Consider the following 72,089-nt stretch of genomic DNA (forward strand, 5'->3'; position numbering starts at 1 on the left):
AACATATTGAGGGTCTGAGCACCGAGAGTTAATGGCCAAATATACTGTATGTATAGCAAACACTAGGAAATGAAAATATTTTTGCTTGTAGCACCCGAGGAACCACCATGGATGGATAAGAATTATGATTTGACTTCATGGTATTGAAAAAAATGTTTCAATATTTGAGTAACATTTAGATAATATAATCTCAATAACCCAGTGAACTCACCAGCAATGTCCCAGAGCTGAAGCCTCACCACAGCGTCCTTCTCCCAGCTCAAGATCTTAAGAGCAAAATCCACCCCAATGGTGGCTCTGTAGCAGTGAGAGTAGATGTTGTGCACGTATCTCTGGATGATTGAAGTTTTGCCAACTCCCAGGTCACCAACTACTAGCACTTTAAAGAGGAACTCTCTCTTGGGGGAGCTCATGGTCTTGTACACAAGGCAGCACACACATGAGGAGTCCTGGACTGCTCCCTCGGAATATAAGCCCAACGCTTATGTACGCAGCACCTTGTGTTAGGATTCCACATACAAGTGACAAAGTGTCTTAACCATTTCATTGAAGATAATGAACTGATTTACTGTTTGGACATCCTACTACGGTAATGAAAAATGCATTTTCTCTTTGCAAAACAGGACAGCCAAATTAAAAGAAGCTTTGCCTGTATCCACTGTGATCATCATTATCATCATCATCACTGTTAAGTGACATTATGTATAGGGACAAGATGCTCATGGAGAAAGGTCATTATCATAAAAACTTTTTGAAATCCATTCAATACTACTAGAAGGGACTTTCCTAACAAATTCCTCCAAGCTTCACATTTTTCAATTTCTTGTGTCCAAACACTGTACATCACATTTTCTATACACTTTTCTGGTATATGTAACATGAATGGGTCCACAGAAAATAAAACAAAGCTGATGGGATCTATGGATCCGTTTGACTTTGAAAGGTGTGAGGTCTCCTTCATACCCACTTCCATAATTATTAGTTATGTATCTATAATACAGCGCCTGTGATTATTCTTTGCTTTTGATTGGCCTGGGTCTTTAGAATTTATTTTGACATTTTTATTTTACTCTAGCGAATGTGTGCAAATGATATAACCAGCTAATTTAAAGGGATTGTCCAGTGAAAACAAATTATCACCTGTGGATAGATACTAACTTTCTGATCAGTGAGTGTCCCACCACTAGGACTGGTTAGATTGGAAGGGCAGTGCTCATGCTCAACATATACAAAACATCCACTCTCTATGGGGCTGCCAAGCACTGCAGTCAGCTTTTTCTCGCAGCCCCATAGAGAGTGAATGGAGCGGCGGTCAGGAATTCGATTTATAACTCCATTTTGTAACAAGGCTATAAGTACCCCATCATAGGATTAAAATCCCCCATTCTGCCGATTGGTGCTGGTCCCAACAGGCAGACACCCAACCATCAGCAAGTTATCATCTATCCACAGTAAAGGGGAAGACTTGTTTCTTTACTGGACAACCGCTTTATAAGTTACGATGTTACATAAGGACTAACGATGAGAGAATGCAAACTGTAAAGTTTTGAGTTCGTACCAAATATGGAGTTTTGAAAAGACCTTCAATTTTCAAACTCGACTTTTGGGTGCTGTCTGTATGGTAACTGTTTGATCAAGCATTGGGGTGCTCTGATATGCTCGGTGCTCGGCCAAAGGGAGCCACTTGCAGTCACTGAATGGCTCTCAATGGGGGTATAAACAATGCTTTTGGATGCTGTGTCTAACAAAAAAAACAAACAAACCTGCCCTCACTCCCCCGGAAGTGATCCATTTATGACTGTATAGGCAGATAAGGTTACACCTCCCCCCATGCAGAAGTAGTTGGCACACCAAGGGTTCTGTGTAATATGATGCCATGTATGGTAGATTTTGTAAATGGCCACCAGATGGCAATGTGGCTTAGGGACAGCAGTCCTGGCACCTGTGTAGACAGGCAAGCAGTTAAGTAAGAAGAGGAGAATAGCATATAAAAAGGACAGTATGAAGGAGGGAGGGGGGATAGTCCCCGGGAGGAGAATCTGAGAACATGGCCAATATCTATAGACTAAATTATCGATCCTAAGGGTCACCCCTGTGATCGCAGACACGCGGGGTCCTACACGTAGAGGACTGGGAAACCACGTCGCCAGAAGCGATGTATAGTCTGGTTGGTCAGGGAAGTGTTCGTTTCTTTCCTGGATATGAAAACCCTAAGTAATCCCCTGTGAGACCAAAGGTCAGTGGGCCCTTGTCTGAGAAGGGTAGGTCCTGGCCTAAGCGCGAACAGAGGAGTGCTGTCGTACGTGGCCTGTCCAAAGTGTAAGCTAATCCCTGTGGGTGGAATGGATCGGCTTAAGGACTATTTGAATCGGTTCATACAGCATGATGTCAGACGGGAGAATGAGGGGCTTAGCGGTATCTAATGAAGGCCAGGTACCAAGAAAGTGGTCGGCCGTTGAATTGAATTGTGTAGTGGAGTCTGAAGGGAACCCCTATGGGAGCAGAAGTGGTGCCCGAGTTGTAGAGATGAAGATAGATGCCATAAATGCTGTGAAGAAAAAAGTAGAGTGATAAAGACAGATGCTATAAATGCTGTGAAGAAAAGAAGGAAAGTTCCAGTATTTGAAAAGAATATTACGTTGTGCAGTTTATTGACTCAGAGGGAAAATGAAGTGTATGGACTGTGGCGGAGTTATCCTTTAAGTGAGGCGGCAATTGGGAGGCAAGGGGTTTTCAAGCAGCTGCGCTGCGGCCGGGCATCCCCTGTATACAAGACTACCACTGCCTGCTCCCTACCCCCCACAGCTGTATGTGGGCTGAGCCCCGAACTGCCCAATTAGTGACTTCCACTTGGGTTCAGGTCAAGACCAGGTCCCGAACTGAACATTACCTAAAGTCCGGGTGATCCCACCAAACCGAACTTCCACGGGTCTGCTCAACTCTAATAAGGGCTACTCACAACATTTTTGCTAAAAGTTGTGCCATTTTGTTTTCTAAAGGCGATCATATTATTTCAATTGTAATTGGATTTGGCCGCAGGTAACTGTATTACTGTCTCCCACATGAGCAACACGTCACTAATATTCAAGATTCTGATTTTTGGGGGTACGAATGTCATTCTGAGGACACTATGATGGCACTAATTGACCACACACTGACATCACTATTAATAGGGACAAGCTGCTGGCACTGTGAAAATTAAGCAGCATTATGGCCGGACATTGTGATTGAACCATTAATGGGCGCACTCAGGCGACACTACACTAATACTCACAAACCATACAGGTTTTTACAGGCATCTTTCATTAGGACAGTGTGGCGCCCCTGAGGCTCTGGTTGCCACAGGGTACTGCATCTCAATTAAGGTGCAGTATCTCTCTCAGGTAAGGGGGGTTAATCACCGGTGTTCCACATTCACAGATTACATACAGTTTAGGAGCTTTCACACAGGGTGGGATGGCTCCGAGTAGGCAGGAGGGTGGCCATCACGATCATGGGACTTTCCTTTTCACTGAAACCAGCCACCTGGGGGGCAGGTTCCACCTGGGGTAGAAATAGGCGCAACACACTCACATCAAAAACAGATCCGTCAGGATCATAATTCTGACAAGACACCTCTGGAAAACTTGGACTTTACTAGGCCCGGGGCTTGGAGCAGGAGCTCAGCCAGGGTACCTAACTGCTGAGGGGGACACCCCAGAAATAGGACTCTCTCTCTCTCCTTCTCTCTTAAAATACCAGTGGTGGCTCCTTACTTGCCTGGGATTGACTGGAGCCCATCACGGCAGTGACAAGTACTACTGGGCTGGCGACCGAAGCTGTGAGTAAACTACACCTTGAACCCGCAGAGACTGTGTTGGCTTGTCCTTAGGCACCAGCCGCCATTACCCTCCCCTCTTCATCCACCCGGGGACTGCTCCACCTGTGGGGAGTGACACCATCCAGGCTGCCTTAACACCTGCCTTGGTGAGGAATCCTGCAGCGGCGGCTACCCCTGGCTGCATACCACAAGTAGCATCATGACCAACTCTTCCAAATACCACGCTTCTTCCACCATTTACTGGACGCCTCGGGGCAACGGATCAGGCAAGGCCACCCATGACATCGCCTGACCCAAGCCAAAACGGCCCTGAAACGAGTAGGTTAACCACCTGGCCCATGGGGCGCTACAATAGTACAATATTTTGCTCTGGTAGATCTTCTGGACATTGATTGTTGTGCTTGGAGGTCACAGAGTCTCCACAGGTTGTGACAGCCTTCTAGCCAAAGTCAGGTATACAGAAGTAACTACTAATATTCTTAAAGTAAAACCAATCAAATCTATAAATAAAATACAATATTATAGCAAAACGTTTATTAAAGAGGATAGAATTTCCCTAATGTGTGCATTAGCTGCACAGTGTAGAGGACGGACATGTAAAATGTAGCATTGAGAGGGGATATTTGACATGGACTAGAGGAAAGTGACATGTACATGAGGTAAAAGGCTATTTTTACTTAGAAATAATATAAATAATAAACAGTGCTCAGATATACGGTGGTGGTCTCAATCACAGGGCTCCTCATCTTCGGACCAGCTGAGGTCATCATCTGAATCCTCATTAATATGCACAGCAGGGGCTCCGGCAGGCTCAGGTTCTGCGTCCTCTGTGATCTGCGGAGGAGCCACTGTAAGCTCCAGTCGGCCCCATGTCACAGGGTCAGATTTCTTCAGTGTGATCTCCACTTTAGTGGGCAGCATGTTCACAAAGCAATTTTCGGTCTTAATAACCTGGAACAAATTTAAGAGAGTGTCATGTGCAAATCAGAAGCCATTCACAACAGAGCGTGCTGGCATACCAGAAACACGGAAATTAATTTTGGATAAATAAGTGACATATGAGATTCATTGGTTTCTCTACAAAAGGTAAAAGACAAACCTCGTTTTCATTTTTATATAATAAATCAATAGTACAGAAGAAAATAACCAACTTTGTAATATTTGTTATCAGACAAATCTGCTTCCTTCTGTTGGAATAATCTTTCATTCTCAAAATTCTCAATTCCTGGGTCTGTCATCAGTGAATACAGATTTCTATATTACTGAGACAGGAAGTGGTAGTTGCTACTGAAAAGATTCTATTGTAGGAGGGGCTAGAGGCAGAGGGAGGGGCTATAGGCAGAGGGAGGGGCTATAGGGAGATCTCCTCCTTTCCTCTCTCCCCTCCTTTTTTACATGGGAATTGAGAATTTTGAGAAAGAAAGATCATTCCAGGAGAAGAAGGAAGCAGATTTGTCTGATAAGATATCTTACAAAGTTGCTTATTTTCATGAGTACTATTGATTTATTAAATAAAAATTAAAATGACGGTCACACTTTAACTGTGCTAAGAAAAGTCATACTTACACCCCACAACTCCAATTGTTTACTGAATTGCTTCTTGCCTTCAAAAGTGATTTGAATGTCCAGCTGTGAGGAGATAGAAGGGAGGTTATTAATTCACACATTACAAATAGTTGTCTTTTGTACTATGAAGAAAATGTTTGCTCTCATTACCTAGCTTTATCAATTAGGCTAAGTTCACACTTCCGTTTTGCATCAGTCACAATCCGTCGCCTTGAGGAATTACGGTATCCTGCAAAATATTTTACAGGAATCCTGTTTTTCCCCATAGACTTCTATTAGTGGCGGATTGCGACTGATGATGCTGCGTTGCATCCGCTGCATCGCGGTCAGTCGTTTTTTAACTGACCGCCGGGCGGGAGCAACGCAGCCTGTAACGTTTTTTGAGCAGCGCGGTCCGTAGGATTTTGCTGCGCATGCTCTCTGGCTCCCTGCACCCGTAACCAGGATAAACATCGGGTAACCAAGCAATGCGCTTTGGTTAGTTACCCGATATTTACAGTGATTATGGGTGCAGGGAGCCCGCGCTAAGTGGTGTATGCTGGTAAGCAAGATAAATATCAGGTAACGAAGGAAAGTGCTTTGCTTTTAGTTACCCGATATTTACCCTGGATACAGTGTGCAAGGAGGCCGACACTTCACCACTCAGCTCCGCCCCCTCCCGCACTCCGCATGTGTACACACACACACACACACACACACACACACACACACACACGTCCCCAGCCCTGCAGTCCCCGCGGCACTGACGTCGTCAGCTCCACAGCCCCACTCTGCTCCGCCCCCTCCCGCACTCCGCATGTACACACACACACACCTGTCCCCAGCCATGCAGACCGCGGCACTGACGTCCTCAGCTCCGCGCCCCCGAACTCCGCCCCCGCAAACAACGGAGTCCGACAATGAAATTCTTTTCTTTGTCATCCGTTGTCATCCGTTCTACAATGCATCAGTCACATGCGTCAAGCAACGCATGTGACTGATGCAAAACAACGGAAATGTGAACTTAGCCTTAGCCTACACAGTTATAAGCAGCCAATGGTCCTCTATGATATTTGTACCTTACCACCTATATGATTCCTACCCCATAGGTGATGACTGGCAGAGCACAAATGTTGGCGGACATCAGCATAAACATGAAGCCAGAATTAGTAAAAAGCACACGTGAAAAAAAATAAACTCTATGAAAAGCATTAGGAAAAACTACAAGTCTTGAGTCCTTCCTTAACATTCCTTTCTGCCTTTATCAGCCCATCTTCTGGTTGTGTCAATTTTGTTTCCTTACCTGTGTACGATTGGCTAGAACCATAGTTACATCTGGTAGAGCTGTTTTGGCATAAACTGTGATGACAACGAGACTGCTAGTTTGGTGCCAGTCATAGCGACATGACACTTTCTGAAAAGAAACATAAGAGTAAGAAACATCCTATACAAGCCCTGGACATTATAACAATCACCACTAAATTTTGATATGCTCAGAAAAAAAAGAGGACTTGATCTTTGGTGCCACCTATTGGATGTAACAGTACTAAAAGTCAATATAAACCCTTTAAAGAGCCTTGCCACATGACATATAATAAGCCAAACCAAAAACTCCATTTGTAGACACATGTTTTGGGGGGTTGCTCCTCCTCAGTGCAAAGCAGGAGATCAGATTTTGTTAGATGAGAAGTTTCTGACTGGGGGTCTAAAGGGAAATATTCTTCCTCGTGAGAAGTGACATGGCACTTAAGGAGACTTAAGCCTGCTTTACACGTTTCCTATTTCGCATACGATATCGTATGCGATTTGCAACGCCCCCATCATATGTGCTGCACGTTCAATTTGTTGAACGTGCCGCACAAACGATTAACCCCCGTCACACGTACTTACCCGTCCATACGACCTCGCTGTGGGCGGCGAACGTCCACTTCCTGGAGTGGGAAGGACGTTCGGCGTCACAGCGACGTCACGCAGCAGCAGGCCAATAGAAGCGGAGGGGCGGAACGTAAACATCCCGCCAACCTCCTTCCTTCCGCATTGTGGGCCGGGAGCCGCAGGTAAGATCTGTTCATCGTTCTCGGGGTGTCACACACTGCAATGTGTGCTACCCCAGGTACGATGAACAATCTGACGTTCAATTCTAGAGAAATGAACGATGTGCGTGCGATGAACGTTTTACCGTTCAATCGCAAGTACCTGTCACACACTGCAATGTACCTTACGATGCCGGATGTGCGTCACTTACGACGTGACCCCGCCGACACATTGCAAGATACATTGCAGCGTGTAAAGCGGGCTTTATAGACCATGCAATGCCCCTCTGTTTCGAGATGGTTGTCCCTCTTCAGTGCAAAGTATAAGATCTGACCTGGCTGTATGAAAGGCTAAGACGGCTAAAAAATTAAAAAAAAATAAACAAAAATTACTGCGAGATATATTTAACCTGAGGAAGGTAGAATAAATTATATTTAATAATAAAAGGTCGGATGCCCTGTAAACTAGACATTTTGGGTTGGTTTTTTTTTATGATACAATACAATTTGTGCTTTAATACATATATATGATCAATGTACCTAACAACAGGTAGGGGATATCTTTATCCTTGATCTAGAAGTCATAAGAGATATACAGTAATTATAATACATAAACAAAAAATGTTACGTTTTAATTGACTTGTTAGTGGAAGTTTTTTTGTGTTTTTTTTTGCTACCGGGGCACTTGCACCTTTAGTATTGGGTACATAATTTTTATACCTTCCCCAGGATGAATATCTTTTACAGTATTTTTTTTCAACATTCTTACTGAAACACAATTGCAAAAATTATTTTTAGCCCCAAATACATATATTTAACCTTTTTCATAGAAGACCGTGAATGAATGGTGTCATTCAAAAGTACAACTAGTCCCACAAAAAAAAACAATCCCTCAAATGGCTGTCAGTGGGAAAATAAAAAAAGTTACAGTTCTTGAAAGGAAGGGAGGGAAAAATAAAAGATCAAAGATGAAAAAATCCTAAAAGGGAATCTGTCATCAGGTTTTTGCTATTTCATTTGAGAGCAGCATAATGTAGGGAAAGAGACCCTGAATCCAATGATATATCACTTAGTTTACTGGGTGCAGCTGTTCTGACACAATCAGAATTTTTGGATTTAGCATGTACAGAGCTGAAAAAGCTAACCTGCTCACATCAGGTTCTCCATGTATAATGTCTATAGAGAAAAGGCTGCTCAACATAGCAGGGTGTGTGTCCAATTACTAGACAGGAGGCAATGTAGTTCAGCAATGACAATCTTATGGTGCTGAATAGACACCAGAAAAAATGCATTGCATAAAGCATAGACCTTGATAAGAGGCATTGCTGAAATCTGTGTTTTACCTCCCACGACATGCTGTCTTCAGATTACATAGCAAAAACCTGATAACAGATTCTCTTTAAGGGATTAAGTAAAAACAACAAAACTTCAATGAACTGCTTATTATTTTTCATATATTTATCACATGTAATATGCTTGGGGTTTTTGAAAGACAAGAATATCACTGCATAAAGTTCTATTCCTGCCATGTAAATTACCTAAATTGGCAGCGGAAACCCTGAAGGGGCTCTAATTCTAAAGCGGGCTTTACACGCTACGATATCGCTAGCAATTGCTAGCGATACCGTACGCAAAAGCACCCGCCCCCGTCGTGCATGCGATTTCGTGTGATCGCATCCGCAGCGAACATTATCGCTACAGCAGTGTCACACACACGTACCTGGTCGGTGTCGTCGCTGTGACTGCCAAACAATCCCTCCCTCAAGGGGGAGGGACGTTCGGCATCACACCGACGTCACCGCGATGTCACTAAGCGGCCGGCCAATCAAAGCGGAGGGGCGGAGATGAGCAGGACATAACATCCCACCCACCTCCTTCCTTCCACATTGCAGCCGGCGGCAGGTAAGGAGACGTTCCTCGCTCCTGCGGTGTCACACACAGCGATGTGTGCTGCCACAGGAGCGACGAACCACATCGATAATCAACTATTACCAATTTTTGGTTTTGGGACGACCTCTCCATGGTGAACGATTTTCACCACTTTGGAGGACGTTTAAGGTCGCTGGTAAGTGTTACACGCTGTGATACCGTTAATGACGCCGGATGTGCATCACTAACAACATGACCCAGACGATAAAACATTAACGATATCGTAACGTGTAAAGCACCCTTTAGTGTAGACAGAGAATTAGCAATTCAGAAGCAAGCTTGTATGCTTCATTGTACATTCATCTCTTACTTGCTTCTCTGGTGGCTGCACCCATAGATGAATCCCTGTGCTGCATCCTTTTTGGTCTAGAAACTCATTGAAGTCACTTGTTTTAATAGCACAGCAGGACCAGTACTTCATCCTGTGGAGAAACCAACAGAAATATGTTTGTGCATTAAAAAGGTACCTGTCACCAGGTTTCCCCCATATAAAGTAGAGCCAGCAGCTGTAAGCCCTCTGTTCTCTGTTACAGCATTGTACAATGCTGTATATGTTCTCAATATGTATGAAAGGCAAAAACACAACAGCTCTTAATATTCTCACAGATGGCAGGGTCCGGTCCGATGGGTGTCGCTGGTCTTGATTCCTCTCCTCCTCCCTTCTTGTGATCGCCATTCTCCTTCCCTGCTTCATGTGGATGATGCACACTATGTCATCCACACAGTGTCCTCTATCACACTCCTGCGCAAGCGCACTTCTCTCTGCTCTGCCAAGGGCAAAACATGATATTGTAGTTGTGGGGAAAGGCCAAAGAGCGCCGGTGCATGCGCAGTACAATACTTTGCTCTGCCCTCAGCAGAGCAAAGAGAAGTGCGCCTGCACAGGAGCGTGATGGAGGACACTGTGTGGATGACGTAGTGTGCATCATCCACACAAAACAGGGAAGGAGGATGACAATTGTAAAATGAGACTGATCAAGACCAGAGACACCCATTAGACTGGATCGCACCAGAGGTAAATGATGTAATATAAGGGAGGGGGGGGTTGCCTTGCAGAGCGGATTAGGGACTTATATACAGCATTATAGAAAGCTGTGTATGAGGGCATATCGGTTCTGGCTGTACTTTATATGGGGAAAACCTGCTGACAGGTTCCCTTTAAGCATTTTTACAAAATATTCAGCGTCTCACAGTAATATACTCTGCCTACAGAAGGAGGCACAAATAACATGCAAATAAACTATTAAAACATAAAAGATTCAGCACTTCTGTAGAAATATTCAAGGAAAAATACGATTCCCAGGACAGAGAACCACAAAATAAACAATGTTTTGGCCTCAAGGGTAAAAGGATGAGGTCTCCGAAAGTGGATTTTATAAATGGAAATAACAAATCTGCAGCTATCTCTGTAACCAAAAGTAAATGAAATATGGAAAAAATGATATTTTTAACATCATCATCATTATACCAATAGAATATCTGGATAGTTTCTGAATCTTACAAAATGTTGATGTTAAAATGCTTCTAAACAGCTTTTTGTTCATAAAAGGTTTCTGGTTCCTCTGGATGATGATATCTTTACTCACTTGGTCTCTTGACTTATGATATGAGAGCTAATGACTCACCCCAGAGCTATGGGGTACTCGGTCCCGGGCGGTGTATTACTGGGATGTGTCACTGGGTGGCCGTTGGCTGGTTCCGTGACCCTGGGGGTCTCTTGAAAGGGGCTATGTACAGGGGAATATTTAATAAAGTTTGTATCGTGACGCCACTTGCGGGATTGCGGTTATGGAGATGGAACCGCCGCTGCACAGTCTTTCACTGCTGGGGCTGATGTTAACGGCAGCCGGGATGTTGGGCCCTCCGCAAGTAGGGCCGGGGCCCCAGTGGTTAGGTGATTGAGTTGGGCACGGAAAGAAGGTAGGCCACACAAGGGATTGCAGTGTAACTGGTTTTCTTTACTCACAGCGGTTTGATGGCTGGTACCCGGAGGAAGGCCGGTCTTCACCACTAGTTTCCTTAGTCCCAGTGTCATGACCCAGGCCGTCTTTTCCCTGCTGCTGGTTACACCCAGCTCTGGCCTGGTCATGTCATGGGTTTACTTCCCTTGCCTCGTTCTGGATCCCAGGATGCTATATATTGCCTCTCTACCTATGGCTCAGTCAGGGCCGCCACTAGGAATTTCAGGGCCCCATACTGGAAAAATTTTCCGGACCCCTTGGGACTCCGCCCAGGATTCCCCCCAGCTCTGCCTCCACCCCTCAAACCTCCTACAGTCTCATTGCCCCTCTTGGAAAAACATGTGTAATTAATATAAATATAAATTAATATTATACATACACATACTATGTATATTATATTATACATATAATATATACATACACATACTCGGGGAACATTCTGGTATATACAGTGCCTTGCAAAAGTATTCAGCCCCCTTGATTTTTTTCAACCTTTTCCCCACATTTGAGGCTTCAAATGTAAAGATAAAAATTTTAATGTTCTGTGAACAAACTACAACAAGTGGGACGCAATTGTGAAGTTGAACAAAATTTCTTGTTTATTTTAAACTTTTTATAAAAAATAAATAACTGAAAAGTGGGACGTGCAATATTATTCATCCCCTGTAAATACATACTTTGTAGCGCCACCTTTTGCTGCGATTACAGCTGCAAGTTGCTTGGGGTATGTGTCTCAGTTTTGCACATCGAGAGACTGAAATTCTTGCCCATTCTTCCTTTGCAAACAGCTGGAGCCGAGTGAGGTTGGATGGAGAGTATTTGTGAACAGCAGTTTTCAGGTCTTTCCACAGATTCTCGATTGGATTCAGGTCTGGACTGTGACTTGGCCATTCTAACACCTGGATACGTTTATTTGTGAACCATTCCATTGTAGACTTTGCTTTATGTTTGGGATCATTGTCTTGTTGGAAGACAAATCTCCGTCCCAGTCTCAGGTCTTTTGCAGACTCCAACAGGTTTTCTTCAAGAATGGTCCTGTATTTGGCTCCATCCATCTTCCCATCAATTTTAACCATCTTCCCTGTCCCTGCTGAAGAAAAGCAGGCCCAAACCATGACACTGCCACCACCATGTTTGACAGTGGGGATGGTGTGTTCAGGGTGATGAGCTGTGTTGCTTTTACACCAAACAGATCGTTTGGTATTGTGCCCAAATAGTTTGATTTTGACTTCATCTGACCAGAGAACCTTCTTCCTTATGTTTGGTGTGTCTCCCAGGTGGCTTTTGTCAAACTTTAAATAACACTTTTTATGGATATCTTTGATACTCCTATTTTAATATTATCGCTTGCACAGTGCTTCTTGGGATGTTTAAAGTTGTGGAAATCTTTTTGTTACTAAATCCAGCTTTAAACTTCTCCACAACAGTATTACGGACCTGCCTGTTGTGTTCCTTGGTCTTCATGATGCTCTCTGAGCTTTAAACAGAACACTGAGACTATCACAGAGCAGGTGCATTTATACGGAGGCTTGATTACACACAGGTGGATTATATTTATCATCAGTCAGTCATTTAGAACAACATTGGATTATTCAGAGATCCTCAATGAACTTCTGGAGTGAGTTTGCTGCACTGAAAGTAAAGGGGATGAATAACATTGCACGCCCCAATTTACAGTTATTTATTTTTTACAAAAAATTAAAGTAAGCAATAAATATCATTCAACTTCACAATTGTGTCCCACTTGTTGTTGATTCTTCACCATAAAATGTAATTTTTTTATCTTTATGTTTGAAGCCTGAAATGTGGGAAAAGGTTGAAAAATTTAAGGGGGCCGAATACTTTCGCAAGTCACTGTATATGCATCACAAGAGAGACTGGGGGCATATACACATCACAGGGGGGGCTGGGGCTTGGACAGTACTGGCGGTGGCACGGACAACACTAGAGGGGCACAAACAGGACTGGAGACATGAACAGGACTGAGGAAGCACAGACAGCACTGGAGGGTGGGTGGCACACAGCACTGGGAGGCAGGAGGCTCACAACAGAGAGGCCAGGAGGCTCACAGCAGAGAGGCCAGGAGGCTCACAGCAGAGAGGCCAGGAGGCTCACAGCAGAGAGGCCAGGAGGCTCACAGCAGAGAGGCCAGGAGGCTCACAGCAGAGAGGCCAGGAGGCTCACAGCAGAGAGGCCAGGAGGCTCACAGCAGAGAGGCCAAGAGGCTCACAGCAGAGAGGCCAAGAGGCTCACAGCAGAGAGGCCAAGAGGCTCACAGCAGAGAGGCCAAGAGGCTCACAGCAGAGAGGCCAAGAGGCTCACAGCAGAGAGGCCAAGAGGCTCACAGCAGAGAGGCCAAGAGGCTCACAGCAGAGAGGCCAAGAGGCTCACAGCAGAGAGGCCAAGAGGCTCACAGCAGAGAGGCCAAGAGGCTCACAGCAGAGAGGCCAAGAGGCTCACAGCAGAGAGGCCAAGAGGCTCACAGCAGAGAGGCCAAGAGGCTCACAGCAGAGAGGCCAAGAGGCTCACAGCAGAGAGGCCAAGAGGCTCACAGCAGAGAGGCCAAGAGGCTCACAGCAGAGAGGCCAAGAGGCTCACAGCAGAGAGGCAAAGAGGCTCACAGCAGAGAGGCCAAGAGGCTCACAGCAGAGAGGCCAAGAGGCTCACAGCAGAGAGGCCAGGAGGCTCACAGCAGAGAGGCCAGGAGGCTCACAGCAGAGAGGCCAGGAGGCTCACAGCAGAGAGGCCAGGAGGCTCACAGCAGAGAGGCCAGGAGGCTCACAGCAGAGAGGCCAGGAGGCTCACAGCAGAGAGGCCAGGAGGCTCACAGCAGAGAGGCCAGGAGGCTCACAGCAGAGAGGCCAGGAGGCTCACAGGCCAGGAGGCTCACAGGCCAGAGGTTCCCCACCCCTGATCTAGCTGAAGCAAGACAAGGGCTGGGGTCGGCTGGCGGCCACGGGTAGAGATCAGCGCCCCCCTTCAGCAGAGATCAGCGACGGGCCTGGGCAGAGATCAGCGTCCCCCCCAGCAGAGATCAGTGTCCTCTCCAGCAGAGATCAGCGTCCCCCCCGGCAGAGTTCACCACAGGCTCCGGGCAGAGATCAGCATCTCCCCCAGGCAGAGATCAGCGCAAGCCTCGAGCAGAGATCAGCGCGGGCCCCGGGCAGAGATCAGCGTCCCCACCCCTGGCAGAGATCAGCACGGGCCCCCGGGCAGAGATCAGTGTCCCCCACAGCAGAGATCAGCGTCCCCCCCCTGGCAGAGATCAGCGCGGGCCCCGGGCAGGGATCAGTGTCCCCCCCGGCAGAGATCAGCAAATCTTTGGCTCACAGTGCTTACCTGTCCTGCTGGCTGCCGCGTCCTTGCCACCTCAGCCGCTGTTGCAGGAGTGTAATGAGGTCTCTGAGTGATGACCTCACCTCCTGCTGGACAGCACAGCGATGGCGCGCCCTGCTCTGTTCCACTGACCCTGCCTCCACTACAGCACATGGCTAATTTGCATGCTCCACCCAATCGCATGCAAATTAGTCATGTCTGGTAGTGAAGCGACACTGCGGGGCCCCTCTGCTGTTGCTGCTGCTGTTGTGACTGGGGCCTGGTGAAGAGAAGGGGCCCGTCCTGCCTGAGGCTAAAGATAAGTATTTACCCCGGGCCTGGGCAGGCCCCCTCTCTTCCTACACCAGGCACAGTAGTAATGCCCTCATGGCGACCCTGGGCTCAGTGCCAGTGATATTTCTGCCTTGCAGTGTGTTTACTGGCTCTGGTTAGAGTTCTCGATCTGTCCTGCCTCCTTGCTACTGTGTCCTGACTTTGACCCTCCCCAGTTTGTCTGCCTGTTCTGGTCCCTGATTTCCCTGTCCTATCTGTTGTTTGTGTTTCCCTTTGCATACCTGATCTCCCGGCTTCTGACTTGGTTCTACTTTCTAACTTTGATATCGATCCTCCCTTCGCAGTGACTCAACTTTCCTGGCTAGACCCTGACTGACTACTCTTTTGCCCCCTGGTGATTCGCCTGTTAACATTGCTGAAGTTACTTTGCTATACTTCAGCTGCCTTTCTGTTAAAGGGTTTCTTTGTCTCTCCTTTACTACTCTGCTGCCACCTAGTGGGGATTACGCTGTACTGCGTCTTACTAGCCTTTGTACAGCGCGGCACCCAGTAATGGTTCCCTTAGTCTCTCAGTCTTTAGTCCGTACGACAGACAGTTTGAACCCTGTAGGGTCGGTGTTCTGTTCCGGTCCCTGGTTCTCCCATCACTGCTAGTGCCCCTGGACTTGACGGTTAGTGAGGTCCTGGATGGTCCCCTCACTGCGCAGATTTTATCAGGTCTGCCTGGAGCGTTTGCGTGACCTAGGGCTCTGTACCCCGTCGGTGCTATGGTTCCAAGAGTACTCCACTGTACCCCTTCGGCAACCACACGCCTACGCCTGACAGGTCACTGTTACACACTCCCGTCAGTACGGTTACGTCTGTTTCCTTCCACTTCCACTTACTGACTGTCTGAAACCCTCCTCCCTAGTTGTCGTCTAGTGGACTGGATTGGCTCCACCCCTAGGTGGCCATCCATTGGGTCCAACTCTAGTCTGTCACCAGTCTTTGGGAAAGGGAAAAACAGGGATTATATATGCGTTTTGGTGCTACCAGCACAGGTCTTCCGGGTTCCTGGGGGTAGGCCCTGCATCTTTGACAGGATGCAGTACCTTGTAGCTCCTGATGGCTTCAGGGGCGCTACACCAACACTGACACATTGGGGAAAAAATATCAAAATGGATGCAAAAAAGTTGTCTACAACAACCAGATGTGAGCTATTTTATTCTGTTGACCCATTAGTTTTCTGAAACAATTGTTCTGAACCCTAAACCACAAACTATACGTTTATATGTGATTAGGTCACCTACAGTATGCAGAATTTTAGACCTCGTTCATACATCCGTAAACCATGTAAATGTTCTATCAGTATATTTCATGGATAGAACAAGTATAAATCATTATCAGAGCTATTTAAATGTCTGCCCCAAAAAAATCAAGGTGACGTCTTCTAAGGGTAATTTTAATCCAGAATTAGGAATTAGGATGAAAAAAGGACAACAGATCCATGAAAAATATCACTAAAAGGACATGTTGCTGCTAGTATGCTATCTGTCTGCTGTCCGTTTTTAACATGACAATGGATAGTAGAAGCTTTGCAGTTTTTCTTTTTGCGTGTGAGAAAATCACAGATAAAATACTAATGGTAAAAACTAACACACAAAATGATATGTACTAATGAAAATCTGACCAAAAACATGTTTTTACATAAGAAAAAAATCACTAATGTCTGAATGAGTCCTAAAGGCTGAAGAGAAGAACCTACCTATGATCGAATATACTTCAAAGAAGTAAAACAACCAAATTCCATGGTATACACTGACGAGCAAAAAGATAACAATGTTTTGACTTTAAGGATTCTTATCTCACCATCCACTACAGCTTCAAACGTGAGGCTACTTTCACTTTCTAGACAATCATCTTGGCTATCTCATATATAAAATTGACTTTCAACTATTTAACATATTATTAGTTATGCAGATTCTTGTCATTGGAGGTGGCTTGTATGCTTCATAATAGTGAGAACACAGACGTCCAGGCAAGCACATTACATTGGTCTGGTATAGTGGCCCCAAAAGATGGTGAAGAAGCCTCAACTTCAATATCAACATAAGAAGCAGTTTCGAAAAAAATAGGAAAAGTGGACAGTAGCAGATTGGAATTGAGTGATTTGGAATGATGAGAAGAAAGTGAATAGACTAGGCTCTGATGGGTGCAAATGGGTCTTGAAGAAAAGGATAAAAGGAGCTAATGGATCGAGAAATTGAAGGAACTGTAAAGTTTGGTGCAGGAAGCTTAATGATATGGGAGTGTTTCACAGCCAAAGCCAATGGATACATCACAAGGATCATTGGTGGTCTCAAAGCTGAGCTATATGTGAGTGTCCTACAAAATGAGTTATATGTGAGTATACTACCAGACGAGTTACTTCGTACACTCGAGTACTATGGGTATGAAAAGGATGACATAGTGTTCCAACAGGACAACAACCTGAAGCATAAGCCATAATTGGGGAAAAAAATGTTTCAATGACAATGAAGTAGAAATGCTGAATTGGCCTCCACAGTCCTTAGACTTCAACCTAATCAAACAGTTGTGAGTAGAGTTAAAGAAACACCTGTATAACAACCCAAGTTAGTCGACCAGTATGCACTGTAGCGGGGTGGGGGTCCCCCAAGACTACAAAGACGCCGTGACTCAAATAGTCCGATCCAAACAGCTTTATTCTCCTTGCTGTACATGTAAATTCATCCGGAACACAGCCGGGTTATGCACCGTCCATACGGGTCCCCGTCACACAGGCACCCCTTGCCGTAGGAGACGGTCTTACAATGCCCCGTTCGGCTGTTCCAGGAGGGTCCACAAACTTATAAGCGCTCCACGCCGGCCTGGAGCTTTTCTAGGCTTCCGGCTCTGCAGCTTACAGAGCAGACTCTATTACAAGTTCATAGTGGAAGTTAACCACTTTCCTTACTCTCTGGCCCCTGCCAGCAGACACCTCTAGCTGAGGTTCCCTCGCGGCCCCAGGGCCCTCTGCAGACCACTGGGTCTGGGTCTCCTCCAGGAGAGGCTCGGCCTTACAGCCCTCGTCTGGCTGCACTCACCTCAGTCTTAATAACGGAGTCCTGTGCTCAGCCTCCACACAGGTTGCTCCCTGCAGAGTTCTCGGCTCTGCTCTCACTCTCTCCCAGCACACACGCTGGCAGTCTAGAGCTAGTCTCTATCCAGACTGCCCTAGACACACTCCACCCAGGTTCTGAGACTGGATTGCTTTAACCCCTCGAGCCACACCCACAGGTGGAGGTCTGTGAATCTCAGCCCTGCAGAGCACCTTGGGATTATTAAAGGGAACCTGACCCTTATGTGTAGCAAGAAGCCTTTGTGGACTACAAGTCCCATAGCAACTTTTTTCATCTAGATATCGCAGATACCTTCTCCACTGTGACATATAGCGACCATTTACCACGTTGGTGGTCGCTACGTCACAGCACCAATATTATGAATGTATACAATACACTTGGGATCAGATTTTGATCCAGACATGCTTGAATCTGATTAAGAGCATGTTAAGAAAGATTCTGGCAGTGCTGAAAACCAAACATAGATATACAAAAAACAAACCAAATAATAGAAATATAAATTTAGATTTTTAGGCAAAATAGTAACAATGCAGTGACATGACAATAATCTGCATAACTAATCATATGCTAAATAATTGAAAGTCAACATTATATATGAGATAGCCAAGATGATTGGTTTTAAAATGATGGTAGTCTCACATTTGAAGCTTTTGTGGATGGTGCGATATGGAGCCTAAAATTCAAAAGTTCAAACCATTGTTACCCTTTTGCTCGTCAGTGTATGTGATTGAATAGCCTTTAGTGTGATTACTTACAAAAACTGTTATAACTGTTGGCAGCAGATCAATGTTTAATGTACTACAAAACATTAATATTTTAATGTGTACATAAAAAATGCAGTCAAGTGACATACAAGCATCTCTTCCCCTGCACCTGTCTCTGGTTGGTAGGTCTCCGTGGCTTGAAGCACCTGGTTCTCTTTCAGTCTTAGTCCGCATAACAGGTAGCTTGAACCCTGTGGGGTCGGTTTCTCTGGTCCTGTTCCCCGGTTCTCTGGTTGCTACTTTGTCCCAAACTTTACGGTCAGTGAGGTCCTGGATGGTCCCCTCACTGTGCAGATTTTATCAGGTCTGCCTGGAGCGTTTGCCTGACCTAGGATTCTGTACCCCGTTGGTGCTATGGTTCCGGGAGTACTCCACCGTACTCCACGGGCACTCAGGTCACCATTACACTCTACTGTCAGTGCAGTTACGTCCGTCTCCTCTCACTTCCACTTACTGACTGTCTGACCCCTCCTGCCTGGTTGTCATCTAGTGGATTGGATCGGCTCCACCCCTAGATGGCCATCCATTGGGTCAAACCCTAGTCTGTCACCAGTCTTTGGGAAGGGGAAAAACAGGGATTAGAATGAATGTTTTGGTGTTACTGGCACTGGTCTTCCGGGTCACTGGGGGTAGGCCCTGCATCTTTGACAGGATGCAGTACCTTGTAGCTCCTGATGGCTTCAGGGGCACAACATATTACATATACACATGAGCTCTGTATAATCCTGCTCTACAACTGATTGGGAGCTTTCTGCATACACAGAGTTAATAGAAACACAGATAACTGTCAATCAGTGGTGTGGGCAGGGTTATACATAGCTCAGCATTCAGAGAACTGGTAGATCTGCAGCAGATAAAACTGTGATTTTATCAAAACTGCAGCAAGCAACCTAGTAAGTGATACATCACTGGAATGAGGGTATCTGCCTCTATATCATGCTGCTCTCAGATGGTGTAGTAAAAACATGATGACATATTCCATTTAAGGCTTCAACTTATCTACCACCTTATGGTTCCTTCAAGTCCTATAAAACGGGGGCCTACGTTACATGCTATAATGCTTTCAATAAAAATCTGGGACTGATTGATACGGGTGCCATAGTATGGCTCGTCAAAAACCTCAGCGTTTGTATAAAGTCATAGACAAGCCATAAGTGTGAAATTTAGTAAAAGAAGATGCCACAGAGCAACAGAATTATCAACAGAAATATTAAGATATTTTACATATCCATAATCCCTTTTTATGTGTACAGTGAATGCGATGTGGAAATTATGAATATGCAAAGATGATCATTTGAATAAAAGATAAAAAGAAGCCTTCAATTTTGATTTAATATGAATACTATAAGTCTTACCCTTCATGGAACACCGGCACCCCGGGGTGATACACACAGCTTGTTACTTCACTCTCTTCCCCTTTATAGACCTATAGAAGAAGACCACAATATATCCATCATCACCCATATAGCAGTTTCACAGTAGTAGAGGATTAGGGCTGCTCACCTCCTTACATCCAGAGTGCTTACATGTTGTCCCCAATAATGTTACTGAAGCGTCAACTGAAATAAAACAAACATTTCAACAATTGTGTAGCTATTACTCATATAAGACATACATCTGATCTATTCTTGACCACCAACCATTGTTTTCTGATTCTTTATTTGATTGCAATGTGAGCTTCTCCAATTCTTGTTCAAGTGATTGAGACACTTTGAGCTCAAGAGGATTCATCTGTTCCTGTGTCCTAAAGTAATAAAAACTGGATAATGAGCTTGTGTTTACACTGCAGAAGAGTATCTCACACTTTCTTCATTTGAGTTTCCCAATTCAGCCTTCTGCAATGCATATTAATTGGTGAGATTAGAGATATACAGTCTACCCATACACTTTCAATAACTGTTAACTTACAGCTACTCTGTACAATTTTTTTTACTGCAACTTGCTTCTAATTGGTCTCCCTCTTACTAAACTGACCGTTCTCCAATATATCCTGAATGGAGCAACCAGGTTCATATGTCTGTCCCACTGCTACACTGCTGCCTCCACCCTGTGCCAGTCATTGCACTGGTTACCACTCTGCTATAGAATACAACATAAACTCATCACACTTACCCACAAAGCTGTTCATAGAGATACGAGAGGAGATGTGTGTAAGGCCATGTGCCCACGGGAGCTTTTTGCTGCAGAGTTTGCCGTGGAAAACCTGCGGATTTATCTGGATTTTCCAGATAAATCCGCAGGTTCTAGCATGTACAGGCACTCCCCATGTTACCCTATGGGACATGGGGAGTGTCTGTGTCCACGCTGCGGAAAGTGCGGCTGCGGAATCTCCTGCGGAGATCCCTCAGCCGCACCTAACTGCATGTCAATTATTCATGCGGATTTACTTGCGAAGATCCCGGCCCTCCGCTATGGAGATAAAGGCCGGGACGTCCGCAGGTAAATTGCATGAAACTCTGCATGTTTCCCGCAGCTATTCCGCTGGAAACTCGCAGCTAAAAATAGCTGCGGATGCCGGCAGGCAGCTGCGGGAAACATGTGGCCGTACCTGCGAATATATCCGCAGGAACGAGCGTCCCGTGGGCACATAGCCTAAATGTATATGTGTGTGATGGGCAGAACTGTTTTACACTCTTCCTATACTGCTGATGATCTTAGATTAAGATCCTACATAATCTATGTTTACCCCCCCCCCCTCACTATTATTGCTGGTTTGAGCTGTATTTGTGTTGCCCAGGAAAGGGGGTACTCGGTCCCGGGCAGTAACAAATGGGAATGTCACTCTGGTGGCCTTTGCCCGGTCCCATGCCCTGGGCCCCTTTTGGTAATGGGAGTATTTACAGGGGAGATAAGAGTTTTCGTCATGTGACGCCACCTGCGGGTTGCGGTTAAAGATTGAGAACCGCCGCTGCTGAATGTGGCTACTCCCAGAGCTGGTGGTGATTCCAGCAATGTTGTTAGGCCCTCCGCAGGTAAGGCTGTGCCTGGGAGATGTAACGGGGATAATAACAGAGACCACACCAGGTTGTCTTTAACAGTTTCTACTCACTGTGGACCCAGGGGTGCTGGTTCAGGTCCTAGGAGGAGAAGTGCCAATGTAGTGACCCAGGTTGCTCTGTCCCCGGCACTCTCAGTTGATTGGATCCCCGTAGCATGGAGCATTTGGGGGCCCCGACTGTCCCTTTTGGGGTACAGTCTCTTCCGTACGCCGGGCAGTGCGGACACTACGGGGAGGTAAGTGTCCGAATCCCAATCCTAGCTTACTGCTGATGCCCCCGGATTATTTAGTTCGGTGAAGTCCGTGAAGGTGTCCTGACCGGGCAGGTATTTGCCAAACAGTAGTATAAAACTTGCGCTTGACCTAGGGCCCTGTGCCCCGTTCGTGCTCCGGTCCCAGCGGTATCTCCAGTACCCATCCTGGTGACTTCCATCCTGTGCCCCTGGGTCACCGTTACACGGACCCAGTTCTGGCACGTCCGCACATCACTCCTGTGTGCTACACTCGCTAGACTCTATAGACTGACTGCTGACCCCTCCCACCAGGCTGGCTAAACCCAGGGACTCATTCTCATGGCGACCATCCCCTTACATGGTTAACCCTCTAGAACAGGGGTGGGCAATTAATTTTCCCATGGTGCTGCATGAGAAATTGGGATTGGTTTAGAGACCCTGACTAATATAATTAACTCAGTTCTACCCAATATACTACATTACTATGTACTACACCTGTAATATACTACATTACACCCCCCCATATACTACACCTGTAATATACATCACTACAACCCCATATACTACAACTGTAATATACTACATCACTACATCCCCATATACTACACCTGTAATAATTTACAACACTACACCCCTATATACATCTGTATTATACTACACCACTATATACTACACCTGTAATATACTACAGCACTACACCCCTATATACTACACCTGTAATTTACTACACCTCCATATAATACACCTGTAATATACTACAACCCATATACTACACCTGTAATATACTACACCCCTATATAATACACCTGTAATATACTACACCCCCATAAAATACACCTGTAATATACTACACCTCCATATAATACACCTGTAATATACTACACCTCCATATAATACACCTGTAATATACTACACCTCCATATAATACACCTGTAATATACTACACCTCCATATAATACACCTGTAATATACTACACCCCCATATAATACACCTGTAATATAATACAACCCATATAATACACCTGTAATATACTACACCCCCATATAATACACCTGTGATATACTACAACCCATATACTACACCTGTAATATACTACACCCCCATATAATACACCTGTAATATACTACACCCCCATAAAATACACCTGTAATATACTACATCTCCATATAATACACCTGTAATATACTACACCTCCATATAATACACCTGTAATATACTACACCTCCATATAATACACCTGTAATATACTACACCCCCATATAATACACCTGTAATATAATACAACCCATATAATACACCTGTAATATACTACACCCCCATATAATACACCTGTAATATACTACACCTCCATATAATACACCTGTAATATACTACACCTCCATATAATACACCTGTAATATACTACACCCCTATATAATACACCTGTAAAATAATACAACCCATATAATACACCTGTAATATACTACACCCCCATATAATACACCTGTGATATACTACAACCCATATACTACACCTGTAATATACTACACCCCCATATACTACACCTGTAATATACTACACCCCTATATAATACACCTGTAATATACTACACCCCCATAAAATACACCTGTAATATACTACACCTCCATATAATACACCTGTAATATACTACACCCCCATATAATACACCTGTAATATAATACAACCCATATAATACACCTGTAATATACTACACCCCCATATAATACACCTGTAATATACTACACCTCCATATAATACACCTGTAATATACTACACCTCCATATAATACACCTGTAATATACTACACCCCCATATAATACACCTGTAATATAATACAACCCATATAATACACCTGTAATATACTACACCCCCATATAATACACCTGTGATATACTACAACCCATATACTACACCTGTAATATACTACACCTCCATATAGTACACCTGAATATACTACATCACTATACCCCCATATACTACACCACTATATACTACACCTGTAATAAAACTACATCACTACACCCCATGTACTACACCACTATATACTACACCCCTATATACACAACACCATATACTACACCTGTAAAACTACACCACTACACCCCCAGTATTAGTCACCAGTCCCCCCCATTGTCCCCTCCTCTGCTTATTAGTCACTACTTACCTCTCCCTTCTTATCGGTTCCGTCCTCAGGCACGTCCGTACAGGCCCCCCACTGATCTGCTCCTTCTCTTCTACGGGCCCTGGCTGTGCCGATGCTCTTCTCCGAGGGGCCCCCACCGCTGCTTCTCTTCAGGCCCCCGCTGTGCTGCTCCTTCTCCTGCCGGGCGGGAACTTTTGAAATGACACACGCAGCGCAGCACTGATAACATCAGAGTGCGCGCGCGTGTGTCACAGAGAAAATGCCGGCAGCGAACAGAGGAGAGACTCCTGAGTTCCGCTGCCTGCACTGACTGTGCGGAGCTGCAGGATCTCTCCCTGCCCGGCACGCTGCAGCCCGGCTCCACTGCAGCGGCTGAAGATGGGCGGGCCAGTCACAGAGAGTAGGCGGGCCGGATGTGGCCCGCGGGCCGCCCCTTGCCCGGGTCTGCTCTAGAACTAGGATTTTGGTTGTGTTTTGGTGGTATCGGCACTGGTACACCAGGTTCCAGGGGGTAGGTCCTGCATCCCCAAGAGGATGCAGTTCCCTGTAGTGCCCTGAGGGTCTCAGGGGCGCTACATATTTGCATGCTATGATCGCGATATCTGTTGTCTGAAGGAGCATAAGGACTGTTGCCGGCTGGAGCTGGCTATGTGACACCCTGGCAAAACCAGGTAGTCACAGATAGGCCTGTACCCCCCCGCGGCCTCGGCTGCGACCGCCGAGCCGCTCGGATCCATGCTCGTTCTGTGGGCGGTGGCTCGAGCCTCCCATGGACCCGGGGTCACTTCGCTCTGTAAGGGGGAGGCTGGTGCTGCACGCTGGGGGTGCGGGGATTTCGGGTAATCGCTCGTGACACCACCCACTGGTTGTGGTGATGGTGGGCACCACCGCTGCGGTAGAGGTGAGGGACTCCCGGGAGCGATGTCGGGGTGCAGATTTGGCTGTTAACCCCTCCGTGGGTAGGGGCGGTGTGTCCCAGGGCCCAGTTGTGGGGAGCTGGCGCAGGGCACAGGGCTGCTGTGCGCTGTGGTGCTGCAGTACTCACGATTGAAAGGCACGGAGGCACTGGTAAACCAAACGTGGTGGAAGACGGGTGGCCCACAGCCGGCTGCAGTCCACTAGGCGGGTTGGCAGAGTCCTCCTTTCTCCTGAACCTAAGTGTAAGTGGACCACGGTGCCTAAGCACGGTGGTCCGCTCCCCAGCAGGTTTGCCGAAGGAGCTCTTTTGCCCGCAGGCGCTGGCCCTTGAATCTTTGGCCTCTGGCGGTGGCTACTATCCAGTCGGGTTGGGCTGTTGCCGTCAATCGGGACTTTGGTGGGAAAGAACCCCAGGAGGTCCAGATCTTCAATCAGTTAATTTGACTAAATGTTGGCCCACGGCCTAGTCAGGGTCTGAGTACCCTTCCTGGTGCTCCGGTAAACTGTTGGCTCCCCGGTTCGGTTCCGGCGGGCTCCAACCCTGTCCCGGTCCCTACGGTTCCACCGGTCGTGTTCCCGGTCTCCTGCAGGCGGCCCCTGCCGTCTGCCTGCCTGACTGTTTCAGGGCCCTGGGCTCCAACCCAGGCCCTACGCAGAGCTGTACTGAACTCCTCCACTACCACTTCCAACTCCCTCCTCTCTCTCTCTAACTACTTCTCTCTACTGTCTTCCTGCCTCAGGCCGCAGACTCCTCGGTGGGCGTGTCTTTCCGCCTGACTCCGCCCACCTGGTGTGCCTGTCTAACACTGAGGGAGTCAACCAGGGCTTTATGTGTGACGGGTGTTACCTGCTTACTGTGGTGGGGGTGTAGGCGGTGTAGTGACCTGTGACCCCTGGGGTGTCCAGGGCGTCACAGGCCCCCTTCACAACACTCTTCCCTCACCTAGGAAACACACAGCCGACCTGAAACCCTAGTCACCCCCCCTTAGGGAAAGATAGACACACCAGTGGGTGGGACCAGACGGTTGGACTCGCCCACCCAGGGGTCTAGACAGTAGACAGCCCGGGGCGGGAAAACAGTTAGATAAGCTTAGTAGTTCAAGTTGAGAGGAGTGTGGGCTGGAGCTAGGTGTAGCTCCAGCAGAGGAGGTTCAAGTAGAACGGTGCCAGGATAGGAGCCCTGGTGCCTTTGGCTAGGTGGCAGATGGTGGTCTCCGTCAGCAGGAGATGGGAAGACGGCTCGGCAAAACTGAGGTAGACACGGACAGGGTTGTAGCCTGCCGGTACTGACACGGGGAACTGTCCCGGAAACCAGAGCACAAAGGGGGGTACTTGGACCCTGAAGCCAGGACCAAAAACCAGCGGCCTGGTTAATTAACCGATTGAGGCCAGGACTAGAGGTCCTGTCCCACCCAAAGTCCCTCATAGAAGACAACAGCCCACCGATAGGGATAGGAGGTCACCGCCAGGGCCCATAGATACCACGGGCCAGCGTCTGCGGGCACGGCTCCTTAGGCCACATCCAGCCGGAAGCGGACTCCTGAGTTTCAGACTAGGAAGTCCACCTTACACAAAGTCAGTGCAGAGGAAGGACAGTGACCACCAGCCGGGGTGGGGGACCTGAATGCAATGGGGAGATAAGGTATGCACACCAGTGACTATGTAAGGGGAATACATGAAATAGCAGAAACTGCTGTGTGAATACTGACTTGAAAAATCCAATAGCTATATGCAAGAGTGAAAATGTGAAAAATGGAATCTGCATTACTGCCATGAACATATGAATCAAGAGAAATTTAGCTACTGAATTGATCAATGCAATAGAGCCCCAACACTACGCCAAAGTATTTCTCTACGTTGGGGTCCCTAGCTTGTGTGTGTCCTCTCATGCAGTTAAAAAAACTTACCGTGTATGGGAAGCTGAGACCCAGGCTATTTATGCGTATGATATGGATTGGCAATGGGTGTGGTTGGGGAGGGTTCACAAACGGCGTAGTGTTGGGGCTCTATTGCATTGATCAATTCAGTAGCTAAATTTCTCTTGATTCATATGTTCATGGCAGTAATGCAGATTCCATTTTTCACATTTTCACTCTTGCCTATAGCTATTGGATTTTTCAAGTCAGTATTCACACAGCAGTTTCTGCTATTTCATGTATTCCCCTTACATAGTCACTGGTGTGCATACCTTATCTCCCCATAGTGATGTTTTTTTAGGTTTTTGCACCCAGTTTGGACTTAGAATGGTGTTCCAAACGTTATTCCTATTTGGGGACCTGAATGCAACCGGCCGCCACGGCCGGCCACCAGCACCTTTGGTTTACCAAAAGACTCGTGTGATTAATTTACTGTGAGTAACCAACCATCCCCCTGCTTACTCAGGCGCGCCGGCCCTTGCCATCGCCATCGCCATCGCCATACCCTGCACAAAGGCACTGGGCCCCGGGCCAACCATCCCTACCCACGGAGGGGTTAATATCCAGCTGCCACTACATCTCCCCCGGGCGCCCCATAACAGCAACGGTGGTGCCCCACTTCACCACACACTGTGGGTGGCGTCACGAACTTAATACGGCCTAGCCCGTACATCTACGTCCCCCCTTTTTATTCGGCGTGTCCGCAGGACCCCCAGGTCCGGAGACCCTCGAGCCGCCCCCTTAGGAGGTCTGGATCCGAGCAGCGGCAGCTGCTGGCACGGGGGCGGCACAGATACATGTGCTATGGTCGTGGTATCCATCGCCTGGAGGAGTATAAGGACTATGGTTGCTGTAAGACCATGCATGCAAGAAATAAAACATTTTGCATCGTTAACCTGCCTATATGATTACTACAACATATGACCTTAGATCTTCACAGATACCTATGGCGTGATTTCTATGCCTGTGTGCATTGGATGACATCTAGTGAGAAATTCATGTCTATAGCACTTTTAGAAATATATTTACTTAAAAAAATGGTGACGTGTTCAATACTTATTTCACCCGTTGTATATATAATTTTGCAATTAGTTGAGCTAGAAAACTCCATATCTTTTGTTGTGGAGCGTTTGTGAAGCCTTTGCAAATGCCATGATTTAAGAGTAAAAACAAAGTTTGAACAGTGGGAACTTGCTGTCATAATAGCATATTTTCCCAATATTTTGCAAACATGCAGTAAAATTTCTCAGAAATGCATTGCAGAGGTTGTTTTTATTACCTCGGTCTTTCCTTTTGCATCTTTTCTGCAGATTTGGGACCTTGTACAATGATTTCTGTACATGATTTGGATCCTGGGCCATCAGATGCATTTTTACATCCAGAAATGTCAGGCTTTAAAGGTTCAGCTGGTTTGTCGTTGGTGTGAAAACCCTTGGTGCAACCCTGGAATGGACGTACATAAAGATAATAATAAATAAATAAATAAATAGGAATGCAGCATTGTGTATCATATAGTAAAAAGTAGTAGAACTGAAAATTCAGAAAACAAAAGGAGGGACATCAAAACCTAAAGCTGATCAGGTTCAGCTGATCTTTGTCGAGCAGCTGAGTCTCAGGGCACTTGCTGGCCTAAGCGCTCCTAAGTTCCCTATGAAAGAGCTGCTGCCAAACATCTCTGGTGGTGGCTTATCTCAGGAAGAGTTCCTAAAAATACTTCTAGATGTTAATGTGGCGCCCCTGACCTGGTCAGGCACCACAGAGTATTGCACCCATGCGGGGACAATGCTTCCAGGTAATTTCCAAAGGCCAGGATGAGGTGCACACACAAACATATAGCGATCAGGCCTCCCACATCACCAGAGGGGACCCTTGAGTAGCCAGAAGGAGTTAACTTTCAATTCCCAGCTAGGGGTGTGTTCAGGGGCTGGTTGCTAGGAAGCAGGGCAGAGAGAGAGAGGAAGTGAGGGAGTCGAGAGGAAGAAGTTGAAGTGTATGGAGGGGGAGCAGAGAAGCTCCCGTGCAGACAGGTCCTGAGGAGTGCTGTAGCTGAAAGCGGAGGAGAACGGAGTACTGTGGGTCGGCCTGAAGAGCATCCAGAGAAAGAGGGGTGGCTGAGTACGGAGATCCCAGTATCCGAGCACACAAGGGGAACTAGGTCCCCAGAACAGGCAGCAGATCATCCAGAGCTGCTTAACCTACAGGTTGGGGGGGTACTTCATGCCCTCACCACGACTACACAGAGCTTGAGCCAAGCAGCACACCAGGCCCATAAGGGGACAGGGCCAGAAGCCATCCCACCAAGGCCACGCTGCCGGCAGACGAGCCAGAGAGAGGGGAGCAGGGTGGTAACAGCTTCCCTGGAGGGGTCCTACTACGCTTCAAGCAAAGGATCCTCCTAAAACAGAAAGAGTGCAAGGAAGGCGAGTGGACAGCTACCCTCAGAACGGCCTCCTGGAATTCCTGGTTCCACCTGGTTATCACAGTGTCGCCCGGGCATCTCACCGTGACCTCCAAACAGTGAGTAAACACGTTAAAAGACTTCTTGGACTGTGTTTGAGTCATTCTGCGACTTGTGGTACTACAAACCCACACCGGGCCCTGGGGCTTGCCTCACTCTCAGGAGGCTACTATATCCGACTGCACCCACCATCAGCCCCAGGCGTCCCCTAACCTGCAGTGGCGGTCCCCACTGACCGCAATACTGAGAGTGGCGTCACGATCAAAACTGAAGATTCCCTACCTGTGACCAGCACCAGCTACGTGGAGTCCCTGAAGGTATGCACCGATACAACACCTGAGGGGCTTCACATCTTCTGGCGTCACGAACAGGATAAGGACTAGACCTGTTCAGACAGGTGACCGTGTGCCTCAGAGGTCCGACCGCAAAAATTGAACCGCCGCCATATTGCCATCTTCAAAAGCGCGCGCTGCAGCCCGCGCGAGGGAGAAGAGCACCGCCCACGAAGAGGTGTGGCCGCCCCAGAATCCCCACAATTCAGAGAGCGTTCTGACCCAGGAAGTGGAAAGGGAGCGCGCGGATTTTCTGAAGAAAAATGGACGCTGCAGGAGGTAATGCCCCTGGTCAGGGCGACGCAGCCCAAGCGATGCCAGCCCCTGTCGCGCTGGACGCCGCAGCGCCTGGTGCCGGTGCCGCGGTCGCAGCTGCGCCGGCCGAGGTCGCCCCCATAATGCCAGTGTCCTTGTTGTATGCCCCAGGGGCGCAATGGCTGCCTCAATACGCCGGTAAAATAGACACGCTGACCGGGTTTAAGAAGAAGATCAACACCCTGCTAGACATGCACGCGATGACTGGTAAGCAGAGGGCCGCTGTGGTGCTGGGACAATTGACTGGAGCAGCAGAATTGGAAGCTGAGTCCTGGGCCAATGATGACCGGAGCTCTGTTGAGACCATCTTTGCCAAACTAGCAGCTGCTTTTGAACACCGCACGGAGGGAGAGCTGAGAACGGACTTCTATCACTGCCGTCAGAAGCCCCAAGATAGTATAAGAGACTATGCCCTCAGGCTGCAGGCTGCACTACGGGCTCTCAAGCTGGTGGACCCTGTCAGTGATCAGGAAGGAAACCAGATGATGAAGGAACAATTCTTGCGGGGCCTGCGCTCTCCTGAGGATGGGAAGCAGATGAAGCTGTGGTCCCTGGAACACCCTGACGTGGACTTTGCCATTCTGAAAGACCGGGCAGTGAAAGCACTCCAACCCCCTGTGGACACAGACCCTGCCAGTTCCACGGCTGCAGGAGCAGAATCCTCCACGCAGGCCCTGATGACTGCAAAAGGACTCAACGCGCCAGCAGAGACCATAAGTACGCTATCCTCCCAAGTGCAGCAGCTCACTAAGGACGTCGCACAAATCCTGAAAGCAATGCAGTTGCCCTCAGAGACCAAAGTCCCTCATCAGATCCTGCTAGCCGACAACCCAGAGGACGTCCCTTGGATGCGGAGGAGAAGGGGTCCCCCAACTCGAGGCAGGAGCAGTGATCGCTATGACTCAGCTGGACAACCCATCTGTCGTCGTTGCCAGAAGGCAGGTCACTATGCAAGGGCCTGTCCTTTAAACGAGTCAAACCTGGGGCCGAGGGCCAGTCCTCAGGATTAAGAAGATCAGGCCCAAGTCGCTGCTGTGATCAGTACGTGGGTGGACGTCCTGTCCTGTCCATCGTCTTGGACGGGATCCCTACCCCGGCATTATTGGACACCGGCTCTCAGGTCACCACGATCCCGCATGTCCTGTATCGGAGGTTTTGGTCGGACGGCGATCTCCGACCACCGGACCCCTCCCTCACCATCTATGCTGCCAACGGACAACCTATAGACCAGATCGGGGTCAAAGAGGTAACCATAAAGGTGGGAAGGCAGGAAATGAAGGGACAAGGACTGATTGTTGTGGACACTGATGTTAGAGAAAGGAACCCGCAAATGATTTTAGGCACTAATGTCATAGAAAATTGCCTAGGGGAAGTGTTGTTGTTGCTTCACCAGATTGTTGAAGGTGCTGACGGCAGGTCGCAAAGAGCCTTGCAAAAGGAGATCCGAATCATTCTGAGGAAGCAACAGGTAAAACAGACTGGCGGTGAGATTGGTAGTGTACGGGTGATGGATGCTAACCCCATTGTGATACCCCCACGGAGTGAAATGATGATGTGGTGTAGAGCAGCGGTAGGTCTCAGAGGACAAGATTACCAGGCTGTACTAGAGCCCACTCATTCAGACCACTGGCCCACGATTCTGACAGCCAGGGGGGTAGTTGATGTACACAAGGGACGAGTGCCTGTACGAGTGTTGAACTGTGGGGAGGAGGAAGCCAGACTCCCAAGGTACGCTACCATAGCCAAACTGTTTACATGCTCAGATGACGCCATAACACCTGTAGGTCCCCTGACACAAGCTGACTCAAAAGAGGGCGAGACCTCCCAAAAGCAGTTAGAGGACTGGTGCCAGAAACTACACGTGGGGACTGACTCTACACCCGACTACCAGAAACATGGGGTTTACAGGGTCGTGCAGGAATACGAGCAGGTCTTTAGTAAGAACCCACTAGACTTTGGTAGGATCAAAGGGGTGCAACATCACATACCCACAGGCAGTCATCCTCCCATTAAGGAAAGACATAGGCCTATTCCACCAGCCCATTACCAGCGCACAAAGGACATGCTGAAGGACATGAAGGAGGCAGGAGTCATAAGGGACAGTTGCAGCCCCTGGGCAGCTCCCCTAGTCCTGGTAAGAAAGAAGGATGGCACGATGAGGATGTGTGTGGATTACAGACGGATAAATCAGATAACACACAAGGATGCCTACCCTTTGCCAAGGATAGAGGAATCCCTCGCTGCCTTGAAAGCCTCTAACTACTTTTCTACCCTAGATCTTACTAGTGGCTACTGGCAAGTATCTGTAGCAGAAGAAGATCGGGAGAAGACGGCCTTCACCACCCCAATGGGCCTCTGTGAGTTCAATAGCATGCCATTTGGACTCTGCAATGCCCCCGGGACCTTCCAGAGGCTTATGGAATGCTGCCTAGGGCACCTCAACTTTGAAACCGTCCTGCTCTACCTGGATGATGTCATCGTGTACTCCAAGACCTACGAGGACCACCTGAAACACCTGGCTGAAGTCTTTGAAGCACTATCCCGATATGGAATGAAGCTGAAACCATCCAAGTGCCATTTACTGAAGCCAAAGGTCCAGTACCTAGGTCACGTGGTCAGTGCAGAAGGAGTAGCACCGGACCCAGAGAAGGTCACAGTCATCCAGGAATGGCCCACACCTACTACCGTTCGGGAGGTACGTCAGTTCCTTGGCTTGGTAGGCTACTACAGAAGGTTCATCAAGGGCTACACGAAAATGGCAGCGCCTTTGCAAGAGCTCCTGGTAGGCCACCCAAAGAAGAAAGGAAGGACCTCCGGCCCGCCATTTCACTGGGGAGAAGCAGAAGAACACTCCTTCAGACAGATGAAAGGGGCCTTGACGGGTGAAGAGATCCTAGCCTACCCTGACTACGGTCTGCCATTCGTACTGTACACCGATGCCAGTAATGTGGGACTGGGAGCAGTGCTTTCACAGGTGCAGGGAGGCAAAGAGCGTGTGATTGCTTACGCCAGCAGGAAGCTCAGGCCTACTGAAAGAAACCCGGAGAATTATAGCTCATTCAAGCTAGAGTTCCTGGCCATGGTATGGGCTATCACAGAGCGGTTCAAGCACTACCTGGCAGCCACCAAATTCACTGTCTTCACGGACAACAACCCCCTGACCCACTTGGATACTGCTAAATTGGGTGCCATGGAGCAGCGTTGGGTAGCCCGACTGGCGAATTATGACTTTACTGTCAAGTATCGAGCTGGCCGCAAGAACGGCAACGCAGATGCTCTGTCCAGGATGCCTCACCTAGCAGACGAGGGTGAAGATGAAGATGATCTTGAAGAGATTGAGCTGCCAGCGTTCCATCGCCATGGAGCAAAACAGTGTCGGCAGTCGCGTGCCAACCGCCAAGAGGTGACCCTGAACCCACTACCTCACTACAACTGGAAGGAGACCCAGGAAAATGATCCAGCGGTAGGCTTGGTAAAGAAACTGATCAGCCAGCCTGGCGCCAGCCTTGACAAAGGAGCCCCACCTGAGGCACAGTACCTGTGGAAGGAGAGGGGTCGATTGTTCATCTATCAAGACAAACTTTACAGGAGCATCATTGACCCGAGGACGCATGAGAAGGTGTGGCAAGTGATTGTACCACAGAAGGATACGAGGATGGTGCTAGAAGCCTATCACAATGGTGCAGGCCATTTTGGTTGGAAGAAACTGGAGGCCCTACTTAAAGTAAGATTCTACTGGGTGGGCATGAGATCTGCCCTAGAGAAGTGGTGTCGAAACTGCGGGCCTTGCAATCTTAGAAGAAAAGACCAGCACCGCCAGAGAGCACCACTCCAGCCCATCCAAACTAAACGGCCCCTGGAGATCGTGGCCCTGGACCATGTAAAGTTGGCACCCAGCAGACAAGGCTACAACTACGCTCTCACTATGGTTGACCACTACTCCAGATTCCTGGTGGTAGTACCAGTCAAGGACTTGACAGGTCAAACCGCAGCCAAAGCTTTCCAGACACACTTCTGTCGACCACATGGCTATCCAGATCAAGTGCTCACTGACCAAGGACCAGCCTTTGAAGCTGAAGTGTTTAAGGAGTTTTGTAACCTATACGGCTGCCAGAAGATCCGTACTACGCCTTACCATCCTCAGACCAATGGCATGTGTGAGAAGATGAACCACATCATTCTCGACCTTCTGAAGACGCTCCCACTAGAAGAACGAAGTCAGTGGCCAGAAAAACTGCCCGATCTAGTGGACATGTATAACAACATCCCTGTGAGTTCCACGAACTGCACACCGGCATACCTGATGAGGGCCAGACCAGGGAGGTTGCCAGTAGATCTGGAAATGGGAGTTGAGACCCCTGAAGACCATCAACAAGGTGCTGATTGGGATTCCAACCGCCAAGCCCAATACAAGAAAGTACAAGAGTGTGTGGAGCGAAGCCTGACTCAGCAGCGTGAGAAACAAGGAAAGGCCTACAATCGAAAAGCACCTGCTGTTCCTTTGATGCCAGGAGATATAGTTCTCAAAGGAAAGAGAAGGCGTCATAAACTTGACAATCACTGGGAAGAAGAACCCTATACTGTGTTACCATCAACGCTTAGCAATGAAAAGACATGCCTTATCAGCAAAGATGGAGGAAAAACAACAGCTGTCGTTTCTAGAGATCGCCTAAAGAAATGTCCTGAACAACTAAGAATCCCTGAAGAAATTCCCAACCCTTTGCCAGTTCAGGAACCAAAAGAAAGGATGATCCATACTGCGCTTGGAGATTTTCCAGCAAGTTGGCCTCAATACAATGGAGCAGTTGTTATTCCAGTCATTACATTCACTCAATCTAGAGAAGTAGGAGACCTAGAAGCACCTGTTCAGAACCTAGAAGTGCCAAATGTAGCTGAAGCAGAAAACCACGCATTGGTATCAGTACCCAGTACACCCAGAATTCACATTGAGACACATACATCGGGTGGGAGGACACAACCTCAGACAGATGACAGTATAGTACTGCGTAGATCAACCCGCAGCAACTTTGGTCAGCTCCCATTACGCTATAGACAAAGTACAGTTTAGTTCAAAGTGACTGTATGAAATGTAATGTTTAACCTGTTTATAGTTAAGCAACGTTTAAGCGAAATGTGCCCACAAGGACTATTGTGAGACCTTCTTAAAATGTTAGACCATTGGTTATGAACTGGCTTTAACCACAAACTTTTGCATTGTAAAAAGTTGCCTTCTTGGTACCAACCCCAGAGTCTGCCTGTTGAGGGGCATGGCTCTGCACCAACAAGGGGGCACGCCTGTTTATGGGGCCTGCCCTCCAACACTCGGAAGCGGGTACGCCTGTTTATGGGGCCTACCTTACACCACTCCCCTCAGGAGAGGAAGATTGGAGGAAAGGTCTGGGGAATGTGATGGCCCAGACCTGGTTACCAAAAGGACCGGTGACCTACCTCCTGGAGGTTTTTGGGTGGGTTCGGACATGTGGGTGGTTGGTGGTGGAATGGTACCTGGCATGTTTAAATGTAAATAATTGCCCCTGTGTGGGAAAAGTTTGTATTTACCTTTTTCTCTTGTCTTTGCAGCCCGAGGACGTGCTGATGATAACTAAGGGGGAATGTGGCGCCCCTGACCTGGTCAGGCACCACAGAGTATTGCACCCATGCGGGGACAATGCTTCCAGGTAATTTCCAAAGGCCAGGATGAGGTGCACACACAAACATATAGCGATCAGGCCTCCCACATCACCAGAGGGGACCCTTGAGTAGCCAGAAGGAGTTAACTTTCAATTCCCAGCTAGGGGTGTGTTCAGGGGCTGGTTGCTAGGAAGCAGGGCAGAGAGAGAGAGGAAGTGAGGGAGTCGAGAGGAAGAAGTTGAAGTGTATGGAGGGGGAGCAGAGAAGCTCCCGTGCAGACAGGTCCTGAGGAGTGCTGTAGCTGAAAGCGGAGGAGAACGGAGTACTGTGGGTCGGCCTGAAGAGCATCCAGAGAAAGAGGGGTGGCTGAGTACGGAGATCCCAGTATCCGAGCACACAAGGGGAACTAGGTCCCCAGAACAGGCAGCAGATCATCCAGAGCTGCTTAACCTACAGGTTGGGGGGGTACTTCATGCCCTCACCACGACTACACAGAGCTTGAGCCAAGCAGCACACCAGGCCCATAAGGGGACAGGGCCAGAAGCCATCCCACCAAGGCCACGCTGCCGGCAGACGAGCCAGAGAGAGGGGAGCAGGGTGGTAACAGCTTCCCTGGAGGGGTCCTACTACGCTTCAAGCAAAGGATCCTCCTAAAACAGAAAGAGTGCAAGGAAGGCGAGTGGACAGCTACCCTCAGAACGGCCTCCTGGAATTCCTGGTTCCACCTGGTTATCACAGTGTCGCCCGGGCATCTCACCGTGACCTCCAAACAGTGAGTAAACACGTTAAAAGACTTCTTGGACTGTGTTTGAGTCATTCTGCGACTTGTGGTACTACAAACCCACACCGGGCCCTGGGGCTTGCCTCACTCTCAGGAGGCTACTATATCCGACTGCACCCACCATCAGCCCCAGGCGTCCCCTAACCTGCAGTGGCGGTCCCCACTGACCGCAATACTGAGAGTGGCGTCACGATCAAAACTGAAGATTCCCTACCTGTGACCAGCACCAGCTACGTGGAGTCCCTGAAGGTATGCACCGATACAACACCTGAGGGGCTTCACATTACTGCGAGCACGTGGGACTTAAATGTAATGGTGGCGACAGGGGGAGAAAGGCCAGGTATGCATAAAGGGGCAAAATAATAATGCAAGACCCTACACGCCACTCAAAGAACGAGTGCATTTCTGGAACTTTGATTACATATTTTTCAGCAATCAAGTATCCAATCTCTCAACTAAAGGTATGATTGGATTCAGCATCCTAGCACCTGTATGGCACTGGCTTTACTTTACATATGAAAATCCAGTAAATATTTACACCCTGCATAGCCTGAATCTTCACCTTACAACTGCCCAAACTATCAATTGACACTCCTATTTCCCCACAGCATTATTTCTAGACATTCCAGGGAATATATTTCACTGGGCTTCTATTGTTGTCTATTCTAAAGGCCACTTTACACACAGAGATAAATCTGTGGCAGATCTGTGGCAGATCTGTGGCAGATCTGTGGCAGATCTGTGGCAGATCTGTGGCAGATCTGTGGCAGATCTGTGGCAGATCTGTGGCAGATCTGTGGCAGATCTGTGGTAGATCTGTGGCAGATCTGTGGTAGATCTGTGGTAGATCTGTGGTAGATCTGTGGTAGATCTGTGGTAGATCTGTGGTAGATCTGTGGTAGATCTGTGGTAGATCTGTGGTTGCAGTGAAATTGTGGACAATCAGTGCCAGGTTTGTGGCTGTGTACAAGTGGAACAATATGTCCATGATTTCACTGCAACCACAGATCTGCCAAAGATTTATCTCTGTGTGTGACGGGGCCTTTGGCGTTACAGCAGTTCTAAAACCTAGACAAATCAGATACATTAAATCAGATACATTTTATGCATTGCAAGTCTGGGAGCTGAGTGACCTGCACAAATTGCTAAAACAAAGGAACAGAATAGCTGAGATAAGGCTGCTTTCACACATCAGTTTTTTGCAATCAGGCACATCCGGCACTTTGCAGAAAAAATGCACCCGTTTTTGGGTTTTTTTGCCGCCGGGTGCGGTTTTGACTCATAGACTTTTATTAGCGCCGGATTGTGCCGCATGTACTTGCATTTGATCCGGGTTTTGCGGGCTGCGGCCGCACAGAATGCAGAGAGGAACATTTTTTGCCAGCGGCAAAAAACTGCATAGCGCCGCATGCGGCGCTGTGCGGCATTGTGCATAATGAAAGTCTATGCACGCCAAATCCGGTGGCATGTATCAAACGCCGGAAGCATGTACCAGATTCGGTTTTTACTTCTGAGCATGGCCAGAAGTGATATAAATTCATTGCTTGTCAGAAAATCAATCACTCACTCTCTCACTCACTCACCGGTCACCGATGCGGCACTGCACAGCTGTCACACTGCTGGCGGCTTCTCCTGATTTGAAAATGCCGGCCGTCCATTATTCAATCTCGTATTCACTGCTTTCCCCGCCCACCGGCGCCCATGATTGGTTGCAGTCAGACACGCCCCCACGCTGACAGCTGTCTCACTGCAACCAATCACAGCCGCCGATGGGCGTGTCTGTATCGTGCAGTAAAATAAATAGATAATTAAAAAAAACAGGCGTGCGGTCCCCCCCAATTTTGATACCAGCCAAGATCAAGTCACATGGCTGAAGGCTGGTATTCTCAGGATGGGGAGATCCACGTTATGGGGAGCCCCCCAGCCTAAAAATATCAGCCAGCAGCCGCCCGAAATGGCCACATCCATTAGATGCGACAGTCCCGGGACTCTACCCGGCTCATCCCGAATTGCCCTGGTGCGGTATCAATCGGGGTAATCAGGGGTTAATCATGGCAGGCGTCTATGAGACACCCCCAATGATTAACCTGTAAATGTAAGTAAAGTAAATAAACACATACACCCAAAAAAATACTTTTTTTTGAATAAAAGACAAAAAACACCCTCTTTCACCATTTTATTAAAATTCCCAAATACCCCTGCAGGTCCGACGTAATCCAGAGAGGTCCCACGACGATTTCAACTCTGCTACATGAAGCTGACAGGAGCGGCAGTAAAACACCGCCGCTCTCTATCAGCTCCATGCAGAAACTGAAGTGAATCACGCTGTCAGCGGGGGCATCACTGAGATAGTGCCGGGGCGTGTGGGGTAGTGCAGGGGTGTGCGGTGATGATGCGTGCGGTAGTTCCTGCGTGTGCGGTGATGATGCGTACGGTAGTGCCTGCGTGTGCGGTGATGATGCGTGCGGTAGTGCAGGGGTGTGCGGTGATGATGTGTGCGGGAGTGCCAGGGAGTGTGCGGTCATGATGCGTGCGGGGTAGTGCCTTTGTGTGCGGTGATGATGCGTGCGGTAGTGCAGGGGTGTGCGGAGATGATGTGTGCGGTAGTGCATGCATGTGTGGTGATGATGCGTATGGTAGTGCCTGCGTGTGTGGTGATGATGCGTGCGGTAGTGCAGGGGTGTGCGGTGATGATGCATGCGGTAGTGCAGGAGTGTGTGGTGATGATGTGTGCTGTAGTGCAGGGGTGTGTGGAGTGGAGATGATACGTGTGGTAGTGCCTGCGTGTGCGGTGATGATGGGGGTGATAGTGCCGGTGTTTGTGCAGTGATGATGGGGTCTCTCTCTCAGTATAAAAAAAAAACAAAACAGTTTTTTTTACCGGATCCGTCGCATCAGTTTTTACACAATCGGAGACGGATCCATTGCATCAGGCACAAACCAGATTGTGCCTGATGCCAAAAAAGTGATGTGTGAAAGTAGCCTAAGAGCTGTTCTGCCTTAAGACTGAAGATGGAACCATAGAGTTCCATTTAGCAGTCTTCAGTCTCGGATAGGATGAATGGCTCTGCTCTTTTATCCAAGTGATCAGTGACGATCTCAGCATTCGGGCCCCCAAATCGAATACATTTTTTTACATATTTCTAACAAATCAAAGTACAGTTACATTTGAAGCTACTTTAAGGGGTAAAGTTTCTCCTTGTGGAGAGTGCCAGTTGGTGTAGGGAAACTTATAGGCACTGCAATACTCATCTGGCATTTTAAATATGTAAATAGCTACTTCAGAGAGAAAGAAGGCAGGCACTTTTGTGAAGAGGTAGCAATCCTAAAAGTCAATATCGATCTTTTAAAGAAAAAAAACCAGTAACTTTATGTCATGCTGTACTAGTGGGGGCACTGAGAAACACTGGAGAAGCTGTTTCTACATGCAGTTAGCAGACTACCCACTAGAGGGAGCAAAAACAATAGAATAGTCAGCAGGCCGAGTCAGTACCAGAATGTCAAGTCAAAACCAGGGGAGAAGCAAATCGTGGTCAGGTGCTAGCCAGAGGTCATGAACCAGGAAGTAACGCCAATGTCAGAAGGGAGAAGCGGAGTCGAAGTCAGGTATAACTAAGCAGGGTCAGAGGCCAGGAGATCAGAGCTACAAAAAGGGACAGTAGAGTCACCGGACGGGACCGGGAAGTCAGAAGGAGCTGAGCACACAGACGGTACAGGGAGATGCAGGAACAGGAGAGATACGGGACGGGACCGGGAAGTCAGAATGAGCTGGGCAGACAGATGGTATGGGGAGGGCTAAGGTCAAGAAGGTAGCTGGGAGGTAGGATGGATCAGAGAATACTCATAGGAGCCATACTCATGTGCTGCAGAGCAGGAACTATTACTGGCATTGTTCCAGTAACTGCAGCACAAAGATATAGCTGCCTGACCACCGAGATATGGCAGATTGGAATAAGCTCCTCCTATGACCTGTAACCCAGGGGAGAAAGACATGCAACGGCTCAGCGGTGCCTGAGCCTGGCACCAATCATGACACTCTACTTGCAAACATGTCTTTGGGGTGTTTGTCCCCAAATCAGCTGTCAAAGCCTTTGAATGGTAGATATTGACTTTCAGGATTTGATCTCCAGTAGATGGCACTCAGGCTCCTGCCCTCTTCCTCTCTGAAGCAGTTATTTGCATGTTTAAATTCCTAGCAAAGCATTGAATGGCATATAAGTCTCCCTACGCCAATTTTGTATTATTTTAGGTTAATTAATATGATATACTTTTCATACTACAGCTGAAATTAGGGGGAAAATATAAGATAAAAAATATCCAGTAGCATACCATTATAGCTAGAAATTCAGAAAAGTCTGTTGTACGTTTCCTACAGCATGACCATCCCTGAGAGAAGAGACACACATGATAAAAAGAGTTAAAAGTAGCAATTTAAGCTAGCACAGGTATTGTGTATATATAGGGGAAACTACTTGGGACTGACCTTCAAAGCATCATGAAAAATGGGATATCCCGGATGGAAGAGACAAGAGTCTGGAGACAAGAGTGACACTAAGTGATTCCTACATAAATGCCTAAAAACTGCTATCCACAGGTACATGCCTCACACTTATTCTACAAAATGCACATACAATGAACATAAAAGACACTAACCTGCCGCATTGCTGCCGGGGAGGAATCGCTGCCCGCATCCCTTGTTATAGCATAGCAAATACTGATCCTGTGTGTCTTGTGTATTATTCAGACTAATCCCCTGACAGCTCATGGTGCCAGGTATAGGAATACAATTGAATATTAAATATTTGGAGAGGAAAGTAGACTACAGAGTAGTAGAAGAAAAGGTACAGAAAGGAAGAGAAAAATCCAATATCAGTTCAAAAATGAATCATCAGAATTATATAGACTGGAGGGTACAGACATGTCATTTTACAGCAGTTACATAGGTTGAAAAAAGCCCTAGGTCCATCTAGTTCAATCTTCTTCCACCAATTATACATTTTGTCATTCAGCCATTTATAACCGACAATGTTGAGCACTCACACAACACTGAGGAGGGGTTTGCATGCTGCGATCTACAAGTACTAATAGTAACGACACACAGCAGAATGATAACAAAAATATAAATCAGAAGACAGGCACATAACAGAAGGAAATAAGGAAATGAGAGCCAAGTATTACCTGTAGATGTGCAGCAGTGTGAGAGCAGACTGACAGGAGACCCCACACTGGAGGCCGGACACATGGCGCTATCTTTAGACTCTGCGGGTGCCAGCCCAGCACCAAAGATGGGAATAAGAATGTCAATAGCCGTGACAGGTGACGGAAGGAACACTCAAGCCCAGCTGCAGAAAGGACAGGAAAGATCTAGAGGGAGGAGAAATATCCAGATACATGGAAAATAAGAGGTACAAGAATAGAAACTAAAAACAATAGTATAAAGCATCATGTACATGTGCACGAGCACTGGAATCCTGATATGGTAAGTAAAACTATTTATTTATATAAATATATATATATATTTATATATATATATAGCGCCAAGATAATGTAGCACTTTGCCAGTACATCGTCAGCACTCTCTGTCCCCATTGGGACTCGCAATCCTATTTCTCTCTCAATATGTCTTTGAAACGTTGTAGGATAGCAGAATAAGCCAACACAAATATAGGGAGAAAATACAAACTCATACTTCTAAAGAGAAAGGGTATGTGCGCACTAGGCGTTTTTTGTGGCATCAAAAACGCTGCGTTTCTTGTGGCATCAAAAATGCTGCGTTTCTTGTGGCATCAAAAATGCTGCGTTTCTAGCTGCTAAAAAACGCACAAAAATGCAAAACGCATAAAAAAAGCATACGTTTTACCACCAATTGGTGCGTTTATGGATGCGTTTTGCTGCATTTTTGCTCATTCCGTTTTTATGCGGGTTCTTTTTTATCAGTGAACAATACCATTAGAGATTGTTGGAAAAATAAAAAAAAAGTCAGATGTCATTTCCTTCTTCAATATGTTCTTCATTCTCTACTAGTGTATGCAGGAGAGCAGAGAGCTGCATAACTACAAGGCTCAGCATGCTCCATCCAGGACTGTATGCTGGAGGGAGAGACAGAGGGAGCAGAACTACAAGGCTAGGCATACTCCATCCACTAGTGTATGCAGGAGAGCACACAGCTGCAGAACTACAAGGCTCAGCATGCTCCATCCAGGACTGTATGCTGGAGGGAGAGGCAGGGGGAGCAGAACTACAAGGCTCAGCATACTCCATCCACTAGTGTATGCAGGAGAGCAGACAGCAGCTGCAGAACTACAAGGCTCAGCATGCTCCATCCAGGTCTGTATGCTGGAGGGAGAGGCAGAGGGAGAAGAACTACAAGGCTCAGCATTCTCTATCCACTAGTGTATGCAGGAGAGCAGACAGCAGCTGCAGAACTACAAGGCTCAGCATCCTCCATCCAGGACTGTATGCAGGAGTTTTTTGCCCCCCCAAAAAATGGCGTGGGCTTCACCATATTTTTGTATGCTAGCCAGGTACAGCAGGCAGGTACGGGCTGCCCCCAACCCCCAGCTGCCTATTTGTACCCGACTGGGAACCAAAAATATAGGGAAGCACTTTTTTTTTTTATTTCATGAATTTCATGAACTAAAAAAAAAAATTACGTGGGCTTCGCCCAATTTTTGAGTCCAGCCAGGTACAACTAGGCAGCTGGGCATTGGAATCTTCAGCGCAGGGTGCCCAAGGTTTCTGGGCACCCCCGCTGTGATTTGCAGTCCGCAGCCGCCCCAGAAAATGGCGCTTTCATAGAAGCACCATCTTCTGGCGCTGTATCCAACTCTTCCAGCTGCCCTGATGCTGGGTGGCTCGCTGGGTAATAATGGGGTTAGGGCTAGTTGTATATTATCAACTGGCCCTAAGCCCGAAATTCATGGTGTCACGCCAATATTAGACATGTCCACCATGAATTTCTAATAAAGATAAAAAAAAACACAATACACAGAAAAATATTTTTACTAGAAACAAAACACAACACAATTAGTGACTCCATTTTTATTGAAATAAACCCCCCCCCTCCGCAGTAGTCCTGGGTCAAGGGTCCCGCGCCGTACAATCCGGATCCAATATCATCTGATTGGTTTGCTGAAAGGCAAAGCGATCAGATGATGTATCAGGTTCAAGGGCCTGAATCACATGACACATCAGCTGATTGTATAAACAGCATTTATACAATCAGCTGATGCATTAGTGCAAAAAAAACCCAAAACAAACTACTCACTTCTGTGCAGACTCCCGTCTGATCTCTGCTGCAGGAGCCGGCGGTAATCAGCTGATGAAGTCACCTGACCGCATCAGCTGATAGTTTAAGCCGGCCGGGCGGTAAAAAGCCGGCCTCACTGCTGGACTTATACTGTCAGCTGATGCCGTCAGGTGACCGCATCAGCTGTTAAGCGGCAGGTCCTGCAGCTATCGGACATGTCCCAGGAGTCTGCACACAGCCGGAGCATGGGTGGCAGTACCGGGAAGAGGAGCTGGGAGCGGACAGGTGAGTATGAGATTTTTAATTTTTTCTACTGTTCACATTTGATTTCGCAGCTGCTTCCACCTCCCGTCCGGACATGGCGCAGGACGGAAGGTGGAAGCAGCAGTGGCAGTACCAGGAGGATTCACGCTTCTGTGATTACCAACACAAGGCATCATCTTCCTGTAAACATCACTGTACTAACCACCCCTTGCGTTTATAGCTGCGTTTTTAGTCATAGAAAAGCACTAAAACTCAGCTATATTTACAATTTGCGGTTTTCATTGCGTTTTTGAACATCTCATTGAACTCAATGGGTGGAAAACGCTGTGAAAAACGCAGGAATAATTGACATGCTGCGTTTTTGTGGGCACCACAAGAACGCAGCTAAAAAAACGCTGTGTACAGACAGCAAAAATGAAAACTCATAGACTTTGCTGGTGAAGCAAAGTCATGCAGTTTTCTGAACAATAACGCACCGGAAAAACGCGCAAAAATGCCGCGAAAAAACGCCTAGTGCGCACATACCCAAAAAAGGATTCACATCTGCAACAAATATGTATCAAATATGGGAGAAAAAGCATAAAAAATGCAGAAACATGCAAGAAGCAGAGAAGATTGTTAGTGCGTTGTGTGGTACGGACACCTAAAGAAAAAATGCAGAATTTTCGGTAAGTGTGAACATGGCACTTCTCTATACAATTGATCACTATATCCAGTGAAATCTGCCTGTGGAGTCAGAGGCTGTACTGAAGCTTCAAGTATAGAAAATCCTTTCTGTGACATTACCAGAACCTGTTGCTCAAAAGCTAGGGCTACTGCTAAAATTTTTGAAAGTTGTTTAATGTCCCTGGGAGGGGGTGACAATTTTAAAAATGACACTTTTGTTTTTATTATCTTATACTAATTTTATAAGAACAAAAAAATCTGAGTTTTTCTTCACCTCTAGGGACATAGAAATATATGTAAGTATATATATATATATATATATATATATATGTGTGTATAGATCGCTGTATAGCTGAATAATCTGCTTCTGCGTTCTCTGCCTTCAATACATGTCAAGATTACCAAATCCTCCCCTATCTCTCAGTCAAGGCAGTGCCTCAATGGTAGAGCGGTTGACTACAGACAATGAGTTATTATCCTGGGGGAACCAGATTGTAGGTGAATTTAATGTATGCACTGCACTGAGGAGGAGCCAGGACAAGGGCAGTGAATGCCAGGACAGTCCGATGAACCCGGGACGGTTGGGAACTATGCAAATTCTATGCAGATGTTGTCCTTGGACTGAGCCCAACTCTTCCAAGCAGTATAGGGTGCTGCGGGGCAGTAGTCGTGGGCGAGGGATTGATTTCGGATGCCCCAGCACGATACATGAAACACTCGGGGCATGTGTAGGCCACATGCTGCCATAGTTCTCAGCTGGCCATGACTATAAGATAACTCAGGAGACCACAAGTTCAAATTAAACAACAGTTCTTCAGTTACAACTTCACACTGGAAATAGCGGGCACATAACTTCCAATGTGTTCCAGTTTTACAGCACATCATCAGACATGTGTTCAGCTCCCACTGGATTGTTTCCAATGCTACTGGCCCTGTGAATTCCAGCACAATCCAACCTAACACAAATATACAGTTTGTGACAGTCTCCTTCCTTTCCAGCAGGTCCCTGTCTAGTCTCCTTAATGGTCCAGTCATGAAGCCTTGTACGCTCAGATGCTCAGGGGCAATCCGCTTGGGTAGTCGATTATATTGACATGCCAGTGAAGATAGCTAGGTACCTTGAAGGCTAAGGGGCATGGTCACTAGTCTGCACTCCAGTTCCTTCAGTCTAGGGCCGCTCATTCGAGGGTCAGATTCTAGCCCTCTCCTTGTCCTTGGCAGACTCTTAAACCAAAAATTGAGGATCATCCTCTCTCCAGTCCTGTTTCTCTCTTCCTGTTCCTGCCACAGGTCACCCAATGCATACAGCCTGCAGACTATTCGTTCATCATTAGGCCAGAGTACCACTTGTGTATGACTCGTGCGAGTCTCGAATAGCATCAACTGGCACAGTTTGACACTCTCAGGACACAAGAGTCTCAACTGCATAGAAATACATGCAATATCCCCGCTCCTGTCAGGAGAGTGTGCGGCCGTGCCAGGTGATGTGATGCGAGAGTCGCACGAATCATATGCAAATGGAACTACACACTAGATTTTCACTCTAATGCTGCTCTCTGAGGGAATGTACTGCCCCGCGGGCTCGGCTGCGACCGCCGAGCCACTCGGATCTGTGCTCGTACTGCGGGTGGTGGCTCGAGCCTCTCACAGACCCGGGGATGACGTCGCTCTGCAAGGGAGTTGGCGCTACACGCGGGGATTTGGGTGAGGAGTTCCATGGCCGGGGCCGCGGTGGTTTGGTTTGGGATATTAATTTGTGACGCCACCCACGGGTTGTGGTGATTGTAGACACCACCGCTGCGGTGAAGGTATGAGGGGCTCCTGGGAGCGGTGTAATGGCGCAGCTAGGTGTTGACCCCTCCGGGGGTAGGGAGTGTTGGTCCCGGGGCCCGGTAGGCGAGGGCCGGGGTGCAGGGTGAAGTGTTGCGGTGCAGTGCTGTGCGGTGCCTGATGGCACTGGTGTACTCACACTGACACAAGACACTGGAGTCTCTGGTAAACCAAACGGAGTGATGAACGGGGCCTGCAGCCAGCTGCAGCTTCTCCCAGAATAGGTTGGTGGTTTCCGCTTTTCTCCTGCACCTATGTGTGTAAATGTTTGACTCCTATGCCTAGACACCGGTAGTCCACTCCCCGACATGTATATGCCGTAGGAGCCCGTTTGCCCGCAGACGCTGGCCCTTTGGGTCTCTATGCCTTGGCGGTGGCTTTACCCTGTATGGTTTGGCTGTTGTCTTCTAACGGGACTTGTGTGGGATAGGTCCTTAAGTTCAGTCCGCAATAAGTTGATTCGACTGTCAGTTCAGGGCTTTGTACTGGGTCTGAGTACCCTGCCTGGTGTTCCGGTATCCAGTTTGCTCCCCAGTTCAGTTTCGGCAGGCTACTACCCTGTCCCGGTCCCTTACGGTTCCACCGGTCGTCTTCCCGGTCTCCTGCAGGCGGCCACCACCACTGGATACAGGACTGCCCGTGAACTTGTCTGTTCTACACCTCCTCCAGACTACTCTCTCCAAGAACTTGAACTAGAATTTTTGGTTTCCCGCCTCCAGGCCTGTGAACTCCTTGGTGGGTGGAGTCAACCGCCTGGCTCCGCCCCCCCTGGTCTGGACATCAAACCTGGAGGTTGGTGACAAGACTTTTAGTTTGACTGGTGTTACCTAATTGGGAGGGGGGTGTGGTGTTGTGTGTGACTACCTGGGACAACCTGACTAGTCCGGGGCGTCACAGGAACACCAATAGATCAAATGCAGTTTATTCTACACGTTTCAAAGCTATCCAGTTTCCAGTTTCTTCCTCAGGAACCTGAAACCACATTTGATCTGTAGAGAGGCCATACTGCTCCCCCTGCTTTAATGGGAGGCCGACATGACAGGGTTAAAGCGGGAATCAAGTGAACAGGGGATTTGTAACAGGGAAGGATTAAAATGAAAAGACTGGTGTACGGGCTGACATCAGAGTAGGAAGGGACATTAGGGTAGAGGGGTTTATAAGACTGTAACCATTGCTAGGAACAGCCATTTTAGACATCCCATCAAGAGAACAATCTCCCACCCAAACAAAGTGGCTAGTGAGAAGATAGAAATTGAGCAGAGGCGATCATATTATACCATCTTAACTTTGGGGCTTCAAACACCACCACTCTATATTTTGGGTATATGGTTTTTAGCTGGGGTGGGCAAAGTTCGGCTAACATGCCACATCTGTACCTCTGGCTGTTACGGTCCTGCCCGTGGACCAAGACAAGCAAAGACCTAAAATCAGTGGCCTGAGGGCCGCATCGTGCCATCCGCCACTGCCACTTACTTCCTCATATCCCTATTATCTGCATCCTCAGGATGCAGACAGAAGTGAACACATTGGTGGAGGAGGGGCCGCTGGCTCTGTATTCCACCAATCAGAGTGAGGCACAGCAGACGGGATGATGTCATACCATTGCACAGGAGATCTGGGCAGATTGACAGGGGACTTTGTGTGGACTCAATGTATATTGGGGGCTCATACTTTATATATGAGGCTAAGTGGAGATCATAATGTATATAGGTGGCTATACTGTGGCTCATAATGTAGAGTTGAAACCAGAAGTTTACACTATCTAAAAAGACACATCTGCATGTTTTTCTCACTATCTGACATGAAATCAGAACAAACTTTTCCCTTTTAGGTCAATTAGGATTAACAAAATTATTTATATTTTCCAAATGCCAGAATAATGAGAGAGAGAGAGAGAGAGAGAAAGAGAGAAAATGTTTTAAGGCATTTTTATTACTTTCTGCAAAGTCAAATGTTTACATACATTTCATTAGTATTTTGTACTATTGCCCTTAAACTGTATGATTTGGTCAAACGTTTTGGATATCCTTCCCAAGTTTCTCACAATAGTTAGTAGGAATTTGGGCCCATTCCTCCTGACAGAACTGGTGTAACTGAGCTATATTTGTAGGTCGCCTTGCTCGCACCTGCCTATTCAGTTTGCCCATCAATTTTCAATAGATTAAGATAAGGGCTTTATGATAGCCACTCCAGAACACTGACTTTGTTATCCTTAAGCCACTTTGTAACCAGTTTGGCAGTATGCTTCGGGACATTGTCCATTTGGAAGACCCATTTCCGCCCAAGCTTTAAGTTCCTGGCTGATGTCTTGAGAAGTTGCTTAAGTATTGCCATATAAACTTCTTTCCTCATGGTGCCATCTATTTTGTGAAGTGCACCTGTTCCTTCTGCAACAAAACAACGCCACAACAGGACGCTGCCACGCCCATGTTTCACAGTTGGGATGGTGTTCTTAGGCTTTCTCCCTTTTTCCTTCAAATGGAACAATGGTCATTATGGCCAAACAGTTCAATTTTCTTTTCATCAGACGACAGGACATGTCTCTAATTAAGGTGTTTGTTCCTGTGTTCATTTGCAAATGTTAATCTGTTTTACAATGTTTCCTGGCAGTGTGGCCTTTCAGTCCATCTTAATACAATACTCATTTCACTGTGGATAATGACACAATCTTACCAGCTTCTGCCAGCATCTTCACAAGGTCTTTTGCTTTTGTTCTTGGGTTCATGTGCACGCCTGTCCAAAACACGTTCATCTCTGGTACACAGAACCCATCTCATTCCTGAGCAGTATGATGGCTGGACATTCCAAATCTTGTTTGTACTTGTGAATAATTGTTTGTACCGATGAATGAGACACCTTCAGGTATATGAAAATTGCACCCAAGGATGAACCAAACTTCTGCATGTCCACAATTCTCTTCCTGACATCTTGGCTGTTTTCTTTTGACTTTCCCATGATGCTACACAAAGAACCAGTGTGTTTCAGGTGTGCATTAAAATAAATCCACAGGTGTGTCTCTATCTCAGATGTTGCCAATAAACCTATCAGAAACTTCCAAAGACATCATCATATGGGCTATCTCATATTGTTTAAAAGCATAGTACTCAGTGTATGTATGTTGGCGCTATATAAATAAAAATTATATCACTACTGATCGAAATCAGGATGAGTGCCAAACCAATTTAAATATAAAATCGATTTTTATTAAACACATTATTAAAATTCAATGAACAATAAAATATACTATAAGCAGGTGTTTCACAATCAGTTTCACCTGTGGACCACTGTAATACTACACAAACACTGTATATGAATCACAAGGCATAAATTGTATATATCTACCTAGGGCTATTCCAAGTAATATAGCCCATCATAATAAAGTCCTATCTATAGACTGGGCTAACTTAGAGAGCCTGGTGTAATAAGATAAGTCGCAATACTTACAAATATAGAGTAAACAGTGGCCTCAGGTGAAAACCGGGCGCCTCGACGTGCGTTTCACTCCCGTTTCCTCAGTAGGCTTGTGGATGTCCATATAGATTTTATTATATTTGAATTGGTTTGGCACTCGTCCTGATTTCGATCAGTAGTGATATAAAGTTGGCTTGGGGGGGCGTGTCCTGGCTATGGAGGAGTGAGGACGTGTTTGTCTCAGCTCCTGCAACCGGACTACACTACTGACTATTAAACCAGCCCAAGAGCCTGGAAGAAAAGGATATGCAGCGGAGGAAAAGGGAGAGCTCCCAGGGGCCCAGCAGCAGAGCGTCACGGACAGAGGAGAAGGGAATCAGAGGCTTCCTTACCGGGCCGAAGCAGAGGACAGCACCGCAGACATCTTCCAAGATGGAGAGGCAGGGGAAGCCCCAGCAGCAGCAGAGACAGAGGGAGGAAACCACCCAGGCAGCGGAGGAGAAGCAGCTGATAACCCCAGACAGCCAGCGTGCAGGGTCTCAGGTACAGGGGAGCCCTGGAGCACTGAGCATGGGTACAACCCCCACCATTGCTAATTGCAGACCTGCAATTATTATTATTATTATTATTATTTATTATTATAGCGCCATTTATTCCATGGCGCTTTACAAGTGAAAGAGGGTATACGTACAACAATCATTAACAGTACAAGACAGACTGGTATAGGAGGAGAGAGGACCCTGCCCGCGAGGGCTCACAGTCTACAGGGAATGGGTGATGGTACAATAGGTGAGGACAGAGCTGGTTGCGCAGTGGTCTACTGGGCTGAGGGCTATTGTAGGTTGTAGGCTTGTTGGAAGAGGTGGGTCTTGAGGTTCCTCTTGAAGCTTTCCACGGTAGTGGAGAGTCTGATGTGCTGAGGTAGAGCGTTCCAGAGTATGGGGGATGCACGGGAGAAATCTTGTACACGATTGTGGGAAGAGGAAATAAGAGAGGAGCAGAGAAGGAGATCTTGTGAGGATCTAAGGTTGCGTGCAGGTAGGTACTGGGAGACTAGGTCACAGATGTAGGGAGGAGACAGGTTGTGCATGGCTTTGTATGTCATGGTTAATGTTTTGAACTGGAGTCGTTGGGCGATGGGAAGCCAGTGAAGGGATTGGCAGAGTGGCGAGGCTGGGGAGTAGCGAGGGGAGAGGTGGATTAAGCGGGCTGCAGAGTTTAGGATAGATTGGAGGGGTGCAAGAGTGTTGGAAGGGAGGCCAGAGAGCAGGAGGTTGCAGTAGTCGAGGCGGGAGATGATGAGGGCATGCACTAATGTTTTTGAAGATTCTTGGTTAAGGAAAGCACGGATCCGGGAGATATATATATATATATATGCAATGGGGAGGCCTCAGGAGGGGGGAAGAGGTGTCCTAACCCCTGTCACAGAAGGAGGACAATAATAAATCTCAAGCAGAGGCTGTTAATGCTGCAAATGGGGAACAGGGCCCTGCTAGTGGAAATCTCCTATCTTCAATGAGAGACAACCTAAGTCAAAGTGTGTATGACATGGGTCCCCAATTCCAGTCCTCAAGGGCCGCCAACAGTGCATGTTTTCAGGATTTCCTTAGTATTGCACAGGTGATAATTTAATCACCTGCACAGTTGATGATTCCAACACCCATGCAATGCTAAGGAAATCCTGAAAACATGTACTGTTGGCGGCCCTCGAGGACTGGAGTTGGGGAACCCTGGTGTATGATATGGAAATGCAAGCAGAGTTGGAGTCTGCCACAAGTACAATAAGATCACATGAACCAGGAGTGCTGACAGAACTTAATGAAATCTGGGCACACATCTCTTCTATGCCCACCAGAGAAGATATGGAGACATATATAGCAAGGCTGGAACAGGCATACCGCACAGAGCTGTCGGCCCTGAGGGGGGAGGTGGAAAGAGTGGACACTCAGAACCAAATACAGGTGGCTAAAATACAGAATATAGAAGACACCACTCAGGCACAAGGGGATATTTTGGATCAACACTTCCGCCAAATACAATATATGGTGGAAGCAATGGACGATGCTGAAAACAGGGGCCGGAGAAACAATTTAAGGGTCCGGGGTTTACCAGAGTCTGTTGAACCTAAGGATCTCCAGAGAGCCCTTCAAGTGATGTTTAATGAGATCCTGGGTGAACCATCAAGCCAACCCCTGGAGCTAGACAGAGTGCATAGAGCGCTTGGCCCCAGACCTACACAGAATGACAGACCTCGAGATGTGATTTGCAGGGTCCACCGTTATGTCCTTAAAGAGGCCATCCTGTTTAAGCTGCGCAGTGGAGTTTCACCAGCATACGAGGGGAGCCAAGTCCAGATTCTGCAGGACTTATCCCGTTTCACTTTACAAAGGAGGAGAGCACTGAAACCTCTCCTGGACATGCTCCGTTCATATGAGTTTCAATACAGCTGGGGATTTCCCTTCCGCCTGCAGGTCCGACACGCGGGAAGAATGCATGTTCTTAGGAACCCGACTGATATACCATCGTTTGCTGCAGCCCTGGATATTCCGTTGGTGCCTATAGAGGAATGGCCGGTGTTTCCAATGGGGGAAGGAAGTGCTGCCCCAGATGGTGATCGGATGCATGGCCCTCGAAGAGAAAGAAGAGGAAGACCAGTCTGATGTTTAAGGAGTTATTGGTTTATAAACAAAAATTCATTGGGTTGTTTCTCAATAGAATGTACCTCCCAGTTTTGCCATAATTTTTTGGCCAGGGGGGATTAAGTCTTTCTGATTATGAGGGGGGGGGTGTTCCCTCCCACCTTCCTGGAAGGGGGGGGGGAGGGGGGGCACCCCTTGGCGGTGTATAACACAACATTCTCTCTAGACCTTGTGTCCTCACATTATATAGGGTTCTGGCTGACAAACTAAGTTGAATAATTGCTTATTGTTAGGGGCAGGGGGCAGGGGCAGGGGGCTCCTTTGTAGAAAGTTCCCTCCCTGATTGGGATAACACGCCATAAAGGAGTGGCGTAGTTTCACCATCCCTAGGTTAGACAGCTTGGTATTCTCTTATACCTATACAGTTACTTTTAGTCTTTTTAGACCCGACGTTAGGGTCTTGTTGTGACCTCGCAGGCGGGAGGCACTCTGACCTCCTTGCCTGTGGTTTCTACTGCTTTGTTGGTAGTTTCTTTTGTATTCTCGATCTTCTTACCTCTTCTCTTTTATTTCCTCTTCTCTTTCCCTGCTCTTCCTATCCTACTTGCCTGCACATCTCTCTCTCTCCCTAATCCCCGAACCTATCCCTAGAGTCCCCACCATTCCTCCGCATTGGAATGACGCAGATTAATTGGGGTTCACTAAATGTGAGGGGACTTAATGTCCCGCAAAAACGCTCCCAGATATTTTTTGACATGCACAAAAAAAAAGAGTCCATATACTATTGATCCAAGAAACACATTTTAAAACGGGTCACCTCCCCATCTTTAGAGACAGATATTACACTAATTGGGTCCACAGTTCAAGCCCAGAGTCAAAATCCAAGGGAGTGTCCATAGGCATCCATAAGTCCCTGGTGCACAGAGTTCTAGATACACGGGTGGACACGGAGGGAAGATTTATATTCCTGAAAATTAATGTGGGGACCACGGGGGAACACTATTCTCCTTAAGGAGACTTTGCAAGCCAGTCTGGCTGCCAAGTAAGGGGACTTATAGCTGTCACGCCCCTCTAAGAAATATTCAAATTGTCTCTTCAGTAAAGGAGACAAACTCTAGCACAGCGCCACCTATTGGAAGTAGCGATCCTAAAAGTCACAAGTGGATTTTTAACAATCCTTTGCAATATGACTCAGGATATATAAGCCAGATCAGAATCCCAATTTGCAGACAGAAACACCGTGTCTGCAAATTGGGATTCTGATCTGGCTTATATATCCTGAATAAATTCATCTTTTATTTGTCAAACTTGTAAAAACAGTCCATGTTAATAACTGCCCCAACAGAGGACGCGTTTCGAACGACCAAGTTCTTAATCCGTCTCTAATTAAGAACTTGGTCGTTCGAAACGCGTCCTCTGTTGGGGCAGTTATTAACATGGACTGTTTTTACAAGTTTGACAAATAAAAGATGAATTTTTAATGAAGATTTTTCCATGGACTTGTTGCTGGAATTTTTTCTTGTTATATGAAATGAGTTCTGCTACCTTCCTTTCCGTGCACGGTCCTGGATAAGCGGTCTCCGGCAGAAAGCGGGTGAGCTGGACAAAGTAAATTGGTTTGTCAGGCCTCTATAGGCAGTATCTCTTGGTCAGATCATGCCCCCATATTTTTGAGCCTCACTATCCCGGATGGGCATGGGAGGCCGTGGTCTTGGCGGTTACATGATAGTCTGCTGAGGGACCAGGGATGCTTGAAAGACCTGCAGAACACAATAGATGAATTCTTGGAGATACACTCAGGTGACACTACGACTAGAGATGAGCGAACCGGTCGCGGTTCGGCTCGAGGTCTGTTCGCCGAACGGAGCTTCCGTTCGAGTTTGGTTCGTCGAACGTTCGACGAACGTTCGACGAACCGAACTCGAACCAATAGGCTATAATGGGAGGCAATCACAAACACATAAAAGTGCATTATAAATGTACATATACAGTTAATAAACATTGCCATAACACTTACCGGTCCCCGCGATCCCTCCTGCACTCTGTCTCCTGCCACTATTCCATCCGATGATCGCTGAATCCTCCCGGTGACCGGCACTGCCAGCAGAGATGCAGGACCTATCGTGACGTCAAAATAGCCATGTGACCAGTCACGTGGCTATTATCTCATTGGCTACAGACTGGTCACATGACTATGACGCGTCATGTAGGACCTGCGAGTGCATCGGTACACGGTGCACATTTGTGTATCGCCGTGTACCGGCGACATGCTCTAGCACACGGTCGACTCCCTGTTCCGTTAGGGACCGGCTGACACAGCCGGTCATTAACGGAGATCACCGTTGCCATAGCAACGCAGTTAGCGGTGACGTCACCGCTAACAGCGGCTCCGGGAGCACCGTTGCTATGGTAACGCGTCTGTCAGCGTTACCGCTGTTACCGCTAGCAGCACTGATCTCTCACGGAGTGAAGGCTGCACGCTGCTTCTCGTGCAGCTTTCACGGAGTGAATGCTCCACGGGAAGCAGCGTCTTCCCCCATGCAGCAGTGATGGAGCAGAGCTGCATTTGGTGAACGAGAAAGACAGAAGACCATGGATCGTGGAGGGCTGACAGGGGGTAATAAAGATGGAGTCTCTAATGTGTCTGTGTATTTATTTCTATTAAAGTATTTTTTCTCTGTGTGGTGTTTTTTTTTTAACCCTTTATTGGAGATTCTTAATGGCCGGGTCAAACGTGCCTGACATTAAGAATCTCTGGCTTAATACTGGCTAGTTAAACAAAGCCAGTATTAACTCATGATTACCCAACAAGCCACCCGGCTCCAGGGCTGTTGGAAGAGTTGGATACAGCGCCAGATGATGGCGCTTCTATGAGAGCGCCATTTTCTGGGACGGCTGCGGACTGAAATTCGCAGCAGAGGCGCCCAAAAACCTCGGGCTAACCTGTGGTGCGGATTCCAATCCCCAGCTGCCTAGTTGTACCTGGCTGGACACAAAAATGGGGCGAAGCCCACGTCATTTGTTTTTTAATTATTTCATGAAATAAGTGAAATAAAAAAAACGGGCTTCCCTATATTTTTGGTTCCCAGCCGGGTACAAATAGGCAACTGGGGGTTGGAGGCAGCCCGTGGCTGCCTGCTGTACCTGGCTAGCATACAAAAATATGGCGAAGCCCACGTCATTTTTTTGGTGGGCAAAAAACTTCTGCATACAGTCCTGGATGGAGTATGCTGAGCCTTGTAGTTCTGCAGCTTCTGTCTGCTCTTCTCCATACAGACAGACAGCAGCTGCAGAACTACAAGGCTCAGCATACTCCATCCAGGACTGTATGCAGAAGTTTTTTGCCCCCTGAAAAAATTATGTGGGCTTCGCCATATTTTTGTATGCTAGCCAGGTACAGCAGGCAGGTAAGGCTGCCCCCAACCCCCAGTTGCCTATTTGTACCCGGCTGGGAACCAAAAATAAAGGGAAGCCCTTTTTTTATTATTTCATGAATTTCATGAAATAATTAGAAAACAAATGACGTAGGCTTCGCCCCATTTTTGTGTCCAGCCAGGTACAACTAGGCAGCTGGGGATTGGAATCCGCAGCACAGGTTGGCCTGAGCTTTCTGGGCCCCACTGCTGCGAATTGCAAACGGCAGCCGCCTCAGAAAATGGCATTTTCATAGAAGCGCCATCTTCTGGCGCTGTATCCAACTCTTCCAGCACCTGCCTGCTATACCTGGCTAGCATACAAAAATATGGTGAAGCTCACGTCCTTTTTTTGTAGTTTTTTGGCAAAAAAAATAAAAAATGCTTCCCTGGATTTTCCATTGCCAGTGAAGGTAACACCAAGCAGTGGGGGTTAGCAGCCAGTAGCTGCTTGGATTACCCTTAGCTAGCAATACAAAAAATGCAGCGGGAGCCCATATATATTTTTTTTAATTATTTATTTAAATAACTAAAAACAAAATGGGCTTCCCTGTATTTTGATTGCTGGACATCACAGTGCTGCAAAAATAAATCTTTAAAGAAATGACGTAGCGCTCCGCGGTATTTTTGATTCTCAGCGCAGATAAAGCAGACAGCTATGGGTTGCCACCCCCATCTGCCTGCCGTTACCTTGGTTGGCAATCAAAATACAGGGAAGCCCATTAATTTTTTCTATTTAAAAAAATAGTTTAAAAAAAAAATGACGTTGGGTCCCCCCATTTTTGATAGCCAGCTAGGGTAAAGCAGACGGCTGTAGCCTGAAAACCACAGCTGGCAGCTTTACCGTGGTTGGGGATCCAATGTGGAGGTCCCCTAAGGCTCTTTTTTATAATTATTTTATAAATATTAATAATTACACAATAAAAGTAGGGTCCCCCCCAAATTGGATCACCAGCCAAGGTAAAGCGGACAGCTGTGGTCTGGTATTCTCAGGGTGGGAAGGTCCATAGTTATTGGGCCTTCACAGCCTAAAAATAGCAGGCCGCAGGCACCCCAGACATGGCGCATCCACTAGATGCGCCAATCCTGGCGCTTCACCCCAGCTCATCCCGTGCCCTGGTGCAGTGGCAAACGGGGTAATAAATCGGGTTGATACTAGCTGTAAAGTCACCTGAGATCAAGCCCAGCAGTTTGTGATGTCATGGCGTCTATTAGATACCCAACATCATAAACTGTCAGTACTAACAAAAAAAAAAAAATCGACAAAAGAAATTTATTTGAAAAAACAGTCCCCAAAACATTTCATCTTTCACCAATTTATTGTAAGAAAAAAAATAAAGGGGTCCCACGACGACTCTGGACCGTCTAGAATATGGGGGGGGGAGACACTCCCGTATCCCCCATTTTCTAGGAGTGCGGACCCTTCATGTGAGGAGTGTGGGTGCAATCAATCTGCACTCACTCTCCCCGGGTCCACAGCAGCAGAGTCCATGTCGTAATGGTTGCTACCAAAGCTGCAATGCCCTGCTCATGAGGTAAGGGCATGCCTAATCAGGAGAACTACTGTAGAGGAAGCTCTGCTCACTGGTATATAGGTGCTCAGAGGTAATAATAGATAAAATTAGTGAGTAACCTCGGCACTCTAAATCTCCCAGACTAAGTCAGTAAGTCACAACGGATAGTAATGCAAAATCACTCTTTATTGGTCCGTATTAAGAAATTTTTTTTTTTCATAAGCATATATGTTTTTGTCCAAAACAAGTTACAAATGACGTTTCGGCCTGAGCCTTCGTCAGATTGGACTTATCTGCATGTAATCATGAAAAATGACAATAATCAGTATCACATAAGAGTGAGAGAACAATAACATAAACTCGAACAATGTAGAGGTACAATTGGGATGCAGCAAAAAAATTGCAACACAGCAAGAAATGAAACACATGATACAAATATCATAATACAGTACAAGGACAATATAGTAATGACAAATATGGGGTCAGAGTAGACTTAGACAGCTCTGGTACGAAAGAGATGTCAATCATAAAGTAACATGTGCAGTAGGTGTAGAGCTACAGTATGCATGGCAAAGCTAATGGGTAGACCGACCATAGAAAAAGAACGGAGAAAAAGTGGAGAAAAAGTGGAGAAAAAGTGGAGAAAAAGTGGAGAAAAAGTGGAGAAGAAGTGTTTGTTCATGCCAGATGGGAGATAAATAATTTTTTACCGGCGCTGTCATTTACTGTAACGTGATCATCGGTGTACGGTGTATACCTGTGATCACGTGAGCGGGGACCGGAAAAAACGTCCTGAATCATGATCTCCAGGGTCTCAGCTAGCCCTGAAACCCCGGAGATTTTCTGACGCCGGGGGGCGTTATTCACTTATTTCTGCCTGCTGTTTATAAACGGCAGATCAGAATAAGGCTACATTAACACGACCGATCCATTTTTGCGGTCTGCAAAAAACAGTCCGTTTTTTTTCACGGGTGCATCCGTGTGGCATCCGTTTCCGTTCCGTAGACGGTCCGTATGTCATCTGTTTGTCATCCATGTGCCTTCCGTTTTTTTTGTGTACTGCAAAAAAACTGAAGGAGGGTAAATGTATAAATTTACCCAGGATCCATAGCTTCATCCTACATGAGGCGGTCACATGTTCACTCCAGTGCCATTTTCTACTGCTTTTCACAGCGTAGAGCGCTCTGGTGATTTTCTTGTGCTTGTGCACTTCATATCAGTCTTTTCTGTCATTATAATGGCAGAAAGACACATAATGTCTCACTCTCCTGCATTTTGTAATTTTGCACCCTTTGGTGCCTTTCATGTGGCACTAAGGGGTGCTTAGCTTTGTATTTAGCCAAAAAAATGGAAAAAAAAAAAAGACGTAGGGTTCTCCCTAGTTTTGTAGCCAGCTAGGGTAAAGCAGACGGCTGCAGCCTGCAGACCACAGCTGGCAACCTCACCTTGGCTGGTAATCCAAAACTGAGGGCACCCCACGCTGTTATTTTAAATTAAATAAATAATTTAAAAAAAAAAACACGTAGGGGTCCCCCCAAAATTGGATCACCAGCTAAGGTAAAACAGACAGCTGGGGTCTGATATTCTCAGACTAGGGAGGTCCATGGTTATTGGACTCTCCCCAGCCTAAAAATAGCAGGCCGCAGCCGCCCCAGAAGTGGCGCATCCATTAGATGCGCCAATCCGGGTGCTTCGCCCCAGCTCATCCCGCGCCCTGGTGCGGTGGCAAACGGGGTAATATATGGGGTTAATACCAGATGTGTAATGTCACCTGGCATCAAGCCCTGGGGTTGGTGAGGTCAGGTGTCTATCAGATACCCGACATCACCAACCCAGTCAGTAATAAAAAAAAATAGACGACAAACACATTTTTATTTGAAAAAACACTCCCCAAAACATTGAATCTTTAACCAATTTATTAGAAAGAAAAACAAATCCAGGTCTGGTGTAATCCAAGGGGTTGCCATGACGATCCACACTGTCCCAGTCAATGAAGAGCAGAATGTTCCCCATTGGCTGGGAGAGCAATGCAGTGACCTGAGCTAACATCAATAGGTCAGCCCAGGTCACTGCAGGGGATGACAAGTGCTGCTGTCAGCGAGGTACATTACCTGCGCTGATCTCCTGCACTGCTGACAGCACCTGTCACTGAGTTCAATGACCGCAGCCTTCACAGCCAAGTATCGCGAGAGGCCCGTGACGTCACCGCTAGTCAGTCTCGGGTCGGAAGCGAGAGAAGGTGATGTGACAAGCGGCGGCCATGGAGGACAGTGACAGCGCTGAGGTCGGGACTTCATCACCGCAGGTAAGCCGAGTGGGACCATGTGTGCAGAGTGTGTGTGCAGAGTGTGTGTGCAGAGTGTGTGTGCAGAGTGTGTGTGCAGAGTGTGTGTACGTGTGTACATGCCGCGGGCAGGAGGGGGCAGAGCGAGCTGAGTGGGGAAGTGTGGGCTTCCTGCACGTAACTAGGATAAACATCGGGTTACTAACCAAAGCGCTTTGCTTGGATACCCGATGTTTATCTTGGTTACCAGCTTCTGGCAGGCTGCCAGCGATGGCTCCTGCACACTGTAGCTGTAAAAAGCCCTGCTTTTTGCTGCTAGAACCGTTCTCGAACGTATCTAGAACTATCGAGCTTTTAGCAAAAAGCTTGAGTTCTAGTTCGATCTAGAACAGCCCCCAAAATCACTCGAACCGCGAACTGGAGAACCGCGCTCAACTCTAACTACAACCCTGCCTGTTCAATGGGAGACACTCAAGTGTGTGTTGAGAGGGATTCTGATCAAACATGGGGCTAGGATTAAGAGGGAGAGAACCCAAACCATTCTGTCTCTACTTCAGAATATTTCAGACCTAGAGAAGATCCATAAGCAGACATTATCCCTGGTGACACTGACAGAGCTAGTTAAAAACAGAGAGGAACTTAAATCCATTCTGGACCGACAATACGAGCGCCACAGGAAAAGACTAAAAAGATTTATCTATGAATATGCGGACAAATGTGGCAGACCACTAGCTAGGTTATTACATCCTAGGGGGACCCCAGTCACATCCCTACGATCAAAAAATCGGACGGCCTTTTGACTCAGAACCCAATCCACATAGCGGAGCAGTTTCAAAAATATTATAGTGACCTTTACGACATAAGGGGCAAATTTGGGGATATGCCACAAGAAGCTTTGGAGACTAAAATAAATGATTACATACTTAAAACAGCCCTGCCGACTATACCCAATACTGAGGTTGAAAACCTAGAAGCAGACTTTACAGAGACAGAAGTGGCATCTATTATCAGGGATTCTCCCTCAGGCAAAAGCCCAGGTCCTGACGGATTTACCCCTAAGTTCTATAAAATTTTTCAAACTCAGTTATCCCTGTTCATGACCAAAGTATTTAACTCCATATCTGAAAACTCCCAGTGGGTAGCACAGTCTCTTGAAGCACACATATGTGTTATTCCCAAACCGGGAAAGGACCACTTGCTGGTTACAAATTACAGACCCATCTCACTGATTTAATTTAGATTTGAATTTTTTCTCTAAAGCACTTGCCAACAGACTTGCCCTGTCCCTGCCTGGGATAATACATTCGGACCATGTGGGATTTGTAATAGGCCGGCAGGCACGGGACAACACCAACAAATTGTTCCTCCTGATGGCTTGGTCGAAGACTCAGTCTCTCCCCATGTGTTTACTTTCAGTGGACGCGGAGAAGGCCTTCGACCGGGTCAGTTGGAGCTTTATGCTGGCAGCCTTGAGACAGGTGGGTTTGGGTCAGAAATTTTTGGGTAGAATTGAGTCCCTGTATATGAGACCCTCAGCAAAAGTCAGGCAAATGGGTTTCTATCATTATCCTTTCTGGTCCACAATGGAACGAGACAGGGATGTCCACTGTCACAACTGTTATATGTCATAGTCATGGAGTACCTTGCGTTCGCCCTGAGAAACAACACAAGCATCCACGGGATAGAGGCGGGGGGGAGAACCGTAAGTTGGCTCTATTCGCGAATGACCTTCTCATGTTTATTTCCCCACCACACATATCCTTCCCATCCTTGCTCAAGGAGTTCGAAGAGTTTGGCAACTTAAGCAACTTCAAAGTAATTTTTTCCAAATCAGAGGTGATGAACGTGACTTTATCGGCAGAAGACCTTGCAAGAGTATCACAAAACTTCCCTTTTAAGTGGCAACCGTCAGTTTTAAAATATCTGGGAGTTATGGTACCTAGGCATCCAGCAAAAATTGTACATCACAATTTTTTCCCCTTATTAGAAAGGACAATCAGGGACTTAAAGAAACATGACAAAAAGAGACTGACGTCGTTTGGGCGTATAAACGCGATAAAAATGGATGTGTTACCGAGGTTCCTGTTCCTGTTTCAGACAATACCCATACAGCTACCGCTAAGTTACTTCTCCAAGATCCGGACAGCCTTGTCTGGGTTTGTCTGGGGGAACAGGAGACCCCGAACAGGAATTAAAACTCTGACCAGGCACAAAAGTGACGGGGGGGCGGGGCTCCCAAATTTTCAGTTATATTACAAGGCAGCAATCCTAACGAGATTACTGGACTGGCATTTTCATAGGAATTCAAAACAATGGGTGGTGATCGAACAGGATATGCTGGAAACTCCCTTACATTTACTCCCATGGTTAGAGAAAGAAAGTAGGATCCAGATAGCAAAGGGAATGGAGTTCACATGGACAGCGATGGGAATGTGGGATGGAGAGATAAAAAAGGGATCTCTCTCTCAGGAGCAGGGCCACTTACCCCCGTATTCGGTAATAAGAAGTTCCCCCCAGGACTCCACTCCCATAGATTCGGGGGATTTACCCGGGCGGATGATACTCGTTTTGGTCACGTACTCCAGGGACACACCCTACCAACTTATACTTCCATGCAGGCCACAGGGAGAGAGAGTTCCTGGATGGAATATATGCAGTTGAAATCTTTCCTCTCATACCAGGACAGGGAGAGAAGGATGAGGACACCCCCCACTCCTTTAGAGAAAGTATTTTTACAGGGGTCATCACCTGGACATGGCATCTCTCTCATTTATAAAATGCTGAACCAGAGAAATAGGGTGGATAAACCTCACTTTGTCTGTAGGTGGGGAGAGGAACTGGGAGAGGATATTCCAGAGGACGATTGGAGCAGAGCGTACCTGTGGACCCACAAGCTTTCCTTGGCGTGCGCCGCTCAAGAGAAAAGTTATAAAATTCTCACAAGGTGGTACCATTACCCGACTAAATTACTTGCTATATTTCTGTCGCGGGCGGAGGAGGGGACGCTGCGCTCTCCCACTGCTCGGGTCCGGCTGCCGCTTCTGCTGCGGCTGCTGCTGCTCGGTGGTGGCTCGAGCGGTGGGCCGGATCCCGGGGACTCGAGCGGCGTTCCTCGCCCGTGAGTGAAAAGGGGGTGATTGGTTGTGGGGGTTTTTATTATGGATATTGTCCGTGACGCCACCCACGGTTGTGGTGATTTTGGTGACACCGCCGCTGCTCTAGACGGGGATCCCGGGAGTGGTGACTGGGAGCAGCTTGGTTGTTAGTTCTCCCCTCCGTGGGGCAGCGCTGTGCTGCACGGCACGGTGGTACTCACTCAGCCCAATGATGAAGACACAGTCTCGGTAAAACACAAGGCTGGATGGAAGGGTCCCACAGACGGCTGCGGTGTTGTTGCTCCCGGCAGGTTGGTGGTGACTGCCTTTCCCTGCACCTAAGATGTCTGTACGGTTCCAATGGGTTCCCACCGGTAACCCGCTCCCCGGCTTGGATATGGGCCGGAGGAGCCCCTTTTGCCCGCAGGCGCTGGCCCTGAGAAACGGTTGCCTTGGTGGTGGCGGTGTCTCTCTGACTCGGTTGGACGGTTGCCTTCTGTCGGGACTTGACTGTTTAGAAACCCAGGATGTCGCCTTCACTAACGGATTTGGCAAATTCACGGCGACTCCTAGCCTTGCTGGGGTCCGAAAAGCCCCTGCCAGATGGTGCTGGCTCCTCTTTGTGTACCGGTCCGGTACCGCCGGGCCACCGCCCGTCCACGGTCCTTACGGTAGACTCCAATCGGCCACTCCTGCAGACAGTCACCACCATCTGCCAACCTTGCTGATCTGTCCGGGTCACACACCCGGACCAACTTCAGGCTGCTCTACTACCACTTTCCTTCCTCTCACTTTCCACTCTCAAACTCTATCTCAAGCTCTGCCTGAGCTAAACTGACTACAGTTTCCTGCCTCCAGGACTGTGAACTCCTTGGTGGGTGGAGACCAATCGCCTGGCCCACCCCCTGGTTTGAACATCAGCCCCTGGAGGAAGGCAACAAGGGTTTTGTGTTCTGGCTTTGGTGTGCCTGCCGGGAGTGTGGGGTGTGTTGGTGTTGTGCTCTCTGGCCCCTGGCTTGTCCAGGGCGCCACATTCCCCCTTAGTTAAATGCAGACCGTCCGCGGGCTGCCCGTCCATCACCGTTTTTATTTTCACCAACTGAAAAAGATAAAAAACGATAACAGACATACAATTATAATAACATCTTCCCACATCGGGAGGTACTCTTACTTAAACGTTACTAACGGTTGCAAACGGTTATGGCTTCCGCTCTCTCCCACCCAAGCAACCTGGCCCTGATGCTGCCCCTAAGCAAACAGGCAGCACCCTTTGACCCCAGTCCTGCACAAGTTGCCCGAGCGGGTTCTGTCCTTTTCAGGGGACCCACGTCCATGGGGAACCCCTGAAACCCCCAGAGGATTGCCACCGGTTCCGGTGGTGGCTGGGCCCCAGCCTACTCCACTGCGGGCCCTTCCTCCAATCTGCCTCTCCGGAGGCGGTAACGGTGGGAGCTGTAACAAACATTTTTATTTACATGCCACTAGTTTGTGGTTGCCCTGCAAGTTCTCGGGCCTGTTCATAAGTAGTTCTTTATGCAAAACTTTTCAAACGGTCCCCATGGGGACAACAGTGCCGGCAACAACCGGTTCTTTTAATCAAGGCTGAATCAGGTGACTTTTTCACGGTATCATTTACTTATCATTCATTTTCAAACTTTTCAAACGGTGAACAGCACTCTGGTGGTCCCAACGGGGACAACTTTTAGGCGGAGGACCGCCGACTTACTGTTCAACAGTCCATTCTCAATCTCGGGGCTCTAGTGCCACCTTCACATGGTGCACCGCTGTGGACCCCGATGGTAGCTCGCTGCGGGTGATCTTCCTCCATATTCATGCGGGCATGCACATCCGCTCTACACCCCTCTCGGGCATCGATCTCCCTGCGCAGCGGCCGTTGCCGCCGCTCCCAGTATGGAGCACTTTCTGCTTGCTCCGGTTCAGCGTGTGCGGGGGACGGACCCAGCCAGAGTCCCTCCATATCGGCTACGACCGGCACCTTCAGTAATGAGGGACCCCGCTGTGACATGGCCTGCTCTGCCTCCTGGCAGCTGCATCCCCGCCGTGCCTCCGGTGCATCTTTGCTGACGGCCTCAGCCTTCGGCTTCTTCCATGGAAGCGGATCAGGGCGGTCATGAGCTTCTGCTGCAGGTCGGTCCGCCGGGGCGGATTGGCAGGGTACCGCTACCGGTGGTGGTGGTGGTAGCGGGCCTAGTGGCGGTGCAGCAGCAGCCAACACGGGTAGCGGGGGAGGTAGCAGGGCGAGCGGGTATGGACCGGGTCCCTCAGCCGCGATGACCGACCCACTAGGGGTACAGGGGCGTGGGTCACTTACCCTCCCTTCCAAGACTCCCTCCACCTCGCGTCTCCGTATGGCCGCCACCACTTCCGCCATGTCGGCCTCCCACTCCTCCAGGAGGAGCTGCATGCGGACCTGCAGACGGCTGCTTAGCTGGACGGTCCGGACTTCCACCCATGCAGCGGTGCTTGGCGCGGGGACCACGGTGTTGTCGGTCGGACTCAGCATCCTTAGCAGCGGCCTCTTCCAGGAACCAGTAAATGGCCGCAGGGTCCTGGCGTCCCTGCTTCCATAGCTGCGCTCACATGCGGCCAGCTGCCATTTCGTCCCCCTTAGCCTCTTTCCGGCTCCTCCTCTATCGGGGCGGGGTTTAGGCCTTCGCGCCTCTACTACTCGAGGAGACGCTCGAGCGGGAACTCTTCGCGCCCAAGATGGCGGCTTCGCAAATTTTTCGGCCGAACACCTCCGGCGGTCACACAAGGCGCACTTCCACCAATCGGTAGAACGGTAGGATCCTGTTCGTGACGCCAAGTGGTCGCGGGCGGAGGAGGGGACGCTGCGCTCTACCACTGCTCGGGTCCGGCTGCCGCTGCTGCTGCGGCTGCTGCTGCTCGGTGGTGGATCGAGCAGTGGGCCGGATCCCGGGGACTCGAGCGGCGTTCCTCGTCCGTGAGTGAAAAGGGGGTGATTGGTTGTGGGGGTTTTGATTATGGATATTGTCCGTGACGCCACCCACGGTTGTGGTGATTTTGGTGACACCACCGCTGCTCTAGACGGGGATCCCGGGAGCGGTGACTGGGAGCAGCTTGGTTGTTAGTTCTCCCCTCCGTGGGTAGGGGGTTGGTTGTCCCGGGGCCCGGTGATGGGGTAGGGATGGATGGCAGGCAGGTTACGGGGCCTCAGGAGGTGCAGGGTCGCGGGGGCAGCGCTGTGCCGCACGGCACGGTGGTACTCACTCAGCCCAATGATGAAGACACAGTCTTGGTAAAACATATGGCTGGATGGACAGGTCCCACAGACGGCTGCGGTGTTGTTGCTCCCGGCAGGTTGGTGGTGACTGCCTTTCCCTGCACCTAAGATGTCTGTACGGTTCCAATGGGTTCCCACCGGTAACCCGCTCCCCGGCTTGGATATGGGCCGGAGGAGCCCCTTTTGCCCGCAGGCGCTGGCCCTGAGAAACTGTTGCCTTGGCGGTGGCGGTGTCTCTCTCACTCGGTTGGACGGTTGCCTTCTGTTGGGACTTGACTGTTTGGAAACCCAGGAGGTCCCCTTCACTAACGGATTTGGCAAATCCGGCGACTCCTAGTCTTGCCGGGGTCCGAAAAGCCCCTGCCAGATGGTGCTGGCTCCTCTTTGTGTACCGGTCCGGTACCGCCGGGCCACCGCCCGTCCACGGTCCTTACGGTAGACTCCAATCGGCCACTCCTGCAGACGGTCACCACCATCTGCCAACCTTGCTGATCTGTCCGGGTCACACACCCGGACCAACTTTAGGCTGCTCTACTACCACTTTCCTTCCTCTCACTTTCCACTCTCAAACTCTATCTCAAGCTCTGCCTGAGCTAAACTGACTAGTTTCCTGCCTCCAGGACTGTGTACTCCTTGGTGGGTGGAGACCAATCGCCTGGCCCACCCCCTGGTTTGAACATCAGCCCCTGGAGGAAGGCAACAAGGGTTTTGTGTTCTGGCTTTGGTGTGCCTGCCGGGAGTGTGGGATGTGTTGGTGTTGTGCTCTGTGGCCCCTGGCTTGTCCAGGGCGCCACATTTCCCTCTGTGTCTGATGTGTGCTGGAGGTGTGGCACAGACACAGGTACCATGCTACACATATGGTGAAGCTGTACTAAGCTGCAACCATTTTGGGACTCCGTGTTCTACCTGTACAAAAAGATGAGCAGAGGTGAAATAGAAAAGTCCCCCCAGGTTGCCCTTCTTTCTATGCTCCCAGGAGCTATTAAAACACAAAAAAAGGGACATGTTGCGATTTTGCCTGGTGGCTGCCCGTATGATTATCCCACGATTTTGGAAACAGACTAGATGCCCTACGGTGCTGGATTGGTTGGAGGGGATGACAAACCTCCAGAGAATGGAGGAGCTGACAGCAGAACTAAATGGGAACACAGAAAAATGTACAACAGTTTGGGGACCATGGATTATGTTCATGGAGTCCCCAGAGTTTGTGGAGAGTTTGGCGAGCTTTTTGAACTGAGAAATGGTGCGGAGTCTCATTCCTTCCCCCCCCTTTTTTTCTTTTCTTGCTCTCCCCCTTCTCTCTAATTTCCTCTTCTTTATGCCTATATCTTTCCTCTTCTTTCTTTCTTTTCTGAGCATTAATCTGCATTTTTCTAGTTTCATTTTTTATATGAAAAGATTTATCAATAATTCAAAAGACAATAGACATACAATGAGAATGAGTATATTAGGATATGGGAAGTCAAAAGAAGTGGGAATTCTGACCTATAAGTTATCAATGGTTATATGGTAATAGCACAAAGATAATTTGAAGAATTCCAAGAAATTTAGTAATGTAATAATTTCTGGATGTTATCCCGGCATTGAGAAGATGATGTTTATGTATTGTAATTGCACAAATGATATGTTTGTATGTTGACAACAGGTTCATCAATAAAACAGATTTGAAATAAAGTTGGCTTGGTGCTGTATTCCTTGCAATAGGGCCTATTTGGTTAATTTATAAATAATTATAAAAATTATATTGTTATTATTATATGTAAATTCTTGACTTTGCAAAAAATAACAAAAATGCCTTAAAACATTCTCTCGCTCTAATTATTCTGGCATTTGGCAAATATAAATCATTATAGCCATATTATGATTGAGAGCCAAAACAATCGAAAAGCATCAATGTGCGCTAATGTACGCTAGAGTCTATATTCCTCTGCCATACCACATAACATGGTTTTTAAAATTTTGAAATAAACTAAGAATTCTTTTAATCCATTTTGATGTGCTGCTGGATTTCTATGCAAAGTGGACTGCGTGCTGCCCGGACATTTCATACGAGCACCGTCACAGATTTCTGCCTCCTAAATACAAGTCACAGTGAGTTGGATTTTCTTTTCTAACACATTGTATATAGAGAGGCTATGCGGTGACTTACACTGTATATAGAAGGGCTATGTGGGTGCTCATACTGAATATAGAGGGGCTATATGGAGACTCACACTGTATATAGAGGCTATGTGGGGGCTCACACTGTATATAGAAGGGATATTTCAGGACTCAGTGAATATAAAGGGGCTATGTGAGGGCTCATATTGTATATAGAGACAGGTTATGTGGGGGTTCACATTGTATATAGATGGGCTATGTGGGGCTCATACTGTATATAGGAGGCTATGTGGAGGGTTCATATTGTATATAGGGGCTATGTGGGGCTCAAACTGTATACAGAAAGGCTATGTGTGGGCTTACGTTTTATATAGAGGGGGTATGTGGGGATTCATCCTGTATATAAGGAGCTATGTGGAGGTTCATACTGTTTATATGGGTTATCCTGTATATAGGGATCTATGTGGGGACTCATATTATATACGAGGGGCAGCTGTTAAGTCTTTGGCTTTGTGATCTTTTTTTGTTTCTATAGTAATGAATATTACATCACATGAAAGCCTTATGTGTCTAATATATACTTTCAAAATTGTGTTTGTTGCTTATGGGAACAGTGCTCTACGCACGCGGGAAAACAAAATGCCGGAGTCTAATGCGATAGTCACAGCAACTGAAAGCAGAGAAGTTATAAAATTCTTGTTTCTACAAGGAAAGTCCATGAAGTATATTCATGGTGATATGTCGCAGACATTTGGGGATCAATGCCCTTCATATTCCATAGTTAAGAACTGGATTGCCAAATTTAAAACGGGCCACTTCAGCACCAATGATGAGAAACGTCCTGGACGACCGAGAGTGGTTGTTGTTCCGGAGATCATCGATGCTTTGCACAACCTCATACTGGAGAATCAACAAATTTCAGCTAAACAATAGCAGACATCATTGGGATTTCCCATGAACGTGTTTGTGTCATTATCCATGAACATTTGAACATGAGGAAGCTTCTGCAAAGTGGGTCCCCAAATGTTTGACAGCAGCTCAGAGAAGCATGCGAGGGAAAACTTCCCGGTCCATTTGTCAGCGTTTTCAGACTGATAAGAACTTCCTGGATTGACTGGTGACTATGGATGAGACCTGGCTTTATTTGTATGACCCTGAAAACAAGGGGCAGTCAAAAGAGTGGAGGCACAGTGGTTCTCTTCGTCCAAAGAAGTTCAGGGTACAAAAATCAGCCACTAAGGTGACGGCATCTGTGTTCTGGGATAAGGAGGGTGTGCTGCTAGTAGACTACCTTCAAAAGGGTTCCACCATCAATGCAAGGTATTACATTGGACTTCTGGACCAATATAAGGCAGCTCTGAAAGACAAAAGGTGCAGCAAGCTGTCCAAAGGAATCTTGTTCCTGGAAGACGCCTCTGCTCACACTGCACAAGCGACCACAGCAAAACTGCCAGTCGGGCTTCCAGCTGCTTGACTAACTACCTTATTCACCAGATCTAGCTCCCTCTGACTATCATCTGTTTCCAAACCTAAAGAAACCCCTCAAGGGTACCAAATTTCACACCATTTCTGATGCCATGGTTGCTACAGATGCCTGGTTTGAGGCACAACGGAACTCCTTCTTTTTGCTAGGCTTACAGAACTTGGAATACTGATGTAAGAAGTGTGTTGTCATCAGTGCAGAGTATGTGAAATAAATTTAAAGTTTTCTCATCCTATCTCGTTTCTTTCTGGGTAAAGCCAAAGACTTATCAGCAGGCAGCCCTCGTATAAGGGGTCTGTGTTTGGGTTCATATTGCATATAGAAGGTTATGTGGAGGATGATTCAGTATGTAAAGGGCTGTGTAGAGGCTTATACTGTATATAGAGGGATGTCAGCATACTTAATTCTGCTCAATATTTAGTGATATAATTATTTTATATTAATATTAAATTGTAATTATTATGTTAATATTAAGCAGAATTAATTCCAGCCTATTGGTTCGGCCTTCACACCAGTTATGGTCTCTTATGTGGCCTCTCCGGAAAATTAATTGCCCACCTCTAGTTTACACTGTTTATTTTATGCTGCTGGTGTAATAAAAGGCTGCTGTGGCCAATTTAATAACACCAGGTTCCAAACCAAGGTTGTATCAGTAAGGTAACATTTGTGCTGCAGCTCAGCCTTCATCACAGATTGCTGCACTATTTGTCCTGTAAAAATGATGACCCCCCCCATAGACCCCCATTATGGTTATTGTAGTCCGTCAGTCTGCATTGGGTTTCTGTTTATGTGGGTTCCATCACTGCCGTTATTTTCATATTCCTGGTCCCATAACAAAAACACGAAAATCACTAGAGCAAATGTGAATGAAGTGAAAAACACCCACTATACCTGGTTTTCGCCATGGCTTTTCATCAAAAGAATCCAGATCTGTTTCCGGACAGACACATGGCAAGTGAGTGCTGTAGCCAATAGTGTATTGACCCCAGGGGTACAGGTTCCTAGCAGGACGCTTAGTATAGACCTGAGCAAACAGGCTGATACATATACACCTCGTCTCACATCCGTTCTTGTAACGCCCCTGCAGCCGGGTTGTTACAGGGTATTGAATATTACCCCCATTTTTCCCAGGCAAGGAGTGGAGTGGAGTTCACACACATACATCACACTGACAGGAAGGAGTTAATAGCTTTTCAGCATGTAGTTTGAGCCTGGATGACTCATCCTGTCTCCTAAATGAGCAGGTGGTTTAACACAGGCAGGTTCCCATGACAACCTAAGGGGAGGGGGGCCTGAGTGAGTACAGTGCAGGGCAAACAGGAAGTTGAGCAGAACGACAGAGGCTGTGACAGAGCACAGACCTCAGGGGAAACAGCTCCTGCTGAGGAGATGCCACGAGACCAGGGATAATAACATCTAGAGGAAGGGGATGGAGCCGGGCACTGGGGATCTTTGAGAATGGTGTACTGGGTGGCGTAAGCTACCAGGAAGAGAGAGACAGAGAGGCGGCGAGGCCCCAAGATGCTCTATGCCACGGGGACGGCACTAACACAAACGAAAGAGAGAGAGAGACCCTCAGATCACCACACTGGACCCTTCCTCCTACCTGCCCGGGACCGACCGGAGGATACCGTGGCGAGGACCAGCACCCGGATGCGATGTGGAACCGACTGTGAATAAAGAGAAACCTGAACCCGCACTCACTGACTGGTCTGAGTAAATGCTACAGCCCTGTTCCCCGGTGTCCCTGAGGACTGCTGCCCCGGCTCTCACTAACCTCCCGGGCTTCCCCGCACCACCCGTGACAGGCAGCCAGATGGAATCGCTCCCAACACCTGCCCCAGAGAGAGACTGCGCAGCAGCGGCTGAACACCTGGCCGTATACCACAGGTGGCGCTGCTAGCACCCCCATCCCCATCCCATACCGTTTCCTGGGGGAGAGCTGCGGCAGAGGAGGCAGAGACCTCAGTGGCTGGTGCGACTGATGGCGTGCTCCCCAGGAACCCCGTCACCCTCCTTCCTTGCCCCTTGTCACACCGGATTGACTGTCAGACTTTCCCTTTATTGAAACCTGCCGGGGTCACGGAAGCCGGGTCGGGCAACTCACAGCCTGACCCCGAATACCAACGGCCCAGTGACCGTGCCATCCCTGCAGGCCCCACGCGGGCGTTTCAACTTGGCGCTGCGAGCAGGGTCCGGACTAGACCCGGTAACATCGGGTGACGCGTGCCTTGTGTACAACATCTGCAAAATTGGATTGTCTAACGTTTATTTTGGTGCTCGCAGCTGCGGGTATGCGACAAATGGACTGAGACTGTACAATGGCGTCCATTGAGAATGGGATGGGCGCCATGCATACCAACAAGGACT

At 47.7% G+C, this 72,089-nt stretch overlaps 2 protein-coding genes across 2 annotated transcripts in view; both read right to left on the minus strand.

Moving 5' to 3' along the window:
• The window catches only part of LOC142251840 (ras-related protein Rab-38-like), a 13,846-nt gene extending 13,433 nt beyond the window's left edge, over positions 1-413 (minus strand). Inside the window, exon 1 of the mRNA XM_075324888.1 lies at positions 212-413. Within this exon, the coding sequence (XP_075181003.1) occupies positions 212-413 (202 nt within the window). The remainder of the gene's footprint in view (positions 1-211) is intronic.
• Positions 414-4,355: 3,942 nt separating this feature from the next.
• ITGB1BP2 (integrin subunit beta 1 binding protein 2) lies at positions 4,356-41,774 on the minus strand. The gene is made up of 12 exons (XM_075322741.1): positions 41,685-41,774; positions 41,160-41,325; positions 40,990-41,039; positions 40,836-40,892; positions 28,269-28,432; positions 20,421-20,524; positions 20,284-20,339; positions 20,136-20,206; positions 9,638-9,749; positions 6,669-6,779; positions 5,387-5,449; positions 4,356-4,771 (listed from the first exon to the last, which is right to left on the minus strand). Exons 2-12 carry the CDS (start codon positions 41,269-41,271, stop codon positions 4,547-4,549), a joined length of 1,125 nt encoding a protein of 374 aa, XP_075178856.1. The 5' UTR covers positions 41,272-41,325; positions 41,685-41,774; the 3' UTR covers positions 4,356-4,546.
• Positions 41,775-72,089: the final 30,315 nt, after the last annotated feature.

This window comes from Anomaloglossus baeobatrachus, chromosome 9 (assembly GCF_048569485.1).
Source record: "Anomaloglossus baeobatrachus isolate aAnoBae1 chromosome 9, aAnoBae1.hap1, whole genome shotgun sequence".
NCBI lineage: Eukaryota > Metazoa > Chordata > Amphibia > Anura > Aromobatidae > Anomaloglossus > Anomaloglossus baeobatrachus.

Excerpts from the sequence above, each read along its gene's own strand:
- ITGB1BP2 (XM_075322741.1), bottom strand. The coding sequence starts at position 41,271 with ATGAGCTGTCAGGGGATTAGTCTGAATAATACACAAGACACACAGGAT. Across the intron at positions 20,525-28,268 it reads ATGCAAAAGGAAAGACCGAG|GACACAGGAACAGATGAATC; the intron begins GTAATAAAAACA and ends TTATTACTTTAG. Across the intron at positions 20,340-20,420 it reads TAAAGAATCAGAAAACAATG|TTGACGCTTCAGTAACATTA; the intron begins GTTGGTGGTCAA and ends GTTTTATTTCAG.